At 45.5% G+C, this 72,089-nt stretch overlaps 1 long non-coding RNA gene across 1 annotated transcript; it reads left to right on the top strand.

Moving 5' to 3' along the window:
* The first annotated feature begins 39,654 nt into the window (after positions 1–39,654).
* On the top strand, positions 39,655–40,070 carry LOC143810109 (uncharacterized). Its single transcript, XR_013222654.1, has 3 exons — positions 39,655–39,686; positions 39,764–39,835; positions 40,053–40,070. It is a non-coding gene; the product is annotated as an uncharacterized LOC143810109 (long non-coding RNA).
* Positions 40,071–72,089: the final 32,019 nt, after the last annotated feature.

The following is a 72,089-nucleotide window of genomic DNA, read 5'->3' as shown; positions in this document are numbered from 1 at the left end:
AAAAATGCAATAGGCTTTTCCGGCCTACTAAAGGTGTCTGTCTGTGTGCCCCTGCCTGGTGTTGTCCTCAACTAAATAAAGCTGAGCTTCAACCTTCCGGCTCTCATTAAGTGGTTTTTAAAAAAAAAAATGGTGGTTAGGGCCTACTAACGGCTTCTGCCCCTCCCTGGTGTTGCCCTCAGCTAAATAAAGCTGAGCTTCAACCTTCTGCTCCAAATTACCATTTTAAAAAATGCAATAGGCTTTTCCGGCCTACTAAAGGTGTCTGTCTGTGTGCCCCTGCCTGGTGTTGTCCTCAACTAAATAAAGCTGAGCTTCAACCTTCTGCTCCAAATTACCATTTTAAAAAATGCAATAGGCTTTTCCGGCCTACTAAAGGTGTCTGTCTGTGTGCCCCTGCCTGGTGTTGTCCTCAACTAAATAAAGCTGAGCTTCAACCTTCCGGCTCTCATTAAGTGGTTTTAAAAAAAAAAAATGGTGGTTAGGGCCTACTAACGGCTTCTGCCCCTCCCTGGTGTTGCCCTCAACTAAATAAAGCTGAGCTTCAACCTTCTGCTCCAAATTACCATTTTAAAAAATGCAATAGGCTTTTCCGGCCTACTAAAGGTGTCTGTCTGTGTGCCCCTGCCTGGTGTTGTCCTCAACTAAATAAAGCTGAGCTTCAACCTTCCGGCTCTCATTAAGTGGTTTTAAAAAAAAAAAAGGGTGGTTAGGGCCTACTAACGGCTTCTGCCCCTCCCTGGTGTTGCCCTCAACTAAATAAAGCTGAGCTTCAACCTTCTGCTCCAAATTACCATTTTAAAAAATGCAATAGGCTTTTCCGGCCTACTAAAGGTGTCTGTCTGTGTGCCCCTGCCTGGTGTTGTCCTCAACTAAATAAAGCTGAGCTTCAACCTTCTGCTCCAAATTACCATTTTAAAAAATGCAATAGGCTTTTCCGGCCTACTAAAGGTGTCTGTCTGTGTGCCCCTGCCTGGTGTTGTCCTCAACTAAATAAAGCTGAGCTTCAACCTTCCGGCTCTCATTAAGTGGTTTTAAAAAAAAAAAATGGTGGTTAGGGCCTACTAACGGCTTCTGCCCCTCCCTGGTGTTGCCCTCAACTAAATAAAGCTGAGCTTCAACCTTCTGCTCCAAATTACCATTTTAAAAAATGCAATAGGCTTTTCCGGCCTACTAAAGGTGTCTGTCTGTGTGCCCCTGCCTGGTGTTGTCCTCAACTAAATAAAGCTGAGCTTCAACCTTCCGGCTCTCATTAAGTGGTTTTAAAAAAAAAAAATGGTGGTTAGGGCCTACTAACGGCTTCTGCCCCTCCCTGGTGTTGCCCTCAACTAAATAAAGCTGAGCTTCAACCTTCTGCTCCAAATTACCATTTTAAAAAATGCAATAGGCTTTTCCGGCCTACTAAAGGTGTCTGCCCCTCCCTGGTGTTGTCCTCAACTGAACAAAGCTGAGCTTCCACATTCTGGCTTTCGCCCTATACTATCAGATATTAAACTGCATTTGGCCTACTAGTGTGGTTAGGCCCTTGAAACAGTGTCTGCTGCTCTTGGGTTTGCTACTCCACTGAACAATGCAATGCCGCCTGTTTAGTCCTGTTACCAATTTTGAACTGCATGTAGCCTACTTTATTCTTTGGCCCTATATCTGTTTCCTCCTCATCCTGCCCATTGCCCAGCCACTGCTAAATGAGTCTGCTGGTACATTGACCTAGACCACTACATTCCCCTTGTACTCTACACAGCCAGAATCTGACCCTGCTGAAAGTAAGGTTCCCCTTCCCGCATGTTATACCACCTTACACAGGGACAAAGAGGAAGGTGCAGATGAAAGTGCAGGTTCCTTCATCAGGTGGGGGGGCATACTCGTTGGCGACGTCACTGGCACAGGGCCCCTCAGAGTACGCAAAAGTGTCGCTGCTGGTGGGAGGCGCCCCCGCCATGCAAACACACCGCCGTACTTTGAGGGGCCCTGTGCCAGTGGCAATGCGAACGAGTGGGCCCCCCCCTGCTTGCTCAGGATCACAGCACTTGCAACTTTTAAATACTTACCTTTCCCTGCAACACCGCCGTGACGTAGTCCGCATTTCCTGGGCCCACGAAAAACTTGAGCCAGCCCTACTCCCCCCACAACTTTCCCCCAATTCCCTATGCCCAACTATTATTATACAGTTAATTAAGATTGGCAAGCTTCAGAAACAAGAATGGATGTTTTTGGCATTAAAATGGGCACTGTAGGTGTTTTCCTGGCCTCCACTCACTGCCGACTATGCTTCCCCATTGACTTGCATTGGGTTTCGTGTTTCGGTCGATCCCCGACTTTTAGCGATAATCGGCCGACTGCACTCGACTCGACTCTGGACAAAATCGGGTTTCCCAAAACCCTACTCGATCTTAAAAAAATGAAAGTCGCTCAACCCTACTTGCCATCATTTCCTAAAATGCAAAAAGTGCTTTCATCACTAAATAGCACTTTTTCCCACTCCTCCTTCCTCCATTTTAAATATTTCAATGCCCACGATCCTCCACTGACAAAAATCTGAAGGCTCCCATCATAAAACTCTACAGTATGATTCACTAGTTAGACCAACAGATAAAACAAACAAACAAAGCAGCAGATATGATGCAATGTAATGCAATGTGATTGGCTGCCATATCCAGGTTATGATTGGTCACAAGAACCTCATCTGTGATTGGCTAATTTTGGATCTGAAGCTGTACAATATTTAGTTGTGCTTTCAATTCCCATATTTTTGAAATAATTTCAGGCAAAACTGCTTCAAAAGCTAAAAATATTACAGGGAGAGAATGCAAAATTGTATTCTGAACAAAACCATATATAATATGTCATATTAGCATCGAAGATATTCAACAGAAAACGTTTAAAACTTGAAAATTCAAATTATCCTATGCAGGACTTTTGAACACCACTGTGTGTATATATATATATATATATATATATATATATATATATATATATATATATATATATATATATATATATATATATATATACATAACCCCAGGGGTAAATGTTTTTCAGCCCTTGCACTTAGTGCATAGGCTTACCAATCTAGTAGTTCCACTGCTTAAAAATGGGAAAAAATGTTTTCTAAGGCCCTCTTCTACGTTTCTTCCAGGGTGTATTGTAGACCCTCCTTCTAAGTTTTGGCAGCCCTTGCACTTAGTTAATAGGCTTTAGGAGTCTAGAAATCCTACTACCTAACAATTTTAACAGAATATGTACAGTATGAGGCTCTCTCCTTTATATCTAATACAGAGTGTATCGGAATTCCTCTTCTAATTTTTGTCAGTTCTTGCATTGTCCGCATAGACTTTGTGAATTTCAGAGTCTCTCCTTCATAAATTAAACAAGATGTGTCTGACCATGTCACACACACCATGCCCAGATAAGGTAGTAAAATGTTAAAATTACATTTACCGGTGACTACTGGTGGGTGTAGTTTTACTTCCCCCTCTACTATATCATCTACTGTAGTCTTAGGTGACGGGGAAACACAGTGAGAGATAGCCTGGCTATTAAGGGGTGGAGGACGCTTTTTTTTTTTCTTTTTAATTTTGCCTTATATGAGAGTCATTATACAGTAAAGAATGTTTCCTAACATTTTTTCCTGTAAATTCCATTTTATCTGTGGTTTTGTATATTTTTTGTCAGTTCGTAAAAGTTGATTAATACTCTGACAACATTGTTCCCAGTAGCGACCTGGAATTAGAGATGCATCTAGGTGTCTTCCCCATGCTGTTCCAATACCATTTGAGCACTGCTTCCATCCATTATAGCAATTTTCCTACTTCCTCAGGCCTCCTGTTAGGGTCTTAAGGAAAAATGCTTGAGTTTCTATTGACTTCCATTATACTCGGTACTCGAGTCAAGCCCTTGGGAGCGTCCGACCTGCTCAATTTGAGTAACGAGCACTCGAGCATTTAGTGCTTGATGATCACTAATTGTTACCCTTTTGCTTGTCAGTGTAATCCATGGGGTTTCTGACCACGTTCTTTACAGCTTGGGGTATCATGATAAAGTCACAATGGAGGGCATCGAGAGATGCTGTACCGACAATGGGTAGAAGCTGCATGGTCTCTTCCAACAAGTGTGGCCAAGGACCTAAACTAGACTAATAATACAATGTGGCAAAAGCCTGAAACTGCCAAAGCGTCGGTAACACTAGACTATAAACTCCAAGCATTTGTACCACCAGACTGTGAATGCCAAATATCTGTGCCAATAGACTGTAACAACCAAGTATCTGTACCATTAGGCCGGGATCACACTTGCAAGTGTGATGCGAGTCTCGCGCATCAATACCCGGCACTGCCGCTGGCACTCGGGACCGGAGTGTGCAGCTGCATAGAAATACATGCAGCCGCACACTATGGTCCTGAGTACCGAGAGCTGTGCCGGGTATTGATGCGAGAGACTTGCATCGCCAATCATCTAAGTCATCTACTTTCAAGCATCTGTATACCCTTGATTTGGGCTACATAGAGGTGACAAACACATCTCAGAGTCTCTCACCCACAGCCAGTTTAGTTCCCAGGGAAACTGTCATCATGAGTTATTGCATGCGTATGCCTTATATGACCTGTGTGATAGCACTTTTCTTTTCTAACGAGACTTTGCTATCTTGAAAGAGGGAAGATTCCGCATCTGTGACATTGCTCCTTTACACCTTTAACCTCATCATTGTCCATGTGAATAGATAAGGAACATCTTAACAGATTTTGTAGACCTGTGCCCAGAGTCCTAGCACCTATACCATTTAATATTAATAGACAACTTCTATGTGGCTCTGCTCCACACTGCAACATGAAGATTAACCCACTACATTCTTCTCATTATAGGAAATATTGTTACAAAGCTTCATAGTATGATTGAACAAAATCACAGGTCCATCAAGTCCAACCAAGGGGTGGTTAAAGGGAAAGGGAAAGGGTGTAGGTGCATCCATAACTCATGACCCAGTCTACTCTAAAGTGCAAGAATTTTGTATATTTACATAAGTATTCATGCTTTTTTCTTCTGAAAAAGCATCTAAGCCTTTTTTTTAAACCATCACGGTCCCCGCTGCAACCGACTTTTGAGGTCGGCTCTTCCACAGATTAATATACGGTATCTAAAAAAAAGGGAAAAAAAAAGACTTGCCTGCCATGGCGATTGAATCTTTTTTTTCTCAAGGCAGAGGGAGTGTCCCCTTGTCTTTTTTGGGAGTTTCACGTCAAACAGCTATTGGCCATATTTTTTGTATGAATCATTTATGTACTTGTACAAGGTTTTTATGTCCCTCCTTATTCGTTTCTTCTCAAGATTAAATAAATGTAATTCTTTTTATCTTTATTCAATGCCTACACTGTGTGCACGATTATTAGGCAGTGAGTATTTTGACCATGTCATCAATTTTATACAGATTTTCCAACTCCAAGCCATATAATCGTAAATACTCATTAGATGAAGAGGATCAGGTGATGTGTATTTGTGTAATGAGGTAGGGTGAGGCCTAAGGACCAGGGCTGGCTCCAGGTTTTCGTGGGCCTCGGGTGAAAGAGTCTCAGTGGGCCCCTTTAGCACATACCACGATTCATGATGAATAGCTACAGTAGAGAAATCAAGGTATAGTACAATGCAAAAGATTTCACTCACTTCTTACATTCATGAGTGATATCTATTGTAAATTCTATGATAGCTCAGAAACAGGCGAATCCTCGCAGCACACAGTGCGTGCCCTAGGGGGATTCAAAAGTCTTCATTTTAGACCAGACACTATAGTCCACCATGCAATATAATGGAAATCACATAGAGTCCTCTTTATTATGGGCACCACATAGTCCTCCATACAGTATTATGGGCACCACATAGTCCTCTATACAGTATAATGAGCCCAATATTTTTCTCCATATAGTATTATGAGCCCCATATAATGCTCCAAAGTGTATAATGAGCCCCATATGTTGCTCCATACAGAATAATGGGCCCCATATAGTGCTTCATACAGTATAATGAGCTCCATGTATTGCTCCATACAGAATAATGGGCCTCGCATAATGCTCCATACAGAATAATGGAGCTCTTATATTGCTCCATACAGTATAATGGACCCCATATAATGCTCCATACAGAATATTGTCAATAAGACTGACTGGCACTTTCAAGCTAATATGAATAGGTGACAACTAGGAGTAGCTACCTCCATATACAATAAATAGAAAAAGTTGCACTCTGTAGTGCTAAAGCACGTCAATGTGAAATATATGAAATATGAATAGCAATATGGCGTCTGATTACTAGGAAAAAATGAGATGCTTAGCACATAATTTGGCTAATTCATGCATGCCCATCAACCAACGACACGGTGGTCTCAAAACTGATGGGTCCTAACTTCTCTAATGTTAATACCTCGCTAAGACTGAAGTCTGAATTCCTGGGTAAATGTGAAGGTAAAAGTGAATACCTCTCTTCCAAGTCTGATTTTATGGGTAGGCATTTTTTCCTGCCTCTGGCCCTCCTGCCTGGGCTCTGACCACAAAGCAGAAGCTTCCTGGTCCCTTGAGGCTGCAAGTCCAGCCCCCTAAATTAACCCTTTCTGTCCCTGCCTCTAACATGTTCATAACAAACACAGCACAACAATCATACATGGCAGACACAGCACATTTGACAGTGTATAACATTAAGGCATAAGTGGTACATAGCATACACATTATTGAACAACAGCAAAACATTAACATGTTAACATCCAGGTACACCATCCGGGTACTGCATAAAGTGCACGGGACATTCATTAAGGAGAGAGGGAGCACCGAGGGTATCCGCCACCTCCTTATACTAGTGCAGCGCCCCAGAGATCTGGTCGTTGCAGTAATGTTGCTCTGCCACTAAGGGAAGTGATGTTAAGTCTGATTGCACAAAAGGAGTTCACCTGACCAGCTATCACAGTCACACACTACATTTCACACTTCAGCCACCAGGGGGAGCAAAGGGTTCTATGTATTAGGCCACTCCTCACAATCTGGTAAAACTGGGGGCTGGATAGGAAGTTAGATAGAAGCTGACTGGGTTTGATCCAGGCAACATCCTGTGGCAGAGGGTGTTGCAGGGGAAGATTCAGGGGGGTCCCTGTCAGGGGTGGGATCCTGACAGAGGCCTAGCGAAAAGGACAGAGCGTTACGGAGCCGCGCCTGCACCCGTTGCGGTGGCATCTTAAGAGAGGATACAAAGCGAGATATATTGTGGAGAAGTGAGAAACGAGATCGCAGCAAAAAGGAGATAAAGCCAGTAGGAGTCGTGCCCCGAGATCAGCAACATCCTACTGAGGCGCGTAGCCGGTGGCCGGAACGCTGAGGAAGTATTGGGCTCCAAGCATTACTTCAAACAGCGACAGGACAGTTGATTATAGGTTGGCTGTCTCACCTAAAACACCTAAGCAGACATAGGGGGCAATTGTGGGAGAGGGGCGATGCTAGGGTCCTGGAAGAACGCCAGGCCTACCCGTCATACGGGTGCATCCTAGCCATATCATCTGGGGGACGGAGAAGAACATCAGAACAGATACGAGTTGTGAGAAAGAACATCAGAAACAGACACAACAGTTGTGAGGACTATCCCGTGGTGCTCAGCAGGGAAGTACTACAACACACAGGCGCTAGAAGGTAGGCACTGATTTCCACCTGCAAAGGGAACTCTGGATGAAGGCACTGTGGGCGCTGTCAGGCCTGTGATCCAGCGGTGTCCATCTTTTTAGGCGTGCATGAAACTGCAATCAGCCACAATTTTGTGCACATATGAAAACAAGAAAACCACTGAACAGAGTCCAGAGTAATTCTGCTGCCTCATTATAGTGAGTGGCTTTTCTTATGAATCATGTCACTCGGAGATTTAAATGGAAACCCCAAAGTAAGTGCTCAGCGTAGGGCACCCGATAAATGTGATCCCAAGCATTATGTAAAAATGTTCCCAATAAAAGCTTTGACTCAATCCGCAAAAATAACAAGTATCCACTTATGTTCATCACCTGTCAATGGAATTATAGGGGTCCTCCATGTTACTGGTAGTATAAAGGCTCTGGAAAAGCGCTATGGCTCTTCGCACCCAAAAAGAAATTAAGCAAATTCTAAGCTCCCAAAATCCAAATGCCACTCTCCCTTCTGAGCCCCAGTGTGCTTAAACCACATTTAGAGTCAACATGTTTGGCAATTCTATAGTGATGAGAGACGCTTAATTTACAGGTGTGTGTCTCCAGAAGCATGAGCTGGGCATAACGTACTGGTCACTACAACATACTGGTCGCTACAATTAACTGGACACTACAATGTACTGGTCACTACAATGGCAGTTTGCAATTTACTCAGTAAGATCGACTGCTTCTTGTTTCTGGAAACCCCCCTATAATTGTGAAAATTGTCACTACATCTGCAGATGAATTCCCAAAGAATTATAATTTCCAAAATGGGGTCACTTGAAGTAGAATTCTGCTCTTCTAGAACTTAGGGAGTCTGTATATGGAGTCCCTAAACTATGGTACTCTATGAAAATCTGGGCTTGAGGGGGCAAACAGTGCTCTGTCTCTCCAGAGGGAAATTGTGAGACAAATTTTGGTGCAATTTTTACCTTGTGAAAATGTAAATTATTGGGCTAAAACAAAATTTTTGTGGTAAAAATGTTGTTTTTTTTCTTCACTGCCCAATGGTATAAAATTCTATGACACACCCGTGATGTCAATATGATCACTGCAACCCTAGATTACTTGATCAAGAGGTGTAGTTTGTAAAATGGGATCACTTATGAGGAGGTTCTGCTGTTCTGGCTCTCCCAGTGGGTCTTGCCACCCGCAAACCATAACAGTAAAATCTGCACTATAATATGGTGCTCCTTGCTTTCTGAGATTTGTACTGTGCCTGAAAACCATTTTCTGTTTACATGTAGGGTATTGGCACACTCAGGGGAAATTTTTTACAATAAACAGGTCCATTTTTTTCTATTAGCCCTTAGAAAAATTAAAAACTTGGGGCTTGCTGTTCTCGCACTTTAGGGGCTCTGCCAATGTGACTTGGCACCTTAAAACCATTCCAGCAAAATCTAAACTCCAAAATGGCAATTCTTCCCTTCTCAGCTTTGCACTGTGCCTCATAAGTAGTTTTCGAACACACATGGGGTATCAGTGTACTCAGGAGAAATTGCACAACACATTTTTTGGTCCATTTTCTCTTGCTATCCTTGTGAAAATTAAAAAACATGGGACTAAAACAACAGTTTTGTGGGAATTTTTTTTCATCACAGATCAATGTTGTATAATTCTGTGAACACTTGGGGGCTCAAGGAGCTCACGACTCATCTAAAAAAATTCCTTGAGGGGTCTAGTTTCCACATTGGGGTCACTTGTGTCTCTTTTCCACTGTTTAGGCATATTAGTAGCTCTCCAAACACGACATGACACCAGCACACAATTCCATCAACATTTGCATTTCAAAACTCCTTCTTTTCTGAGCCCTTTCTTTTGCCCAAACAGTATTTTTCTCCCACATATAGGGTATCGATGTACTCAGGAGAAATTGTATAACAATTTGTAAAGTACAATTTCTCCTGTTTCCCTTGTGAAAATAAAAAAAATCAGAGCTAACATAACTTTTTTGTGAGAAAATGTTGATTTTTTATTTTCACAGCTCAACGTTATAAACCTCTGTGAAGAACATGATGGTCCAAGATGCCCACCACACATCTAGATACATTCCTTGAGTAGTCTAATTTCAAAATGGGGTCACGTGTGGGGGATTTCTACTGTTTAGGCACATCACGGGCTCTCCAAACGGAACATGATGTGCACTAGGTCAGTACTGCAATATTTGCTACTAAGCTCAACCTGCAATTATGTAAATACATTCAGAACATGACTTTTGGATATGGGATGGACCCCACTCCATCTTAAAACCACCATAACTACTGTAAACCTAGGTACTAAAATAAATACACAAAACACATTATTTTAGTTGTCAAAATGGCAACAGCTTTTATTCAAATCACGGGATTAAATAATCACAGTAGGAGTCAGGTGGAGTGCTAGTACATTGGGATTCACAAGTACTGCAATATCCCCAGCTGTCTGACATACAGCACCAGGACAGACAGCCATAAAGGGGTGGCACGCACTGGCTTGTCATTCAAGCAGAGCCAGTAAACTTTCAGGGCACCAATGACCCTATTATCCCCACTCCTGTGCTTAACCACTGTGCCCGCCCCTGATTAATGTTACCATTACAACGTCCTTGAGACTGGCCACCAAAGCCGAGCCTGCTCACCACCATGAGGTTTTACGTCCTCTATTAGTTAAAATGAGTCCACCTTAACTTGTCTGCAATGTCCACCTGACTCCTAAACCGCAAAGCCGTGACGGGTTATAAATTCCAAGTCTCATTTGCCACTTTTTTTTTTAATAATTAAATCATTTTTGTAAACTTAAACTAGAAGTCCCTGCAAAAGCATTAATGGGACTAAACTTGGCAAACCTCCGACTCACAAAGAGTCATCCTACAGTGCTCAGGAGAGGAAAAAACCCCTGTGGAGGAAACCTCCAGGGAACCATGGCTTAAGGATTGCCCTTCCCTTGGGCTTAGAAGGTTACCACAAATAATAACTCTTTATAGCCAATATACAATTGAACCTGGTACAAGATATACAATGACAAATTCAAAAATACAATAAAGCATCTATCATTATACAAGCAATAATTAAAAAGTTTTAGGACAGAGATTATAAACAGGGAGGGAGGGCGGTTAATGTTTCCTCCTGTCCATCCTGTGAGAGAAAGAGGGAGAGCCAGAGTTGCCTCCCCTATATAAGCCCCACCCTCCTCACAGTAATACACCAGGCACAAACATCTAAACTCCTTCCTCTTAAAGCAACAACACTCTTGTTTAAAATCTACACCGCAATACAAACAAAAGCTGCAGGAGTTCTCGGTCCACCCTTCCCCAAGTCATGTCCACCTCCGTCCAGTCTCCGGTGGTTTCTTTACTGCTGCTACAATAATACCATATTATTTTTTTCTCATAGCCCATTTAAACTGGGGGTCAGTAGGTGAGTTCAATTTTTTTTTCTACTTTTAGGCCTCAGTGAGCCCTGTTTAAGTACAAAGAGGAAAAAAAGAGATGGATAACCCCTTTGAGGGAAGGAAAGAAAGAAAGAGAGAGAGAAAGAAAGAGAGAAAGAGAGAGAGAGAAAGAAAGAAAGAAAGAAAGAAAGAAAGAAAGAAAGAAAGAAAGAAAGAAAGAAAGAAAGAAAGAAAGAAAGAAAGAAAGAAAGAAATGATTTCCAGATACTGTTGCTGCCCTGGAGTAGAACAGTTTATGGTGTGCTCATTTAGTATATTACATTCAGTAATTTTGCAGATATATTTCAGCAATACACGCTCCTGCATAAATTAATGTCAAATACTTTCTTGTCTCTTACATCTTCATACCATCTAGTGCTGGTGAGGATCCTTAAGTTCATTAGAAGTTATTTTTGCTCGTTTTCTGTACTGTTGCTATCCGTCAGTAGATACATTACTGCTGAGGGTGTTATTATTTTAATTAAAACAGAACATGAGGCGGCTTTACAATTATGAGTAAATTGCATCCATAAACATTGCGGGAAGTATTATAAGCCTCCACAGTAACAGAAGTTACGGATCTAGGGAGGTAATTGAATATTATTCATCCAGCGCTCTGTGATAGCAGTGTACAAATATGTGTAATCTAATTCATAGATCAAAACAGACAGAAAGTGGTTTACAAACAATCACTTGCAGAAGAGGCTCCTGGAAAAGTGGGAACCTCCCAGACTCCCAGAAGACTTTACTAATTGTTTCCTGTGTGTGATGCCGGGATGCTGCATCATCAGATGGAGTTCCGAAGAGCAATTACACATTCAGAAAACAGACATGGAGGGCGGTAGCTTCCAAAAATGGCATGGCCATCAGTACGCAAGTGTGCATCAAACCTGTAATAAGTACAAAAACTACTGAAAGGAAAGACAAACTTTCTGCAGCCTCGTGTGTATAGTAATTTATAAATACATATACTGAAAATTACATTGTCTTACTGCCTTCCTGATTACTGATGGTCTAGATCAGAACTCTCAAACAGGTAGCACGAGAGCCGCATTTGGTCCGTGAAGTTGTCATCTGTGACCCACGGGAAACTGGAGCTCACAAGACATCCTCAGGACAGCTAAGAGTCGGCTGAAGGAAGAGTGTGCCCTTAAAGAAATCATGACGGAGCTCAGTGTATCAGAGTGGATGTATCTCTTTCCCATGAGGTTAAATTGCTGGTTGTAGATTAATATATCCTTCCTGGTATCAACCATACATGATCGGCACAGCAGGAGGTGACTTCTAGCAAAGTATCATATATACGGCGCGATGATGGGCCAGCTTGCAGATAGAGCCGGTACCATCATTAGCAGCTGTTTGCTGTATTCCATAGCTGGCATACTGCTGCAACAGCCACAAATCAGAATTCACACCAATTGTAACCATATAATTCTTTAGATACCGCTGTCAATAGTGACCTCAACACCACCGGAGCTGCTGCAACCCCCAACCTACGGTCTCTGGTCTCTTTCCCCATCATCCTGTAAAATTTAAGGGTAGGGTACTCTTCCCTCTGTACCAGTCTGTCATTGTTTGTTTACTGTATGTGATATCTGTATTTTGTATGTAACCCCTTTTCATGTACAGGACCATGGAATCAATGGTACTCTACAAATAAATAATAATAAAAATAATAGTGACGATATCTTGATGGTTATTTGAGAAACGAGACTCCCTTTTTAAGCCTATCGGCACACTGCGATCACAGTAGTTGGCATTACAATCCAATATCCATTAATGACATTTGGGCCAGTCAGCTACAGTGGTCTGTAAGTGGTTCCAACTTCCTACAATAAGCAGGGCCTAACAACAGAAGAGTCAGTGAGAGGGCTCGCTCACACTAGAGTAGGGTTGAGCGACTTTTATTTTTATAGGATCGGGTTGGGTTTCATGAAACCCGACTTTCTCAAAAGTTGGGTCGAGTGAAATCGGCCGATCCTATAAAAAAGTTGGGGTCGAGGTCGGCCGAAACACGAAACCCAATGCAGTGCAATGGGATACTATGGTTCCCAGGGTCTGAAGGAGAGGAAACTCTCCTTCAGGCCCTGGGATCCATATTTAAGTGTAAAATAAAGAAGCTACCGAAGCTGCCGGTTACATCGGGCTGCGTCGGAGAGGTGAGTATATCAATATTTTTTTTTTTTATTCTTTATTTTACACTTAAATATGGATTCCGATACCGATTCCCGAAATCGCAAACATATCGGAACTCGGTATCGGAATTCCGATACCAGATTCAGAAGATCGCCGACCTCATGGCCAACCCCACACAGGGGTCGGGTCGGGTTTCATGAAACCCGTCTTTGCCAAAAGCCGGCGACTTTGAAAATGGCCGACCCGTTTCGCTCAACCCTACACTAGAGTATAACACAGCTGGGTTCTATCTGATGTTATATAGAATAGCACTCGGACCAATATTATTATACCATGGGGCAGTAAAGACCAGCGCTTTCTTTCTCATGCCAATTCGAGAGCATCCGATAATCGGATGACATGCAAACATGTAATGGAGGGCAGGGTGGTAGTCATGTCCAAGTATCACTTCTTTGACACCTCAGCCTGCTACAAGAAATTGTGCACTGTGGGGTTGCATTTGTGATGATGCTTCCAGATCTGAGATCTCCACATTCTCCATTAATGCACCTGCTGCAGAACCGTCCCGTTTAACCCTCTAAGTCAAGAAGCCAGATCAGCTTTTATAAACGGTGTTCTTTTTATGCATAGTCAAACAGGTGAACAGGGAGTATCAGGTTATGCATTCTTCATCACTTCCCACACAGTTCACCGGCTCCATTCTCAGAGTTAAAGTTTGCAATTTGTTTCTGGCAACAGGTACGGTGCAGTAATGAGGAGAGATCTTAAATGCCTGCATTTTACTTTGGAGTAGGGTTATGCGGGTCCACGTGTGTCGCTATGCCCTGATACCCTATGTCCATGCTTATATCAGTCCCAGGAGCCACTCGTAGAAACGTACTTTCAGTTTCAGTACCCACAGCAGGGTGATGCCTTGTCCCAATGTCCCTTTCTCGCTGGACAGTACCTTCAGTACCCAAGGGCGCTACTTTATCCTAAGGTCCCCTTCTTACTGGACAGTACACTTCCTGGACTTGTAAGACTTTCTCTTGCAGGGCTTACTACTTGGTTGTGTCATCCTGTTGCCTTTGCAACTAGATCCTTTTCCTCATGGGCCTTGTAGTTCCACACTAGGAAAAAGTATGTCTTGTTTCTTTCTCTTCCTCTTCTAGACCAGGGGTGGGATTCAAATTTTTAACAACAGGTCCTCTAAGTCGCGGCGGCTGGAATTTTGGCCACGCCCATTTTCAATAACCCCGCCCATACTAATAAGCCACGCCCAGTGGCACGATTCATATTTTTGGAAGCATGCGAGCAGGTCTGAGAGTGCTGGAGCGCATACCTGCGCTCCTGTTACAGAGCCCGCCCCGACCGCAGGTGTCCTAAACGGGACTCAGAGAGGCAGCGCGATGCTGCCTCTTTGAGTCCCGTTCAGGACACTTGCGGTCGACTCCGGGCTTTGAACAGGAGCGCAGGTATGCGCTCCCTCCAGCACTCTCAGACCCGCTCGCAGGGCAGGTTTGACAGCCGCTTTGCTGCGATTATACGCACCGTATAATCGCAGCAAAATCGTCCGTGTGCGCCTGCCCTTAGGTAAACCTGCATTCGCAGGGGGTTGGACCCGTTGGCCCTTGAGGTCCCTTCCAACTCTACAATTTTATAATTCTAAGAATGCTAGCACCAAAGAACAGGGCGCTGATACTGTATATGGGAGAGGGGTGTTATACGGGTTGTGTACTACAGCTCTGCATTTCTCTATACATTATTCAAGGACCAAACAAACCTTGAGGAGTCTTCCATGATGTCAACGTGGCATCCACTGTGTTTCTAGCCAGCAGCTTCAGCTGGTAGCTAAAAATAAGAGAGAAAGTGTTAGGGGCACTGTGATGTCTATATGAACACGATCGTGTCATATACACATCAGCTTCTCCCTCCTATATAGTCCATGACTGGCTGCCACATCCAACAGGGCCCAGGGAAGGCTAGAGGGCTGCAGGGCAAAGGAGGAGGCTAGTGGGGACTGGGTGCTGCAGGGCCCAGGAGGGAGGCTACAGAGTCCAGCGGGAGGCTAGTGGGACTGGGGGCTGCAGGGCCCAGGGGGAGGCTAGAGGGCTGCAGGGCCCAGGGGGAGGCTGGTGGGGACTTGGGGCTGCAGGGCCCAGGGGGAGGCTACAGGGCTGCAGGGCCCAGGGGGAGGCTAGTGGGGACTTGGGGCTGCAGGGTCCAGGGGGAGGCTAGAGGGCTGCAGGGCCTAGGGGGAGGCTGGTGGGGACTTGGGGCTGCAGGGCCCAGGGGGAGGCTACAGGGCTGCAGGGCCCAGGGGGAGGCTAGTGGGGACTTGGGGCTGCAGGGCCCAGGGGGAGGCTAGAGGGCTGCAGGGCCCAGGGGGAGGCTGGTGGGGACTTGGGGCTGCAGGGCCCAGGGGGAGGCTACAGGGCTGCAGGGCCCGGGGGAGGCTAGTGGGGACTTGGGGCTGCAGGGCCCAGGGGGAGGCTAGAGGGCTGCAGGGCCCAGGGGGAGGCTGGTGGGGACTTGGGGCTGCAGGGCCCAGGGGGAGGCTAGTGGGGACTTGGGGCTGCAGGGCCCAGGGGGAGGCTAGAGGGCTGCAGGGCCCAGGGGGAGGCTGGTGGGGACTTGGGGCTGCAGGGCCCAGGGGGAGGCTACAGGGCTGCAGGGCCCAGGGGGAGGCTAGTGGGGACTTGGGGCTGCAGGGCCCAGGGGGAGGCTAGAGGGCTGCAGGGCCCAGGGGGAGGCTGGTGGGGACTTGGGGCTGCAGGGCCCAGGGGGAGGCTACAGGGCGCCCCCCCCCTCTATACTATCTACAAGGCACAAATACCGCCACACCATGACCAGATGACATATTACCACCACAGTGATCGAATAATATCAAATACAAGGAACAAATACCAAAACATCATGACCAGACCACATATTACCACCACATAGTGACTGAATACTATAGTACTGATCAATAATAAAAAAAAAACCCACAATACTATCACCATAAGTGCCATTATACACAGGAGATCTGTACTTAGTATGCAGTGTCTGTGTACAGGTAATCCAGTGATCACCAGTGACATTATACACAGGAGCTCTGTATATAGTGTATGGGTAATACAGTGATCACCAGTGACATTATACACAGGACCTCTGTATATAGTATACAGTGTATAGTGTCAGTGTATAGGTAACACACTGACTCACCAGTGACGTCTCTAGGTGAAGTCCTTCATCTTTCATCCCGCACAGACCGCCATCACTTCATCCAGCCAGGACTCGTCTCTGCAGGAAATAACACAGTTATCTCGAGTTCCACTTGCAGAACACATTACTTAATTTTCCCAACTTTTACATTACACCACACGAAGAAGGCGACATAGTGTCACTGTACACAGTAATAGGACCGCCCCTCCATTTAAAACAGTGTACTCAAAAAATAAAATAAATACATCACTGCAGTAATAATATCCCTTAATTAGCCCCCTATGGTAATAATATTCGCCATCCTAGCCCCTGTGTGTCTCATTCCTGGCGTCAGCCATATGTTCTCCCATCCTGCCCTAATGAGTATCCATCCTGCCCCATATGATCTTCCCATCCTGCCCCATCTGTCTCCATCGTATCCATCCTGCCCCATGATCCTGCCCCATCTGTCTCCAATCCTGCCTCCAGCGTCTCCAGTCATGCCGCCATGTCTGTCATCCTGCCCCCTGTGTCTCCAATCATGCCCCGTTTCTCCATTCTGCCCCTGTGTCCAGCAATCTGCCCCTGTGTCCAGCTTTCTGCCCCAGCATCCAGCTTTCTGCCCCAGCATCCAGCTTTCTGCCCCAGCGTCCAGCTTTCTGCCCCAGCGTCCAGCGTTCTGCCCCAGCGTCCAGCGTTCTGCCCCAGCGTCCAGCGTTCTGCCCCAGCGTCCAGCGTTCTGCCCCAGCGTCCATCGTTCTGCCCCAGCGTCCAGCTTTCTGACCCCCTGTTTCCAGCTTTCTGCCCTGGGCCCCCCCGATCGCCGCTCTCAATAAAAAAAAAAATAAAAAAAAAGTTCTGCTTACCTGACCGCGATCCTGCTCTCTCTGGTTATCGGTGCGGGCGGCCATCTTCCTGAGGCCGCGCATGCGCAGGTGGAGTGCTTTGCTGACCGGGGCTTCAGGAAAATGGCCGCGGGATGCCGCGCATGCGCAGATGGAGATCGCGGCGGCCATTTTTCTGAAGCCGAGATGCGAACAGGTAAATTCTGCGCCGCCGGCGACCCGCCCCTCGTATTGTGCCGCCCCCCGCATTGTGCCGCCCGGGGCGGCCCGCCCCCCCGCTTCCTACGCCACTGCCAGTGGTAACCATTTTGAAAATTTCTATCTGCCAGCGTTCCGGTAATTGAAAATGGCATTTTCAATTACCGGAACGCTGGCAGATAGAAATTTTAGTAAACGGCTGCCCCGTACCGGGTCGTACCGGCTGAATCCCACCCCTGTTCTAGACTGACTAAAAAGGAGTTCCTTTTTCCAGAAGCCACAGTACTCCCTCTCACTATGGGGAGTACTTTAAAGTGAACCTGTCACCAAGTTTAGTGATAGGACTCGCAAGCATGAGGACCCTTGATGTTGGGTTGTGCACTTGCATATCTTGGCCAAAATATCGACCAATACCTCACATATTTATATGTATTTTGTGCACTTTATTTTCAGGGTGCAGCAAAGCTCAGCACTTTGGGTCTTGTATACAGGGGTGTCCACATGGGATGCACTGAATGCTGGCCTACCCGCCTAATTGAATACTATGGGCATGACTAATATGCTGAGAACAGACACTATGCAGGCCTCTATTGTGCATATGTATACTAAGCACTCACCCTCTCCATGAACTGGTAGGATATGAGTGGCTGTCTGTTTAGTAATTTGCACCTGTGTTTTGCAACATCTTTGCTACATGGGTTGGTTTCATCCTGTAGTGCTTTTGTTTAGAGACCTGAGCAGGTAAGCGGTGCTGCCCTTTTTCATCTGTATTTTCAAATAAGGAATTGGCATCAGCAATCTCATTGTCATTTATAGGCTAAAGTAACAATTTTTCTGGACCAGTGTGTTGTTTAGCAGTCTGGGAAGTAAATAATGGGCATCAGCCGACTAGTTTCCATTTCAAGGCAAAATGAATAATTTTTCTGAAATGCTGTCTTTTTTAATAGTATGGCAAATAAATAATTGTCATGAACCATCTCATTGCCATTTATAGGCCAAAGCAATATTTTTTCTGGACTGGTGTGTGTTTTTTAGTAGTCTGGGAAATAAATAATTGACATCAGCTGTATAGTTGCCATTTATAGGCCAAATAAATAATATTTTGGCACCACTGTCTTTTCTAATAGTGTGCCAAATAAATAATTGTCAGCAGCCATCTCATTGCCATTTATAGGCCAAATAATTATTTTTTTCAGTACTGTTGTGTGTTTTCTAGTAGTGTTGCAAATAACTGTAGACCAGCGCAGGACATGTCAGATGATGACGAAACTCAGTTGCCAATTGAAGCGTCTTTCTGCAGTGTGCAGACCGACAAAGAACTGAGTTGAGGAGTCGGAGGAAGATAATGTGGGGTATGATGAGGTACTAGACCTCACATGGAGCGGTGGCAATCCTAGTGACGTGTGAAGTTTGGAGGACGAGGAGGTGGCCATGCTGCCCCAGCAGCACAGTAAAAGAGGGAGCAGGGCGGAAAGGAACAGCAGGCGGCTCCTAGCAAGTACGTCAGCAGCTACTGCCCATCGCACCACTGAAATAAGCACACCAAAGACAGCTCATAAGAGCTCTCTTGCGTGGTATTTCTCCAGGGAATGTGCTGGCAACAAACGACAGGTGGTTTGCAAGCTGTACTGTCAGACCCTGAAACGAGCCATAAATATTCTGAATCTGAGCACCACATGTATGATGAGGCATCTGAATTGCAAGCACGAGGTATCCTGCAGTACATTGTTCCCAGCCACCACTACTACTGACCTGCACAAACATGTTGCGGACCAAATCAGGTGTGCTTTGTGCAACGCAATCAGTGGCAAGGTACACATAACCACCAAAATGTGGACAAGTAAGCAAGGCAAGCGTCGTTACATCTCCTTAACTGCCCACTGGGTAAATGTAGTGGTGGCTGGGACAGAGGCAGAAGGCATGGTAGCATATGTCCTACCACCACCAAGGATTGCTGGACGTTTATCTGTTCAGGTTGCCTCCTCCACCGCCTCCGCTTCCTCCACTACATCCTCATCCAGTCACAGTAAGACCTGCACCACCAAGCACCAAGTTAAGCACAGCCTCGGGGAAAAGACAGGAGGCTGTTCTGAAACTCATCTGTTTTGGGGACAAAGCCCACAATGCACAGTAGTTGTGGACTAGGATCAAACAGCAGCCAGATTAGTGGTTGCTGACAGTAAACCTCAAGCCCGGCCTGGTGGTGTGTGATAACTGGCAAAATCTCATGGCTAGTGTTGAGCGATACCTTCCGATATGCAAAGGTATTGGTATCGGATTGGATCGGCCGATACCCAAAAAGTATCGGATATCGCCGATACCGATACCCGATACCAATGCATATCAATGGGACACAAAATATCGGAATGGTTCCCAGGGTCTGAAGGAGAGGAAACTCTCCTTCAGGCCCTGGGATCCATATTCATGTATAAAATAAAGAATAAAAATAAAAAATATTGATATACTCACCCCTCGGACGGCCCCTGGCTCTCACCGGTCCAAGCGTCTGCCTCCGTTCCTAAGAATGCAGAGTGAAGGACCTTCGATGACGTCGCGGCTTGTGATTGGTCGCGTGACCGCTCATGTGACCGCTCATGCGACCAATCACAAGCCGCGACGTCATCGCAGGTCCTAAACTCACTGCATTCTTAGGAACGGAGGCTGCCGGTTACACCGCTAAGGTCCAGGCTCCGCCGGAGGGGTGAGTATATCCATATTTTTCAAAAAATGAGAAAGAATGCGGCAACACTCACTGGACCTGTGATTCAGCCAGTGGACCCGTAGAAGCGCCGGCGTTGGCGTGAAACGGCCGTCGTCCTCTCCCCGCTCACCTCACTCGTTTGTTGTCTCCCCCGTGCCGTGAAGATGTGTTCACAGTTTCTTCAATAAAAGGACAAGTCTGAATCACAGGTCCGGTGAGTGTTGCCGCATTCTTCCTCATTTTTTGCTGTATACTCTCGTCTTTTTTCTGGATGCGAGCACCTCCTGAGAATATTGAGCTCTTATGGTGACCTCTGAATCCCACATTTGATCTCGCTCATGAGGCAGTGCTGCTATACTTTTTTCTTCTAAGACTTTGCATATCCATATTTTTTATTTTTATTCTTTATTTTTTACATGAATATGGATCCCAGGGCCTGAAGGAGAGTCTCCTCTCCTCCAGACCCTGGGAACCATACACTGGGAACTTCCGATTCCGATTTCCGATATCACAAAAATATCGGAACTCGGTATCGGAATTCCTATACCGCAAATATCGGCCGATACCCGATACTTGCGGTATCGGAATGCTCAACACTACTCATGGCAGCTTAGGGACCAGCTGGATTGACCCGGGGATTCACCCGGGGCATGAACTCAGTTTGGCGCCCCCCTTCCACGAAGGACATATGCGATTTGCACACTTAGTCATGTACCCACAAGCTCCTCTCCCTAATGCTCTCAATGTTCAGTGAAAAACTGAGAAAAGCAGGAAGAGAAGCTCGTTGTCACAGGACCATAAGTATGAAAGTCGCATATGAGTGAAGTGTCCATGTGATGACTACTGGAACCTGCAGAGCTGAATCCTGACTTCGCAGGCTTCTGAATTCTCACAACTAATGCACTGCACACTTTTAGGATTCTCCCTTGCCGATGGACAGTCATGTCAGCACAAGCATACAATTTGTATACTTCTGACCACATTCCAACTAGACATGTCCGGCTTCGCTCAGTTCATTTTCATTGAGTGAGGCCACGCATGTCTAGTCAGCATGTGACCGCATGTATTTAAATCGCCAGCACGAGAGAATCCTGACAGCGTGCAGTGTGCACTGTGAGAATTCAGAAGTCTGCAGTCACAAAGAATGACTGTAGACTCATTACAAACCTGGACATTCCCTTTAATGCTCCTAACATAAATAAAAACATGAGAATTAGTTAGTATGAAAAATAACATTTACATCCAGGTACCTTATAGATGTCGTCGTCTCTGGAGCCGTTCTCCTTATTTTCTTCGTCTTGTCCAAACCCCGTGATGAGTTTTCTCATCCACAGCTCATCTCTGCAGACTTCCATTTTCTCTGCTCTTTTGCAGAAAATCTCCACATGATGCCCTTAAAGACAGAAGTGTCATTATAATGCTCCTGAATAAAAAATTGCCCCTCACTATATTGTCTGCACAAAATATGACCACCACACGGTCCCTCTTATAGTACATGCTGTTCACGCATCCCCACTAAAAATCTCCCCACACACAATAAATAAACCCATCTCCACTCCAAATCTCCCCACACACATTAAATCCTCGATCCCCTCTCTAAATCTCCCCACAGACATTAAACACCCCCATCCCCACTCCAATTCTCCCCACACACAATAAATCCCCCTATTCCCCACAGCCTCTCATCACCCCATCTCCTCATCCCACCAGAGCCCCTCATCACCCCCATAGCCCCTTATCATCCCCCACAGCCCCTCATCACCCCCCATTCCCCACACAGTCCCTCATCATCCCTCATTCCCCACATAGACTCTCATCATCCCCAACCCCACACAGTCTCTCATCATCCCCCCATTCCCCACAGCTCCTCACTTTCCCCCCTTTTCCCCACACAGGCCCCGATTATGCCCCACACAGCCTCTCATCATCCCCCATTCCCCACACAGCCCCCCCATTCCCCACAGCTCCTCATCATCCCCTCATTCCCCATACAGGCCCTCATCTTGCCCCACACAGCCTCTCATCAATCCCTGATTCCCCACACTGCCCCTCACTCCCCACACAGCCTCTCATCAATCCCCCACTCCCCACACAGCCCCTCATTCTCCACACAGTCTCTCATCATCCCCACCATTCACCACACAGCCCCTCATCATCCTCCCATTCCCCACACAGCCCCTTATCATCCCCCCATTCCCCACAAAGCCCCTCTCCATCCCCCCATTCTCGACAGAGCCCCTCATCATCCCCCACATTCCCCACACAGGCCCTCATCATCCCCCACTCCACACAGCCTCTCATCATCCCTCCATTCCCCACACAGCCCCGCCATTCCCCACAGCCCCTCATCATTCCCCCATTCCCCACACAGGCCCTCATCATCCCCCATACAGCCCCCCATCACCCCCCTTCTCCCCCAAAGCCCTTCATCATCCCCCTTCTCCCTACAAGCCCCTCATCATCCCCTTTCTCCACACACAGCCCCTCATCATCCCCCCTTCTCCCCACACAGCCCCTCATCACCCCCCATTCCCCACACAGCCCCTTATCCCCTCATTCCCCACACAGCCCATTCTCATTCCCCCTGCTCCCCACACAGCCTCTCATCATCCCCCATTCACACAGCCCCTCATCATCCCCTCATTTCCCACATGGCACCTCATCATCCCTCCATTTTCCACACAGCCTCTCATCATCCACCACACAGCTTATCATCATCCCCCCTTTTCCCCACACAGCCCCTCATCATCCCCCATTCACCACACCTAACTTCATCACCCCCCATTCCCCACACATCACCTCATCATCATCTTCCCTACACAGCACCTCATCACCCCCCTTCTCCCCACAGCCCCTAATCATCCCCCCTTCTCCCCAAACAGCCCCTTGTCATACCCCTTCTCCAAACAGCCCCTCATCATAACCCCTTCTCCCCACACAGCCTCTCATCATCCCCCATTCACACAGCCCCTAATCATCCACCCATTCCCCACACAGCATCTCAACCCCCACAAAGCCCCTCAGCATCCCCCCATTCCCCACACAGTACCCCATCATCCCCCCCATTCCCCATACATCACCTCATTATCATCTTCCCTATGCAGCCCCACTCAAGTAACTTCAAACCTTTTCCAAAATACATCCTCAGAGCACTCACACGGAGTCCTGCGTTCTCATTCCCATTTGTACAAGGGTCCATGGTGCAGCCCCTCAGTCCCCTCCGCACACCTCCATGGTGCAGCCCCTTGGTTCTCTCCTCACATGGCTACATGGTGCAGCCCCTTGGTTCTCTCCTCACACGGCTCCATGGTGCAGGTGCAACCCCTCACTTCCCGCTTCTTTTCTCCAGCAGCCTCAGCAAAATGCAGTTTCCTGCTCTTGGGTCTTCACTGGACTGATGGAGGCCCCGCCCCTTCCGGTGACATCATTACCTCAAGAAATCAACTCCTTTCTAGTCACTACTATCAGAGCTTCAATTGTACATGCATTTGTAAGATGGGAGCTGGTGCGCTGCAGCTTCTCTGTGCCAGCTGTCAGCTTGACAGTCGGCACAGAGAACAGCTCACTCCCAGTTTGGGGGCAGCAGAATGTAGCCACCGGTGGAGACACTGCAGACTGCTGCATTAGGCAGCTCGACTGCGGTCCCCTGCCTGCCCCCTGCCAGCTGCCGGCTGCCCCCCCCCAGATAGATGCTTGCCTGGCACATGTATTGAACTTGGTGGTGCGAGCTTCCTGAAAACTAAACCCACACATGTCTGAGCTGCTGCTGAAAGTGTGGCCACTGTGTGCTCACTTTTGGTGTTCTCTGTTGTGAATTCTGCTCTTGGGTTCCCTCCGCTGGTTGTTGATAGTAATGCAGTTGTCCCTGGGTTGCAATCCTGGGCAGGTGTCCCTGCTGATTGCAGCTCTGACTGGGATATTTAGGTGTGCAGGATTCATTAGCCCTTGCCAGTTGTCCATTGTTCTTGGAGGTTTTGCATCTCTGTCTGGTTCCTCCTGCCCTGCTGCCAAATCAGCAAAGATAAGTGTCTGGTTTTTGCTTCTACAGCACACATGCTGTGTGCTTTACAATTCAGTGCTATTCATGGTTTTTTCTTGTCCAGCTTAGACTGTGTTTGGATATTTTCAGTCAAGTTGGATTCTCAGGAGAAGCAGATATACATTCCATGTCTTTAGTTAGATGTGGAATTTTTGTATTATCTGCTGTGGATATTTTTAGGGTTTTAATACTGACCGCTTAGTATTCTGTCCTATCCTTTCCTATTTAGCTAGCGTGGCCTCTTTTGCTAAATCCTGATTTCTGCCTGCGTGTGTCTTTTCCTCTAATACTCACAGTCAATATTTGTGGGGGGCTGCCTATCCTTTGGGGTTCTGCTCTGAGGCAAGATAGAATTCCCATTTCCATCTATAGGGGTATTTAGTCCTCCGGCTGTGTCGAGGTGTCTAGGATGTGTTAGGTACACCCCACGGCTACTTCTAGTTGCGGTGTCAGTTTAGGGTTTGCGGTCAGTACAGGTTCCACCTACTCCTGAGAAAGTCCCATGCGGCTCCAAGGTCACCAGATCATAACAGTACAACTGGCCAGCAATGAGTTAAATGCATCTCAGAAGAAGGGAAGAAAGGTGTTGAGCCATTTTTTTTTCTGTAGCCTGCTTTGTCTTTTCTTCCCTCTTTTTCTCTGGGTGACTGAGGAGTCTTGTGCTAGCATGGATGTTCAGGGATTAGGTTCTCATGTAGACCAGCTTGCTGCTAGGGTACAGAGTATTTCTGATTATATTGCTCAGACTCCAGTTTTAGAGCCTAAGATTCCTACTCCTGATTTGTTTTTTGGGGACAGGTCCAAATTTTTGAGTTTTAAAAACAACTGTAAACTGTTTTTTGCTCTGAGACCTCGATCCTCTGGTGATTCCATTCAGCAGGTTAAAATTGTCATCTCCCTGCTGCATGGCAATCCTCAGTATTGGGCATTTTCCCTGGAATCTGGGAATCTGGCCTTGCTTAATGTAGACGCCTTTTTTCAGGCTTTAGGATTATTATATGATGAACCAAATTCTGTGGATCAAGCGGAGAAGACCTTGTTGGTCCTGTCTCAGGGTCAAGAAGCAGCAGAATTGTATTGTCAGAAATTTAGAAAATGGTCTGTGTTGACCAAATGGAATGATGATGCTTTGGCGGCAATTTTCAGAAAGGGTCTTTCTGAATCCGTTAAAGATGTTATGGTGGGGTTTCCCACGCCTTTCGGTCTGAGTGATTCTATGTCTCTGGCCATTCAGATTGATCGGCGCTTGCGGGAGCGCAGAACTGTGCGCGCTGTGGCGTTGTCCTCAGTGCAGATGCCTGAGCCAATGCAGTGTGACAGGATTCTGTCTAGAACGGAACAACGGGGATTCAGACGTCAGAATAGGTTGTGTTTTTATTGTGTCGATGCTTCTCATGTCATTTCAGTCTGCCCTAAGCGTACCAAGAGGATCGCTAGTTCATTTACCATCAGTACTGTACAACCTAAATTTCTGTTATCTGTGTCCTTGATTTGCTGATTGTTGTTGTTGATCTAGTTGCGGTGTCAGTTTAGGGTTTGCGGTCAGTACAGGTTCCACCTACTCCTGAGAAAGTCCCATGCGGCTCCAAGGTCACCAGATCATAACAGTTCTCACCCTGCTGCTCGCCTGTCTGTGCTGCAGTGTTACTTCTGCCTTCCCGCTCCCCAGCTGATGTGCGACATACCAACAATGTGGAAGTCCAGCTTGCATAGTGACAGTGCGAGCAGCAGCAGGCAATAGTGAATGCAGGACACACAACTGAGTTGCACTGCAGAATAACTCCTCTTCCTCACAAATGAGTGGTACTCCATGCAGGATATGTGTGCCATCTTGCACTGCTTCAGATATTGCACCAATATGGCCAGTGCGGATAATGCCATCATCAGAATTGCTATAGCACTTATACACCTGCTGGTAAAAAGAATTCAGGCCATGATGGATGAGGTGGTGGCACTGGAGGAAGAGGAGTAGTAGGAGCTAGGCCAATTCACACCATTATCAGGACTGTCATCCACACATGTCTCGAAGGGTGGGTACTGTACCAACTGCAGCCAGGTATCCAACTGTACAGCCAGTGGACAGTTTGGGGGGATGATGAGGAGGAACAACCTTGTTCAGTGCAGGGTGGAATTCCGATGAGCTAACCGGCATAAAGGAGCATGGCTGGGGTTGGGATACCGAGTACCCATCTACCACCGAGGACAGCTTGTCATTGCCTTTGGGCAGCCTGACACACATGAGTCAATACATACTGCAGTGCCTGCGCAACAATCGCCGAGTTGCCCATATTGCCACTAGTGCAGATTACGGGGTGACCACCCTGCTGGATTCCTGCTATAAGGATTACGTACCATCATTACTTCTGTCACTGGTGCGGGAGTGCCAAATGCATGAATGCAAGCACAAACTGGTAGAAAAACTACTTATGGCTTTCCCACCTGACAGCAGGGTCTCAGTGGAAGACCAAGGCAGAGGCGAAGGATAAAGTCACCAAGGCATCTGGTGTACCACCAGCACCTCAGAAGGCAGGGTAAGCTCACCCGACATGTGGCAAAACTTTATGAGCATGCCAAAACACAGCACCACCATGTAATAGGGTCTGTATTAGCAGGAGCGAGCCTTGCTACAACACGGTGTAAGACTACGTGTACACACATCTCCACACATCTCCATTTACTAACAGACGGGTCTGCCGCATTTAAATTCTGAGCCTTCAAATTGGACACATGACCTGAGCTTGCCCTTTTTGCCTTGGAGGTGCTGACCTACCCTGCGGCAAGTGTCATGTCGTGTGTTTAGCATGGAAGGATTTGTGATAGCAGACAGGCGTATTCGCCTGTCCACATACAATGTGGGAAACCTAACATTCGTTAAAATGAACAAGGCATGGATTCCACAGGACTTGTGCATACCGTTGGATGACTAGACAACTATATCATCCGCACCCAGCTAGTATTCAACTCTATTGGCCATTCGTTTCATTTGAGTGCCTCCTCCCGAAATAAGAAACACAAAAACCTGTTCCGCCTCTTCCAGCTATACCGCCATGTCCACCTCTTCTTCCACTTGGACCTACGCCTTGTAATTCCAGATACCAAGTTTTAGTTTTCTGAAAAATAGATGGTTTTAAGTCAGATCAATAGAAAACTAAAAAAGACACAAGAAAAAGAAAAAAGTACAAAAAATGTTAGATTACTCCTTCCTTGCCTCTTCCAACCATGCCCACATCCACTTCTTCCTCCATTTGGACCTAGGCCTCATGTTTCTGGATAGCTAGTTTTATGAAATCTAGTCAGTTCCATAAAAAAATCTCCCTCCCTCCCCAAAAAAAGGAAAAAATGACAAAAAAATGACAAAAATAAAATAAAAAGTTGGATTATTTCTCCTTTGCTTCTTCGACCCATACCGCCACGTCCATCTCTTCTTCCGCTTGGACCTAGGTCTCCTAGTTATAGATTGCTAATTTTAGTTTTGTAAATTCTAGGTTGTTTTATGTCAGTTCCATAAAAAATAGTGAAAAAACAAACAAAAAAAAAACACATGTTGGATTGCTGTTCCCTTGACTCTATTTATTTATTTAAAGGGACTCTGTCACCTGAATTTGGAGGGAACAATCTTCAGCCATAGGGGCAGGGATTTCGGGTGTTTGATTCACCCTTTCCTTACCCGCTGGCTGCATGCTGGCTGCAATATTGGATTGAAGTTCATTCTCTGTCCTCCATAGTACACGCCTGCGTAAGGCAAGATTGACTTGTGCAAGTGCAGTGCCCCAGAGTCCTGGTCGTTGCAGTACTGATGCTCCGCCGCTAAGGGGGGCTATGGTACGTCTGATGGCACTGAAGGAGTTCACCTGACCAGGTATCACAGACACCAATACACTTCACAGTCTGGCCTCCAGGGGGAGCTAAGGGCGCTATGTATTAGGCCACTCCTCACAATCTGGTAAAACTGGGGGTTAGACAGAAAGTTAGAGAGAAGCTGACTGGGTTGGAACCAGGCAACATCCTGTGGCAGAGGGTGTTGCAAGGGAAGATTCAGGGGGGTCCCTGTCAGGGGTGGGATCCTGACAGAGGCCTAGCGAACAGAGAGAACGTTACGAGACCGCACCTGCACCTGATCGCGGCGGTACCCTAAGAAAGGACAAGAAGCGAGGTTTATTGTGCTGAGTGAGAAACGAGATCAACGCAACAAGGAGAAACACCAGTAGGAGTCGTGCTGTACCGGAACGCCGAGGAAGTATAGAGCTCCAGGCCTAACTTGAAACCTACGGCAGGACAGTCAGTTATATGCGGGCTGTCTCACTCAAATCACCTAAGAAGACATAGGGGGCAACATTTGGAGAGGGGCGACTCTAGGGTCCCGGAAGAGCTCCGAGCCTACCCGTCATATGGGTGCGTCCTAGCCATATCATCTGGGGGACGAAGCAGAACATCATAATCGAGTTGTGAGGGAACTTCAGAAACAGAAACAATAGTTGTGGGGACTATCCCGTAAGCACAGCAGGGGAGGACCACAACACACAAGTGCTAGAAGGTAGGCACAGATTTCCACCTGCAAAGGGAACCCTGGAGGTGCCATCGGACCGGCCGGACTTGCGCAGCCCGGTTAACCGTATTCCGGACTGAGGATCCTGAAGCCTTCAGTAAAGAGGTAAAGAGACTGCAACCTGGTGTCCTCGTTATATACTGCGACCTGCACCGCACCACCACAACATCATTACCATCCACACCTTCCATTGGACACCCCTCAGCAGGGTCACGGACCGGGTCTAGCCACCGTGACAACCTCAGAACAGAGACTCAGAGGCCCGGTACCGGGTACCCCTCGGCCCTGCGGCAGTGGGGGCGCTACAGAAGTCTGGGGGGCAGTGAAAATGTTGAAATAGATGGAAAAAGTGCTGAATGGAAGGAGAACAGCATGGGGCAAACCCCTGGAATTATCTTTGACTACCAGTAAGCTGCTGAGAACAATGGTGTCACACTTTTATTCCACTTTAAGAAGGACTGACAATAAAACATTCAAAATCAAAGAGAAATTGGAGTTTACAGGAAAAAAAATTTTTTAGGAAACATTCTTTCCTATATAATACCTTGTATATAAGGTAAAATGTAACAAAGATTTTAAAGAAATAATTTAAGTAAATCAAAATTGAAATTTTTATAAAAAAAAAAAAGAGAAATTTCAATGTAATATATGAAGGAAGCAAGAACTGCCAGAAAATGTGATGGAAGTGGGACTCAGATACACTCTGTATTAGGCTGGGGTCACACATGGCGTAAGACAATACGCCACGTATTATACGTCCGTACTACGGCCGTAATACGGAGAAATGTTCCCAAAATAGTGATCCGTAGTCAGGGTGTGTCAGCGTATTTTGCGCATGGCATCCTCCGTATGTAATCCGTATGGCATCCGTACTGCGAGATTTTCGCGCAGGCTTGCAAAACCGACATCTAATGGATTTATGTGCTCAAATGTTAGGGAAAACATATATACAGTATATATATATATATATGTATATATATATATATATATATATATATATATATATGTCATTGAGACACATATATATATTCTGTATTTATATTTACTTCAGCGCGATATCTGTGAACAGCCGGTAATTCAATTGCCGGCTTTTCATTTCTCCTACACAAACCCGACAGGATATGAGACATGGTTTACATACAGTAAACCATCTCATATCCCCTTTTTTTTGGCATATTCCACACTACTAACGTTAGTAGTGTGTATGTGCAAAATTTCAGCGCTGTAGCTGCTGAAATAAAGGGTTAAATGGCGGAAAAAATTGGCGTGGGCTCCCGCGCAATTTTCTCCGCCAGAGCGGTAAAGCCAGTGACTGAGGGCAGATATTAATAGCCAGGAGAGGGTCCATGGTTATTGGCCCCCCCTGGCTACAAACATCTGCCCCCAGCCACCCCAGAAAAGGCACATCTGGAAGATGCGCCTATTCTGGCACTTGGCCACTCTCTTCCCACTCCCTGTAGCGGTGGGATATGGGGTAATGAAGGGTTAATGCCACCTTGCTATTGGAAGGTGACATTAAGCCAGATTAATAATGGAGAGGCGTCAATTATGACACCTATCCATTATTAATCCAATAGTACGAAATGGTTAATAAAACACACACACATGATTAAAAAGTATTTTAATGAAATAAACACAGCGGTTGTTGTAATAATTTATTGTTCTCGCAATCCATTTCCAGGCCCTTGCTTGGCAAAATAATAAACACACAAGATACATACCTTCTGATGTCAGATCACGTCCCACGAAGTAATCCATCTGAAGGGGTTAACTAATATTACAGGCAGAGCTGCGATAAACCACTCGCTCGTGCCTGTAATCCCCCGGGTGCTGAAAGGAAAGCAGGATCTGTACTTACATTGAGTCGCGGTGAGGCGCCCTCTGGTGGATGTTCTCATGAACTGCAGCCTGGGAACTTTTTCCCACGCTCCAGGTCATATGAGGACATCCACCAGGGGGCGCATCACCGCGACTGAAGGAAATGTAGGTCAATGACCTACATTTAATTCATTCGCCGGGAATTACAAGCACGGAGCACAGCTGCATTTAGCAGGGCTCCTGCCTGTAATATTAGTTAACCCCTTCAGATGGATTACCTCGTTGGACGAGACGGTTCACCAGAAGGTATGTATCTTGTGCGTTTATTATTTTTCCAAGCGAGGGTGTTCCTGATGGATTGCGAGAACAATAAATTATTACAACAACCGCTGTGTTTATTGCATTAAAATACTTTTAAATCATGTGTGTGTGTGTTTTTTAACCCTTTCATACAATTGGATTAATAATGGATAGGTGTCATAATTGACGCCTCTCCATTATTAATCTGGCTTAATGTCACCTTCCAATAGCAAGGTGGCATTAACCCTTCATTACCCCATAGCCCACCGCTACAGGGAGTGGGAAGAGAGTGGCCAAGTGCCAGAATAGGCGCATCTTCCAGATGTGCCTTTTCTGGGGTGGCTGGGGGCAGATGTTTTTAGCCACGGGGGGGCCAATAACCATGGACCCTCTCCTGGCTATTAATATCTGCCCTCAGTCACTGGCTTTACCATTCTGGCGGAGAAAATTGCGCGGGAGCCCACGCCAATTTTTTCCGCCATTTAACCCTTTATTTCAGCAGCTACAGCGCTGAAATTTTGCACATACACACTACTAACATTAGTAGTGTGGAATATGCAAAAAAAAAGGGGATATGAGATGGTTTACTGTATGTAAACCATGTCTCATATCCTGTCGGGTTTGGGAAGGAGAAATGAAAAGCCGGCAATTGAATTACCGACTTTTCACTAACAGCGCTGCGTATTTCTCGCAAGTCACACTGCTGGTCCGTGTGGAATCCGTATTTTTCTCGCCCCCATAGACTTTCATTGGCGATTTTTTTGCGCAATACGCTGACAAACGCAGCATGCTGCGATTTTGTACGGCCGTAGAACGCCGTATAATACTGAACCGTAATATACGGCTAATAGGAGCAGCCCCATTGAGAAGCATTGTGCCGTATGTAATGCGAGTTTTACGTACGTAGTTTTTGCGCTCTTACGTACGTAAAACACGCATGTGTGACCCCAGCCTTAGACATAAAGGTGGACCTCATACACATTCTGTTCAAATTGTCATGTAGTGCAGGAGCAGTATCCCAAGGTTAGATGCAGCCATTTTGCATGTGAATATATTTTCTCAGGAGTCTTTGAGAAAGCCTATACACACGCAAAACGGCCTTAGGTCATCCTGAGTTACAGTTACTCCCATGTACCTGCTAACTGAAATTAACAGAACAGAACGGAATGGAAATTTAACCAAATGAAGCTACTGGTGCCCAGTCATCTACATGGATTTATTCCATTCATCTAAGCTCAAAGGTCCTACTGAACCTCCTAGCTCCCGGGCCCAGGTAGAATTACATCCCCTGTACTTTTTGTAGTTCTGCCCCTGACAAGAGTGCTCACATATACGATTATGGAAAAAAACTCAATTTTTGTTCCAGATAAAGGAAGGCTTTGCTACCTCACTGGTCAAACAAAAAAAAATCATTTTTATAATAGATTCCTGTGCAAACGTTTCAGAAAAAGGAACAAAAATCATCTCACCCACGTCAGTTTCCCTCTATGAATAATTCTGCTTTCTATTAACAAAGTGTATTTGGAGCTACCAGAGCATTACATAGAGTTAATTATAATTTTACTTATTCCTCACTTATCACTGTGACAGAAACCTGCTGAACGATGTAACATAAAATTAATGACCCCGGTCTTCTTGTAACTAAAAGTTTCTATAAAATATACTTAAACTATAATTTCTATCCCTGCAAGTAGGAATAAGTCTACGTTCACATTAGCGTTCGGCGCCGCAGCGTCGGGCGCCGCAGCGTCGCCGCATGCGTCATGCGCCCCTATATTTAACATGGGGGCGCATGGACATGCGTTGTGCTGCGTTCTGCGACGCATGCGTTTTTTTGGCCGCAAGCGTTGGGCGCAGAAAACGCAGCAAGTTGCATTTTTTTTGCGTCCAACTTTCGGCAAAAAAGGACGCATGCGTCGCAAAACGCAGCGTTTTAGCGTGCGTTTTGTTGTGTTTTTGTTTGTGTTGTGCGTTGCGTCGCCGTCGCTGCGGCGCACAACGCAAATGTGAACGTAGCCTAATAAATTGTATCTATGCATATGTCAGATACCCAGTTTCTTAAGTAGTAAAATATTTTTACAGCAAGGTATAATAGAATACTGAATAATACTATATATGTAGTTTAAGTAGTTTAAGAAGGAGCAGTAGCATAAATATAATCGCTATGCTCATGGTGGTGATGTATTCAGTCTTGGTGTAATATAAAAGCAGGTTCATGTTCATGTTGTATCTCAGTAATTTAATTATATTCTGCTCAAAAATGTCTTCCATAGAGAAGAGAACCTGCAGTAAAGACTAAGGTGATGTCAGCAGACAGCTACTGATACTTTGCAAGGTCAAAGGCTTTACATATCCTTGTTAAAATAGTAACAGTATCTGAAAGCTGCGTCTCACCAGTTAAGTTAAATAAAATGAAGTTGTCACTCAATGGATGATGCAAATAAAAAGTTTAATGCAGTCGACACATAGTAGTACTAAATACAGACATTTTGCTCCGTAGGACCTTCCTCAGTGTACCGACTGCTTGGTGAGAAATTGTAGGAAATATTGTTAGGGCTCAGTGTCCCTCAGGTGTATGTCCCGTGGGATTAATGATGTTGTAATCAACAATGTAAACCATAGGTTTCAGGTTCCCGCTTGTGCCCGTATGTAGAGGGTGTGAGGGAAGAGGGAGACTCCATTTTGGATTTATGAATTCAGGCTCCATAGATTACCCAGATCTCCCTTCACTCCTGAAATGTGGCCCTCACCCTTGGGAAAAGTACACAGATTCCCAAAAGGACAGAATTTTACCATTTGGACCGAGATTTGGAGGCCACATGTTAATGAAGACAAAGATGAGCAGAGCTAGAACCCCCTGCTGTCTTTTGTTCAAGGCAGCCAACATCAAAGCAAACTCTAGACCAAACGTTACCGACACCTAGAGATGAATCACGAGAGTACCATGAAAGCTAGCCTGAGTGTCAGTGACATCTAGAGATGAATTATGAAAGTATCGTGAATCTCAGGGTTAAGTCCAATGTACCACCAGAACCTGTGAGCCACCTGCATGCACCCCTGCTTCTCACATTGCTCTAGCGGTTCCGGATATCAAGCTATCGAGACTGGCTCTCCAGAACCACTTAGCCAACCCAAGTTTGGACTCTCTGTATCAGTTCAGCCCCAATGAACATTTGGACCTCCTGCTAAGGAGTTATGACTCATCCTAGATAATGGGAATTATTTCAGCTTACAAGGTCGGGGGAGGAGAATCCAGTCCAACACAGAGGGGTGGTGGCAAATATGGAAGAGGGTGCACTAAGGGTTAAAAGTTAGCTCCACACTTTCCGCTTCATCTTTCTTATGCCATGGAAGCCATGTCGTGTCACCTGTGAAGACGGACCAGAAATTAAAGAAGTAACTGTGGATTCGAGCGCTTCCTTGGGGCCCACATGCTATAAGAAATGGTAACTTGAAGCATACAGCTAACTGCTATCCCAACCTGTTCCCTAATTTTTATCTGTACCTCTGGCTGTCTGTATATTTCTCTGTATATATGTGTAGTTTCTAGTGCGCCTTTCGGCAATTAAAAAATCAATTAATTTTGGGCTGCTCTTTTATGTTGAAACCCAATCTCCCATGTCCGTGAGTTCGGCTAGTACTTATACACTACCTGGGGTTGGTTTCTGACCGGGCTTATATCTAATGGGGAACTGGTGGAAGCATACCATTCTGGTGTTATTGGGGGATGCTGGCAGTGACGGATCAGAGGTTTATATACAGGGTGGTCCAAAAGTAGGTGGACAGTATCTGTAATAGGGTTATGAAGGGGGAGATTTATCAAACATGGTTTTTGGGGTTCAAAGTTCTCACCACACATCTAGATAAGTTTCTTGGGGGGTCTAGTTTCCAAAATGGGGTCACTTGAGGGGGGTTTCTACTTTTTAGGTACATCAGGGGCTTTGCAAATGCAACATGACGCAGACCACTCCATCAAAGTCTGCATTCCAAAACGTCACTACTTCTCTTCCGAGCTCCGACATGTGCCCAAACAGTCGTTTACCCCCATATATGGGGTATCGGAGTACTCAGAATAAACTGGACAACAACTTTTAGGGTCCACTTACTCCTTTTACCCTTGGGAAAATAAAAAATTGCTGCTAAAAGATCATTTTTGTGACTAAAAAGTTAAATGTTCATTTTTTTCTTCCATGTTGCTTCTGCTGCTGTGAAACACCTGAGGGGTTAATAAACTTCTTGAATGTGGTTTTGAGCACCTTTAGGGGTGCAGTTTTTAGAATGGTGTCACTTTTGGGTATTTTCTGCTATATAGAACCCTCAAACTGACTTCAAATGTGAGGTGGTCTCTAAAAAAATGGTTTTGTAAATTTTGTTGTAAAACTTTTAACCCTTATAACTTTCTAACAAAAAAAAAATTGTTTCCAAAACTGTGCTGATGTAAAGTAGACATGTGGGAAATGTTATTTACTAACTATTTTGAGTCAAATAACTCTCTGGTTTAACAGAATAAAAACTAAATAATAATAAATCAAAATGAATGTTATTGTTTTGTGTCCACCTACCTTTGGACCACCCTGTATATATTCACAGCCTGGGACTGGTGATATATATACCGCCCTCACTGCAGAGTGCCTCGATAACCAGTACGTGACAGGGCGGCCTCTCCGGCGACTACTTATCTTAGGTGAAGTTCCCTGACTGACATGAGGGTAAGGGGGGTGCAAGAGAGCTGTGACTGTGTAAGCTCCATCACAGATTGGTGACGGCGAGGCGATATCTGTATCCCCCTGTCCTCTCTCGTGAAGGCTTTTCTTTTCAGAGGGGTTCAGAGTCGGATCTCAAAGCAGTATTGACCTCTGGTCATGGTCATAGTTATCTATATAAATAAATATAGATATATATATGGATCAAACTTGGAACAGCATCTCGTATTACCAAATTGTAGTGCAGCGCTTTCCCAACCACTGTTCAAATGGCCTCCAATAATAGATGCAAAAAAAGGAAAACAGCACAAAAATATAGAAAAAAAGGGCTTTAATGCCTGAACGGCGTGGCAACGTTTCGGATATCTTTATCCTTTTTCAAGTATATATATATATATATATATATATATATATATATATATATATATATATATAAAACTTCATTCTCACCCCCAGTGGGGGTGGTATTTGTTGTCCTTTCTCATTCTCGGGTCCTCTACCAGAGGCCTGGGAGTTTTAGGGTTCTGCGCTAGATCTTAGTTGTTCCTAGCATTGCGCTTTTCTAGACAGAGGGCTCAGATGTTGCTCCTGGGATCTGTTGTAGCCATTCTTCCAACTTAGGGGTCACTGCTCCAAGTGCTCCTATCACCACTGGTATCACTGTTGCCTTCACCTTCCACATCTTCTCCAGTTCTCCTTTGAGGCCCTGGTATTCCTCCAGCTTCTCATATTCCTTCTTTCTGATGTTGCTGTCACTTGGCACTGCCACATTTATTATCATTGCTGTCTTCTGATCCTTGTCTACTATCACAATATTTGGTTGGTTAGCCAACACCTGCTTTCCATCTACATAGTTTCATAGTTACATAGTTAGTAAGGCCGAAAAAAGACATTTGTCCATCCAGTTCAGCCTATATTCCATCATAATAAATCCCCAGATCTACGTCCTTCTACAGAACCTAATAATTGTATGATACAATATTGTTCTGCTCCAGGAAGACATCCAGGCCTCTCTTGAACCCCTCAACTGAGTTCGCCATCACCACCTCCTCAGGCAAGCAATTCCAGATTCTCACTGCCCTAACAGTAAAGAATCCTCTTCTATTTTGGTGGAAAAACCTTCTCTCCTCCAGACGCAAAGAATGCCCCCTAGATCTTGATGTCCCACAGGAATTTAGCCCTTTTATTCTCCACCACTTTTTCTCCCACCTGGACTTAGGGGGACTTAGCCCATATGCTGTGCAGATGTTCCTGTATACAATTCCCACTACTTGGTTGAGGCATTCGGTATACACTGTTCCTGCATTTTGCATCTTGCCACTATGTGTTGGATGGTTTCTGAGGTTTCTATATTATATACACAATATGCATATGTACGAGTCTCTTAGTTATAACGGTATGCAGATATTGTCAAAGTAAACATAACTTTTGATGCACAGATAGGTTTCTGAATGTGACCCATAATAAGCTTGCAGTCTTTGACAATAATCTATCTATAGTGAAAGTCGATAATTTCCAGGACCTCTAGTCTAGAGATGGCCAACCTAAATCTTGTGGGCCATTAATCTTGCATCAGGAGCCACTGAGGAGTAGGTGTTCACCCAACTATCTCTGTACTAACAATGAAGCACATTTGTTGCAGTTGAGACTTGGCAAACATCTTCATTGTGTTTGACATCTCATCAGATGGAAAATCAAGAGCTTAAACCAAAGTTGTACTTTTGCTCAACACCAAGACCTTTCAAGTGCTTCAGCTGAAGACCAGCACCTCACTATATTAGCACAGAAACAACTGGGGCTTTGCATTTGCCCTGTATGCTGAATAGAAGTTTTCCATGGTCTCACTCTTACATCCATGTGATTTGTCCGCTTTCCTTGCAACTTTTAAACAGGGATACATAGGATTTGATTTGGCTTGTTGACTATTCTTACCTTCCTCTGCCACTTGGTGGAATCCTAGTCCTTTGACATTGATATGGCCCCAACCTATATGCAAACTCTACAGTTAATCCATTAATTTTGTCCCTTCTACATCTATTTGGTACTTTGCTGGTCAGCTGTGTGACTCACTTAGAGAGCTTTCTTTGTTTCCTGTCTACTTTTTTGTTTCATCAGTTGATTTTCACAATTTGCAGCTTTTCCCCTGTAGCATTGCCGACATAACAATTGTCTCCTTTTAGACTATATCTTAGATATAGTTGCAAATCGTTAATATGATTATTTGTAAATCTTTGCCTACAGTTTACACTTGTATGGTACATTATAATGTAAAATGATAAATAACCTATGTGGAGGAGTACTGAGACTCCGTTTAGCCTTGTGATGACATCTATCTCTTTATCAACCACTTTCCCAATATTCATCAAAGAGCAAAGTAATGAACAAATGAGTATGCAAAAGCTATTAACGTAGAGAAAGTGCTAAATCAGATAAATATTTCTAAACCCATATGACTAAGCAGCATAGTTTATTGTACAAAAATAAATTCCTTATGACTGGCATATTCAAAGAAATTTCACCAAAATGAAGTGAAGATGTATGAATAATCTGAATGAGCTGTCTTTTAGCTGTTGCTGTTGCTCTTTATTACTCTTTTTCTCTTGATGTTGGATTTGGCACCTTTTTGGTTCTTCATTCTTCTGGGTTAACTGCCCCCTACCACTTTCTATGCCAGTTGTATGAAGAGTTGTTTCTGATTTTCTCTGACAAACATTAACATTTTGAGATTCGATTGGCTGTTCGCAAAATAAAATACTTACCTGGCACCATTTCCCACATTATGAAGCTTCAGAGAAAGGGTAAACTTCATTTTCAATTTCTGCAATGGCTTCACCAAAATGTCCTGCAGCTACAACATTTAGTGGATTATCATACCCTGTACAGTGGTGGTCAGTACCTGAGCCATCACAGACCAGCGGTTCTCATCGGAACACAGTTTGTACGGTATAGTCATTTTCCACTTCCAGAGACACTGGATAAGTCTCTCTCCTGCAGTGCATAAGCTGTTATGGACAATGGGGACCTCTTTCTCTCTTCTGTAAAGTGTAAGCTCTTATAGACAGTGGGATCCTCAATCTCCTGAGGAGTATAAACTGTTATGGACATTGGGGGCCTTGCTCTCCTGAGGAGTGTAAGCTCTTATGGACAGTGGGGACCTCGCTCTCCTGAGCAATGTAAGCTCTTATGGACATTGGGGACCTCACTCTCCTGAGCAGTGTAAGCTCTTATGAACAGTGGGAACCTTGCTCTCCTGAGCAGTGTAAGCTCTTACGGACAGTGGGGACCTAGCTCTTCTGAGGAGTGTAAGCTCTTATAGACAGTGGGGTCCTCGCTCTCCTTAGATTTCAACAGATCTGCTTATGTCTAAAAGTTGTGCTTAGAGAAAGAGACTTTTTCACAAAGAGAAAAGTTTGGTGCGGGATTTTCATCAAACAGATGTAGTAATTTATTATACAGATTTCACATCTGTTCTCACGTTTTCTTATTATAATCACAACAAGAAGTCTGGTTTAGGCTGGTTTCACATTTGCGGTTGTGTCCGCAGCATTTATGCTGCATACTTCTGCATGCCTCGTGTTTTCTTATTTTTAACATTAGGGCTACAGGTACATGCGATTGGATGCTTTTTGCCGCATTTGACAACGCATGCGTCGTTTCGTTGTCTGCGGCTTGGCGTGGTAAAAGCAACATGTTGCAATTTTGGAGGTGTGAATTTGCCGCCTAGAAATCTATGTGGTTGTTTGCGGAAGGAATGCGTTGAAAAAATGCATTTCAGTCTATGAGAACGCATGCGTTCGCAAGCACACGCGTTTGTTTGAGTTTGTGAGCGTATGTGTTTTTCCACAGTAAACCTGTCTAGACACTGATTAGCCACCCCCCACATACAAACTGATAAAAAGAGAGAGTGGGCATTTGTAGTCCACAACTCTGCAGACTGGGAACAAGATCAGACACTGGAGAACACCTGTGAGGAATATCCACTTTGGACAATGTGAGTATAAAAGCCAATGTCTTTCTTTTCTGTTTTCTCTCTTTATATGTACTAATAATTTCTGTCTCTTTTTTCTTGCTGCATTCATCAGAATGTCATCGTCTTCTTCCGAGGAGCTTCTTGGCCCTGAACATGGTGGAAACGAAAGTGAAGTGAGTACTCACGTCTTCAGATTGGTAAGTATTCTCTGTCACATCTACACATGAGACAATTTTTTTTTCTTTTTCAGAACAGTTCTTTAACTGCAGCAGAGGCCGAGCAGCAGGAGCAGCATGGACAAGTTCGTGTGGCAAGGTGGCATGTAAGTATACCTGACTGATTGTACTCTGTTTATTGTATCCTGACTGTACTATTCTTGACTGTTCATTTCTTCACTTTGCTTATTTCTTTACCTTTTTGTTCTTGACTCCTTTTTTTTCCTTGACTTTAATTATTCTTGCCTGTTTTCTGTCTCTGTTGTTTTCTTTATTTTCCTTATTTTAATCTCTCCAACATTAATGTATTTCTTTCTTTTATAGGTTCCAGAACGAGATGAGGACCTCATTGATAATGATAGCCTCATCTCCCAGGTCCATGAGCGAGTCCCTTTGTGGGACACCCAGATTCCGCAGCACTCGGACAACGTGACAATCTGGCGACTATGGAATGAGGTGGCCCAAGCGATGATGGATGGCTGGGATGACGCCCCGGCTCAGGTCCGCAAGGCATTTCTTAAGTATTAAAAAAAGAAGAATGTCCAGCTCCACCGAATCCGTGAAGCTAAAATTTCTTTATTCACAAACTTGTAGCATAGGGGCTACAAACTTCAGCACAAACCATATGGGTGTGAATGTCAGCGAGTTTCTGGAGACTAAGCTCCCTCAACTAATGCATCATGGGTGAGCTGGTTTATTTCTCTTTTCTTCAAAATTTCGTAAGTATTGATATGCGGTGTGATGCAGCAGCAGCACCCAGACCCTAGCGTGGCCTTCACCACCACCAGCATGCAGCAGCAGCACCCAGACCCTGGCATGGCCTTCACCACCACCAGCATGCAGCAGCAGCACACGAACCCTAGCATGCCCTTCACCACCAGCATGCAGCAGCAGCACCCAGACCTGTTATGGTTCTCAATGGCAAGAGAACATAGCCCAGCATACATAGGAACTAGCTCTTGGAAGGATGGAAACTTAAACTGACCATGAACTAAACCTGCCGCACAACTAACAGTAGCCGGGTAGCGTAGCCTGCGTTTTATCCCTAGACGCCCAGCGCCGGCCGGAGGACTAACTAATCCTGGCAGAGGAAAATATAGTCCTGGCTCACCTCTAGAGAAATTTCCCCGAAAGGCAGACAGAGGCCCCCACATATATTGGCGGTGATTTAAGATGAAAATGACAAACGTAGTATGAAAATAGGTTTAGCAAAATCGAGGTCCGCTTACTAGATAGCAGGAAGACAGAAAGGGTACTTTCATGGTCAGCTGAAAACCCTATCAATACACCATCCTGAAATTACTTTAAGACTCTAGTATTAACTCATAACATCAGAGTGGCAATTTCAGATCACAAGAGCTTTCCAGACACAGAAACGAAACTGCAGCTGTGAACTGGAACAAAATGCAAAAAACAAACAAGGACAAAAGTCCGACTTAGCTGGAAGTTGTCTGGTAGCAGGAACATGCACAGAAAGGCTTCTGATTACAATGTTGACCGGCATGGAAGTGACAGAGGAGCAAGGTTAAATAGCGACTCCCACATCCTGATGGGAACAGGTGAACAGAGGGGATGATGCACACAAGTACAATTCCACCAGTGGCCACCGGGGGAGCCCAAAATCCAATTTCACAACAGTACCCCCCCCCTCAAGGAGGGGGCACCGAACCCTCACCAGAACCACCAGGGCGATCAGGATGAGCCCTATGAAAGGCACGGACCAGATCGGAGGCATGAACATCAGAGGCAGTCACCCAAGAATTATCCTCCTGACCGTATCCCTTCCATTTGACCAGATACTGGAGTTTCCGTCTGGAAACACGGGAGTCCAAGATTTTTTCCACAACGTACTCCAACTCGCCCTCAACCAACACCGGAGCAGGAGGCTCAACGGAAGGCACAACCGGTACCTCATACCTGCGCAACAATGACCGATGAGAAACATTATGAATAGAAAAAGATGCAGGGAGGTCCAAACGGAAGGACACAGGGTTAAGAATCTCCAATATCTTGTACGGGCCGATGAACCGAGGCTTAAACTTAGGAGAAGAAACCCTCATAGGGACAAAACGAGAAGACAACCACACCAAGTCCCCGACACAAAGCCGAGGACCAACCCGACGCCGGCGGTTGGCAAAAAGCTGAGTCTTCTCCTGGGACAACTTCAAATTGTCCACCACCTGCCCCCAAATCTGATGCAACCTCTCCACCACAGCATCCACTCCAGGACAATCCGAAGATTCCACCTGACCGGAGGAAAATCGAGGATGAAACCCCGAATTACAGAAAAAAGGAGACACCAAGGTGGCAGAGCTGGCCCGATTATTGAGGGCAAACTCCGCTAAAGGCAAAAAAGCAACCCAATCATCCTGATCTGCAGACACAAAACACCTCAAATATGTCTCCAAAGTCTGATTCGTCCGCTCGGTCTGGCCATTAGTCTGAGGATGGAAAGCAGACGAGAAAGACAAATCTATGCCCATCCTAGCACAGAATGCCCGCCAAAATCTAGACACGAATTGGGTTCCTCTGTCAGAAACGATATTCTCCGGAATACCATGCAAACGAACCACATTTTGAAAAAACAGAGGAACCAACTCGGAAGAAGAAGGCAACTTAGGCAGGGGAACCAAATGGACCATCTTAGAGAAACGGTCACACACCACCCAGATGACAGACATCTTCTGAGAAACAGGAAGATCCGAAATAAAATCCATCGAGATGTGCGTCCAAGGCCTCTTCGGGATAGGCAAGGGCAACAACAATCCACTAGCCCGAGAACAACAAGGCTTGGCCCGAGCACAAACGTCACAAGACTGCACAAAGCCTCGTACATCTCGTGACAGGGAAGGCCACCAGAAGGACCTTGCCACCAAATCCCTGGTACCAAAGATTCCAGGATGACCTGCCAACGCAGAAGAATGAACCTCAGAAATGACTTTACTGGTCCAATCATCAGGAACAAACAGTCTACCAGGTGGGCAACGATCAGGTCTATCCGCCTGAAAATCCTGCAAGGCCCGCCGCAGGTCTGGAGAAACGGCAGACAATATCACTCCATCCTTAACGATACCTGTAGGTTCAGAATTACCAGGGGAGTCAGGCTCAAAACTCCTAGAAAGGGCATCAGCCTTAACATTCTTAGAACCCGGTAGGTATGACACCACAAAATTAAACCGAGAGAAAAACAACGACCAGCGCGCCTGTCTAGGATTCAGGCGTCTGGCGGACTCAAGATAAATTAAATTTTTGTGGTCGGTCAATACCACCACCTGATGTCTAGCCCCCTCAAGCCAATGACGCCACTCCTCAAAAGCCCACTTCATGGCCAAAAGCTCCCGATTCCCAATATCATAATTCCGCTCGGCGGGCGAAAATTTACGAGAAAAAAAAGCACAAGGTTTCATCACGGAGCAGTCGGAACTTCTTTGCGACAAAACCGCCCCAGCTCCGATTTCAGAAGCGTCGACCTCAACCTGAAAAGGAAGAGCAACATCAGGCTGACGTAACACAGGGGCGGAAGAAAAGCGGCGCTTAAGCTCCCGAAAGGCCTCCACAGCAGCAGGGGACCAATCAGCAACATCAGCACCCTTCTTAGTCAAATCAGTCAATGGTTTAACAACATCAGAAAAACCAGCAATAAATCGACGATAAAAGTTAGCAAAGCCCAAAAATTTCTGAAGACTCTTAAGAGAAGAGGGTTGCGTCCAATCACAAATAGCCCGAACCTTGACAGGATCCATCTCGATGGAAGAGGGGGAAAAAATGTATCCCAAGAAGAAAATCTTTTGAACCCCAAAAACGCACTTAGAACCCTTCACACACAAGGAATTAGACCGCAAAACCTGAAAAACCCTCCTGACCTGCTGGACATGAGAGTCCCAGTCATCCGAAAAAATCAGAATATCATCCAGATACACGATCATAAATTTATCCAAATAATCACGGAAAATGTCATGCATAAAGGACTGAAAGACTGAAGGGGCATTTGAAAGGCCAAAAGGCATCACCAAATACTCAAAGTGGCCCTCGGGCGTATTAAATGCGGTTTTCCACTCATCCCCCTGCTTAATTCGCACCAAATTATACGCCCCACGGAGATCTATCTTAGAGAACCACTTGGCCCCCTTTATGCGAGCAAACAAATCAGTCAGCAGTGGCAACGGATATTGATATTTAACCGTGATTTTATTCAAAAGCCGATAATCAATACACGGCCTCAAAGAGCCATCTTTCTTAGACACAAAGAAAAAACCGGCTCCTTAGGGAGATGACGAAGGACGAATATGTCCCTTTTCCAAGGACTCCTTTATATATTCTCGCATAGCAGCATGTTCAGGCACAGACAGATTAAATAAACGACCCTTAGGGTATTTACTACCCGGAATCAAATCTATGGCACAATCGCACTCCCGGTGCGGAGGTAATGAACCAAGCTTAGGTTCTTCAAAAACGTCACGATAGTCAGACAAGAATTCAGGAATCTCAGAGGGAATAGATGACGAAATGGAAACCAAAGGTACGTCCCCATGCATCCCCTTACATCCCCAGCTTAACACAGACATAGCGTTCCAGTCGAGGACTGGGTTATGAGATTGCAGCCATGGCAATCCAAGCACCAACACATCATGTAGATTATACAGCACAAGAAAGCGAATAATCTCCTGATGATCCGGATTAATTCGCATAGTTACTTGTGTCCAGTATTGTGGTTTATTACTAGCCAATGGGGTGGAGTCAATCCCCTTCAGAGGTATAGGAGTTTCAAGAGGCTCTAAATCATACCCACAGCGTTTGGCAAAGGACCAATCCATAAGACTCAAAGCGGCGCCAGAGTCGACATAGGCATCCGCGGTAATAGATGATAAAGAACAAATCAGGGTCACAGATAGAATAAACTTAGACTGAAAAGTGCCAATTGAAACTGACTTATCAAGCTTCTTAGTACGCTTAGAGCATGCTGATATAACATGAGTTGAATCACCACAATAAAAGCACAACCCATTTTTTGTCTAAAATTCTGCCGTTCGCTTCTGGACAGAATTCTATCACATTGCATATTCTCTGGCGTCTTCTCAGTAGACACCGCCAAATGGTGCACAGGTTTGCGCTCCCGCAGACGTCTATCGATCTGGATAGCCATTGTCATGGACTCATTCAGACCCGCAGGCACAGGGAACCCCACCATAACATCCTTAACGGCATCAGAGAGACCCTCTCTGAAATTCGCCGCCAGGGCGCACTCATTCCACTGAGTAAGCACAGACCATTTACGGAATTTTTGGCAGTATATTTCAACTTCATCTTGCCCCTGAGATAGGGACATCAAGGCTTTTTCCGCCTGAAGCTCTAAATGAGGTTCCTCATAAAGCAACCCCAAGGCCAGAAAAAACGCATCCACATTGAGCAACGCAGGATCCCCTGGAGCCAATGCAAAAGCCCAATCTTGAGGGTCGCCCCGGAGCAAGGAAATCACAATCCTGACCTGCTGAGCAGGATCTCCAGCAGAGCGAGATTTCAGGGACAAAAACAACTTGCAATTATTTTTGAAATTTTGAAAGCAAGATCTATTCCCCGAGAAAAATTCAGGCAAAGGAATTCTAGGTTCAGATATAGGAACATGAACAACAAAATCTTGTAAATTTTGAACTTTCGTGGTGAGATTATTCAAACCTGCAGCTAAACTCTGAATATCCATTTTAAACAGGTGAACACAGAGCCATTCCAGGATTAGAAGGAGAGAGAGAGAGGAAGGCTGCAATATAGGCAGACTTGCAAGTGATTCAATTGAAAGCACACTCAGAACTGAAGGAAAAAAAAAAAAAAATTTTTCAGCAGACTTCTTTTTTCTCTCCTTTCTCTGCCAATTAATTTAACCCTTTGTGGGCCGGTCAAACTGTTATGGTTCTCAATGGCAAGAGAACATAGCCCAGCATACATAGGAACTAGCTCTTGGAAGGATGGAAACTTAAACTGACCATGAACTAAACCTGCCGCACAACTAACAGTAGCCGGGTAGCGTAGCCTGCGTTTTATCCCTAGACGCCCAGCGCCGGCCGGAGGACTAACTAATCCTGGCAGAGGAAAATATAGTCCTGGCTCACCTCTAGAGAAATTTCCCCGAAAGGCAGACAGAGGCCCCCACATATATTGGCGGTGATTTAAGATGAAAATGACAAACGTAGTATGAAAATAGGTTTAGCAAAATCGAGGTCCGCTTACTAGATAGCAGGAAGACAGAAAGGGTACTTTCATGGTCAGCTGAAAACCCTATCAATACACCATCCTGAAATTACTTTAAGACTCTAGTATTAACTCATAACATCAGAGTGGCAATTTCAGATCACAAGAGCTTTCCAGACACAGAAACGAAACTGCAGCTGTGAACTGGAACAAAATGCAAAAAACAAACAAGGACAAAAGTCCGACTTAGCTGGAAGTTGTCTGGTAGCAGGAACATGCACAGAAAGGCTTCTGATTACAATGTTGACCGGCATGGAAGTGACAGAGGAGCAAGGTTAAATAGCGACTCCCACATCCTGATGGGAACAGGTGAACAGAGGGGATGATGCACACAAGTACAATTCCACCAGTGGCCACCGGGGGAGCCCAAAATCCAATTTCACAACACAGACCATGACAGGCCGGCCACCATCACCGGGCCGCAGGAGATTAGCACACCGAGGCTCCCAAGACAGCAGTGCAGATCCCAAAAAGGGAAAAAAACCACAGACTATCGTAATCCCTCCCCCTCACCTCTCAATGTGTCTGCAATGTCAGGTTTGTCTCGTCCTTCCAGTATGTCTCTGCCGGCCCATGCCTCCAGTACCATCCCTGAACTCCCTGACCCCACTGTTGTGAACTATACTTTTTGGCTCCCTCTTGTGGTCTCTTGTGGTTTGGCACTTGGATTGTCTTTTCCCAGGTTGATTCTCACCTGCTTCGTTAGGCCTGGGGTGTTGCTATTTAAACTTCCTGGATTCTCAGTCCAGTGCCTGGCATCGTTGTAATCAGTTCATTTCTGTTTGCTCCTGTCTTCAGGTCCTGGTTCTTTCAAGATAAGCTAAGTCCTGCTTTCTTACTTTTGTTTATTTGCATTGTTCTTATTTTTGTCCAGCTTATACAAAATGTGATTTCTGATATCGCTGGAAGCTCTAGGGGGCTGATATTCTCCCCTCTCACCGTTAGTCAGTTTGGGGGTTCTTGGATATTCAGCGTGGATATTTTGCAGGGTTTTTTGCTGACCATATAAGTCATCTTACTATCTTCTGCTATTTAGTCAGTGGGCCTCTCTTTGCTAATATCTAGTTCATTTTTACGTTTGTCTTTTCTTCTTGCCTCACCGTTATTATTTGTTGGGGGCTTGTATTTCTTTGGGGTCTTTTCTCTGGAGGCAAGAGAGGTCTTATTTTCCCTGATAGGGTTAGTTAGTTCTCCGGCTGGCGCGAGACGTCTAGGATCAACGTAGGCACGTTCCCCGGCTACTGTTAGTGTTTGTGCTAGGATCAGCTATATGGTCAGCCTAGTTACCACTTCCCTATGAGCTGGTATTTATGTTTGCAGACTTTGCTTTAATCTCTGAGATCCTCTGCCATTGGGATCATAACAGTATGCCAGGCCATTAATAGTTAATGCATTGCTGAAGTGGGATTAAAAGAAAAGAAGTTCTGAGTTTTTTTTTTTTTTTTTCCTTTCTTCCTCCCCTTTATCTCTGAGTGGCTTGAAGCCTTGCTGCAGACATGAATGTTCAGACCTTGATTACTAGTGTGGATCAGCTTGCTGCATGAGTGCAGGGCATTCAGGATTTTGTTGTTAGCAGGCCTATGTCAGAGCCTAAGATACCTATTCCTGAGCTGTTCTCTGGAGATCGATTTAAATTTAGGAATTTTAGGAATAATTGTAAATTGTTTCTATCTTTGAAACCTCGTTCGTCTGGAGATTCAGCTCAGCAAGTTAAAATTGTTATCTTCTTCTTACGTGGCGACCCTCAGGATTGGGCTTTCTCGTTGGCGCCAGGAGATCCGGCATTGGCGGATGTTGATGCGTTTTTTCTGGCGCTCGGATTGCTTTATGAGGAGCCTAATCTTGAAATTCAGGCAGAAAAAGCTCTACTGGCTATCTCTCAGGGCCAGGATGAAGCTGAGGTGTACTGCCAAAAATTTCGGAAATGGTCCGTGCTTACTCAATGGAATGAATGTGCTCTGGCCGCAAATTTCAGAAATGGCCTTTCTGAAGCCATTAAGAATGTGATGGTGGGTTTTCCAATTCCTACAAGTCTGAATGATTCTATGGCGCTGGCTATTCAGATTGATCGGCGTTTGCGGGAGCGCAAATCCGCTAATCCTCTCGCGGTGTTGTCTGAACGGACACCTGTCTCAATGCAATGTGACAGAATCCTGACTAGAACCGAACGACAAAATCATAGACGTCAGAATGGGTTGTGTTTTTACTGTGGTGATTCTACACATGTTATATCAGCATGCTCTAAACGCCTAGCAAAGGTTGTTAGTCCTGTCGCCATTGGTAATTTGCAACCTAAATTTATTTTGTCTGTGACTTTAATTTGTTCATTGTCTTCCTACCCTGTTATGGCATTTGTGGATTCAGATGCTGCCCTGAGTCTTATGGACTTTTCGTTTGCCAAGCGCTGTGGTTTTGTTTTGGAGCCTTTAAAAGTTCCTATTCCTCTCAGAGGAATTGATGCTACGCCACTGGCGGAAAATAAACCGCAGTATTGGACACAAGTGACCATGTGCATGACTCCTGAACATCGGGAGGTGATTCGTTTTCTTGTTCTGCATAAAATGAATGATTTGGTCATTTTAGGTCTGCCATGGTTACAGACCCATAATCCTGTTTTGGATTGGAAGGCTATGTCTGTGTCGAGTTGGGGTTGTCAGGGAATTCATTGCGATTCTCCGCCGGTGTCTATTGCTACTTCTACTCCTTCAGAAGTTCTTGAGTATTTGTGTGACTATCAGGATGTATTCAGTGAGTCCAGGTCCAGTGCTCTTCCTCCTCATAGGGACTGCGACTGCGCTATAGATTTGATTCCTGGCAGTAAATTTCCTAAGGGACGATTATTTAATTTGTCAGTACCCGAGCATGCCGCGATGCGTTCTTATGTCAAGGAGTCTTTGGAGAAGGGGCATATTCGTCCATCCTCTTCCCCTCATGGTGCGGGATTCTTTTTTGTGGCCAAGAAAGACGGGTCTTTGAGACCTTGTATAGACTATCGGCTTCTGAATAAAATCACTGTTAAGTTTCAGTATCCTTTGCCAATATTGTCAGACTTGTTTGCTCGGATTAAGGGTGCCAAGTGGTTCACCAAGATAGATCTTCGTGGTGCGTACAACCTTGTGCGCATTAGGCAGGGAGATGAATGGAAAACTGCATTCAATACGCCCGAAGGTCATTTTGAATACTTGGTGATGCCCTTTGGGCTCTCTAATGCCCCTTCAGTGTTTCAGTCCTTTATGCATGATATCTTCCGGAAGTATCTGGATAAATTTATGATCATTTATCTGGATGATATTCTGGTTTTTTCTGATGATTGGGATTCTCATGTAAAGCAGGTCAGGATGGTGTTTCAGGTTTTGCGTGATAATGCTTTGTTTGTGAAGGGCTCAAAGTGTCTCTTTGGAGTGCAGAAGGTTTCCTTTTTGGGTTTTATTTTCTCCCCTTCTGCTGTGGAGATGGACCCAGTCAAGGTCCGAGCTATTCATGATTGGACTCAACCCACGTCTGTTAAGAGTCTTCAGAAGTTCTTGGGGTTTGCTAATTTCTACCGTCGCTTTATCGCTAACTTTTCTAGTGTTGTTAAACCTTTGACGGATATGACCAAGAAAGGTTCTGATGTGGCTAATTGGGCTCCTGCAGCCGTGGAGGCCTTCCAGGAGCTGAAGCGCCGGTTTACTTCGGCGCCTGTTTTGTGCCAGCCTGATGTCGCACTTCCCTTTCAGGTTGAAGTGGATGCTTCTGAGATCGGTGCTGGGGCTGTTTTGTCGCAGAGAGGCTCTGGTTGCTCTGTGATGAGACCATGTGCCTTTTTCTCTAGGAAGTTTTCGCCTGCTGAGCGGAACTATGATGTTGGTAATCGGGAGTTGTTGGCCATGAAGTGGGCATTTGAGGAGTGGCGTCATTGGCTCGAGGGTGCTAAGCATCGTGTGGTGGTCTTGACTGATCACAAAAATCTGATGTATCTCGAGTCTGCTAAGCGCCTGAATCCTAGACAGGCTCGTTGGTCATTGTTTTTCTCTCGTTTTGACTTTGTGGTCTCGTACCTGCCTGGTTCGAAGAATGTTAAGGCTGATGCTCTTTCTAGGAGCTTTGTGCCTGACTCTCCTGGAGTCTCGGAGCCAGCTGGTATTCTTAAAGAGGGAGTAATTGTGTCGGCCATATCTCCTGATTTGCGACGTGTGTTGCAGAGATTTCAGGCTGGTAGACCTGACTCTTGTCCACCCGACAGACTGTTTGTTCCTGATAAATGGACCAGCAGAGTCATTTCCGAGGTTCATTCCTCGGTGTTGGCAGGGCATCCGGGAATTTTTGGTACCCGAGATTTGGTGGCTAGGTCCTTTTGGTGGCCTTCCTTGTCACGGGATGTGCGGTCATTTGTGCAGTCCTGTGGGACTTGTGCTCGGGCTAAGCCTTTTTGTTCTCGTGCTAGCGGGTTGCTTTTGCCCTTGCCCGTCCCGAAGAGGTCTTGGACACACATTTCCATGGATTTCATTTCTGATCTGCCGGTGTCTCAAGGAATGTCTGTCATCTGGGTGGTGTGTGATCGTTTTTCCAAGATGGTCCATTTGGTACCCTTGCCTAAGTTGCCTTCCTCTTCCGATCTGGTTCCTTTGTTTTTTCAGAATGTGGTTCGTTTACACGGCATTCCGGAGAATATCGTGTCCGACAGAGGATCCCAGTTTGTGTCTAGATTCTGGCGATCTTTTTGTGCTAAAATGGGCATTGATTTGTCGTTTTCATCTGCCTTTCATCCTCAGACTAATGGTCAAACGGAGCGAACTAATCAGACACTGGAGGCTTATTTGAGATGTTTTGTTTCTGCGGACCAGGATGATTGGGTGACCTTCTTGCCATTGGCTGAGTTTGCCCTTAATAATCGGGCTAGTTCCGCTACTTTGGTTTCGCCATTCTTCTGCAACTCTGGTTTTCATCCTCGTTTCTCCTCGGGTCATGTTGAGTCTTCTGACTGCCCTGGGGTGGATTCCGTGGTGGATAGGTTGCAGCGGATTTGGAATCATGTGGTGGACAACTTGAAGTTGTCACAGGAGAAGGCTCAGCGTTTTGCCAACCGCCGCCGCGGTGTGGGTCCCCGACTTCGTGTTGGGGAATTGGTTTGGTTGTCTTCTCGGTATGTCCCTCTGAAGGTCTCCTCTCCTAAGTTTAAGCCTCGCTTTATTGGTCCTTATAAAATTTTGGAAGTTCTTAACCCGGTTTCTTTTCGTTTGGATCTTCCTGTGTCATTTGCCATTCACAACGTGTTCCATAGGTCTTTGTTGCGGCGGTACGTTGTGCCTGTGGTTCCTGCTGTTGAGCCTCCTGCTCCGGTGTTGGTTGAGGGTGAGTTGGAGTACGTGGTGGAAAAGATCTTGGATTCTCGTCTCTCTAGACGGAGGCTTCAGTATTTGGTCAAATGGAAGGGCTATGGTCAGGAGGATAATTCCTGGGTGGTCGCCTCAGATGTTCATGCGGCCGATTTGGTTCGTGCCTTCCACGCTGCTCATCCTGATCGCCCTGGTGGTCTTGGTGAGGGTTCGGTGACCCCTCCTTAAAGGGGGGGTACTGTTGTGAACTATACTTTTTGGCTCCCTCTTGTGGTCTCTTGTGGTTTGGCACTTGGATTGTCTTTTCCCAGGTTGATTCTCACCTGCTTCGTTAGGCCTGGGGTGTTGCTATTTAAACTTCCTGGATTCTCAGTCCAGTGCCTGGCATCGTTGTAATCAGTTCATTTCTGTTTGCTCCTGTCTTCAGGTCCTGGTTCTTTCAAGATAAGCTAAGTCCTGCTTTCTTACTTTTGTTTATTTGCATTGTTCTTATTTTTGTCCAGCTTATACAAAATGTGATTTCTGATATCGCTGGAAGCTCTAGGGGGCTGATATTCTCCCCTCTCACCGTTAGTCGGTTTGGGGGTTCTTGGATATTCAGCGTGGATATTTTGCAGGGTTTTTTGCTGACCATATAAGTCATCTTACTATCTTCTGCTATTTAGTCAGTGGGCCTCTCTTTGCTAAAATCTAGTTCATTCTTACGTTTGTCTTTTCTTCTTGCCTCACCGTTATTATTTGTTGGGGGCTTGTATTTCTTTGGGGTCTTTTCTCTGGAGGCAAGAGAGGTCTTATTTTCCCTGATAGGGTTAGTTAGTTCTCCGGCTGGCGCGAGACGTCTAGGATCAACGTAGGCACGTTCCCCGGCTACTGTTAGTGTTTGTGCTAGGATCAGCTATATGGTCAGCCTAGTTACCACTTCCCTATGAGCTGGTATTTATGTTTGCAGACTTTGCTTTAATCTCTGAGATCCTCTGCCATTGGGATCATAACACCCCACTACTTTAATTGCCCATTCTCCTGCAACCCCTGTGTCGTCTTTAGCTAGCCAGTCCTCACAGCTACACACACCCCAGTTCCGTCACTCTACACCAAGCTGCCACAGATGAAAAAAAAATTTTGTTGTTAAAAATATATATTTTTTTTTTTTCTCCAAATACTGTTGGGTTCTTTGTGTATTTCGCCACCAGCAATGCACACCGTGTGCCGACTAAACACACTTCGCCGTAGACTTTGTGTTTTTGCCACCTCATAGCTCCAGGAGTGAGACAAGTAGAACACTGTAGCTTTGCTTCTTGTGTTTGGTATGGAGCTATGAGTTGTCACAAACTAATATGACTTGTATTTTGACCATAATCTCATCAGTCTGCTTAATCTATGTGACGCAGACTGAAGAGACAATGGAGGTAATACAAGGCATATCTATACTCACCCAGCATCCTGAACTCACTATTTCTGAAAAATGGCATGGTGAGTATAGATGTGCCTTGTATTACCTCAATTGTCTCTTCAGTCTACGTAATCTATTTCACACAAACTGAAGAGACGATGGAGGTCATACAAGGCAAATCTATACTCACCTGGACAGGTGTCAGAAATAGTGAATTCATGATGCTGGATTTTGTGCATCATAACCTCATTATTTCTGACACCTGACCTGGTGAGTATAGTTCTGCATTGTATTATACCTCCATATTCTCCTCAGTCTGCATTCAACAGATAATGCAGGAGAGATGCAGGATGTAATGACGTCAACTACCATACCACTGACATCATAAGTGGTTTTGAGAGGAAAAACATAGGAGACTCGGTACAGGTATCAAAACACGTTGTTTATTGACAACAAACATAAGGAACATTTAAAACATGACTGGTACAGACCCAAACCCAACAGAACATTTTACACAATATCGTCTTTCCATGCCACACGTCCGATGTCAGAAACAAAGTAGGCAGCAAATTCATCCCGCATGTGGGCAACTTCAACAGTTGACCGCAGAGGATGATGCCTGTAATCTGGCAATGGGTTTGCAACTGGTTCATCCAGTTCACTGATGGATCACTCCTTAGCCATTATGTAATTGTGGAGAACCACACAGGCTTTGACAACTTCTTCAACTGTCTCCATTTTCAGATTAATGGCAGTCCCAAGAATGCGCCATTTTGAGACAAGAATCCCAAAGGTACACTCAACAGTTCTTCGGGCCCTGGTCAGTGTGTAGTTAAAAATCTTTTTAGTGTGGTTCAAGTCCCAACTGGCATATGGTTCAGTAGATTTTCACACATCTGAAAGGCCTCATCCCCAACCATAACAAATGGCATTGGTGGGCCTTGAGTGTTGGGGAGAGGTTGTGGCAGGGGGAAATTAAACTTTTTGCCATACAAACGTCTGCCCATATCCGAGTTCTTGAAAGTCTGGGAGTCATTGCCACGGCCAAAAGCTCCAATGTCCACTGCGATAAAGTGACAGTCCGCATCTGCTATTGCCATGAGCACTACAGAAAAATATTTCTTGTAGTTAAAGTACTCCGATCTAGATCTGGCGGGTTTTGTAATCTGTCTGTGCTATCCATCCACTGCTCCCAAACAGTTGGGGAAATTACACACTCTCCAGAATTTGTCGGCAATTTCCAGCCACATTTCCGTGGTGGGTAGGGGGATAAATTCATCCCGGAGAAAGTTCCACAAAGCCCGGCAGGTGTCCGCAACTATTCAAGACAAGGTGGAAATTCCAAGCAGGTGCTGAAAATGATAAGCTCTCTCCGGTAGCCAGGAATCTGCAAAAAAAAGAAATAAACAAATTACGAACAATTATTTTTATGATGGGGTTTTGCTAAACACATAAAGGAAAAAACAAATAATACATGGCAGAACAATAATAATTATGACAGGCGTTTGTTTAGAATTATTACGTACCTTAATGTGACCAGGAGACGTTCCTTTGCAGGAATCGCTCTACGGAGCTGAGTGTCCTGTCTCCGGATGGCTCCTTGGACGCGACCAAGAAAATCCCGAAAGGTCTCTTGAGACATCCTGGTATATTCTGGAAATTTGTTCGGGTTGGCATTGAGCTCGCTGTATAGGGTGTGGTAGGCTCCATGGCTCTCCCGGACTTCAATAATTAGGTGTCTCCAATAACACCGATGCCATACTCTTCTCTATCTTTCTCTATTTCTTTGTTGCTCACAAGCAAACGCATAGGCAAGAAACAGCTTTATACTTAAATCCAAGTTAAAATAAAAGCTCTCCATGCGAAGATCAATCGTGACACAGGATACAGTAGCAAAATCTGAAGATTTCAGCTGTCCAAGGGTCTATATAAAGATATCCCATAACACACGCCCACTGTTGTCCCATTGGCGATGTCTGTTTATCTAGGTTTTTCTCCTGTAAAATTTTCCACCATGCGCACAAAAAACGCAAACGCATGCAAAACGCATGAAAAAGCATGCAAACGCATTTTTTTGACCGCATGCGTAAGCTTATGCGTTTAAAAACCACTGCGCTTGCATGCGTTTGCAAGTGGTTTATCGTGCGTTTCAGGTTGCGGAAGATGTGATGCGGATTCAACTGCAAATATAAAACTAGCCCTAATTATTATATCATTTCAATGCTGAAAAAACAAGCACTTTTACTAGTTTAATTGTATTAAAAAGATTACAGACAACTTGGTATTATCCTTTAGATCGACTTTCATAAACCTACCACTAGCACCAGTCCATCTAATCTGAGCCCAGCATGACTTAAATTACTAAGTCTCAGTTGGTTTCGTCATGGTGCAGTGTGATATGATGCCAAGGACGTCTGAAGGTCCTCTGCTCTGTGGAGCAAGCCAAATTCACAATTCAATCTCCTTTTGAGTTTTTTATAATTACATAGCTCATAAGGCTAAAGTATTGTTTTCTCCCTTCAGCAAGGGCAAATATTTTGCAAACATTAAGCATGGTTTCACAGGAGTAAGATGCTGACCTGGCACCTCTGCCCTTTGTCAATCTGCAGGAGTCTGATCCGACTATTGTGATTCTCCATCTCCAGAGGAATATCATCTGTGGGAAAGAGAAATATTTTAAGCTAAGTACCTGATAAGGAATCCGTTTGATTTACGGTCACCTGTGAATCCCAAAGATAATTTCCACTGAAGCAATCGAACCTCACACTGAGGACCTGTTGGAAAGTTCAGACCTTTAAAATTAAGCTTTTGATGCAATATTCCGCTCCACCTGGTCTTATATATAAATCAATGCCCTTCTGTTTTCATCACCTATTGAAGTGCTGACTTCAAACAGGAGCCGATACGCTGACCGAACCTGACTGTAGACTATAAATCATATGGTCATAAATATTGGTTTATCCATATTCGTTATTTCCTTAAAATATTAACGCTGACTTAGGTAAGTGGCCACCAAACCTGTATCAAACGTAGATATCAACAGAAGGAGCATTGTCTAACAATTATTTATTGAAATGTATTTGTACTGCATGTGACAAGACGTTATAATATATGTAGTCAGTGGTATTTGCGTTAGGAGAGGTTGGCTGAGCTTACCAGAGGGATTACTGAGAGTAATGCATATGCTGGCGTCTTCCTCAACCCAAAATCAATAAATTATGTGCATGTGAATTAACTACATAATACTAATGTGAAAATAATAGATTACAAAATGCCAAACAAAAGAATTAACATATAACAGCTGCAGACTTATGCTAGGGGAACGACTGTGGATATAAGAAGTCCACACTCCCTGTTTAAATACCAGGTTTTTGTCATGTAAAAATTCATACCAAGATGTATAATTTCAGAACATTTTTTGCATTTAGAGAAGCACTCCTCCCTTCAAAGTTTTCATCTTCTTAATATATTGCAGTCATCACTAGTGATGAGCGAATAGCATTGTTGCTCGGGTCTCCACGAGCATGCTCGGGTGGTTTCCAAGTATTTTGTAGTTCTCGGACATTTCGTTTTTGTGGCCTCAGCTGCATGATTTACGGCTGCTAACCAGGCTGAATACATGTGAGGAATGCCTATTTGTTAGGGAATTCCCACATGTGTTCAGGCTGTCCAGCAGCCATAAATCATGCAGCTGAGGCGATTAAAATGAAATGTCCGAGCACTACAAAATACTCGAAGATCACCCGAGCATACTCGGGAAAACCCTAGCAACAATGCTATTCGCTCATCACTAGTCATCACATTATATAGCACTGTGTACTTACAATTGCTCATTTTGCCTTTCTTCTCTTTTCTCTGCTCTATGTAGAAACAGGAAGTTTCTTGTCCCTTAATTTATCATTCCCCTCTTCAACTCCTGACCCAGCTACTTCCTCCTCCTTCCTGCTACCAGAGACTTTTGCAGTGACTTATGACTCATGCAGGGAAAATTGACCTCCTGTTTCTACATAGAGCTAAGAAGAATTTAGCTAGTTAGTTTTAATCACGTGATGTCATAAACTTAATGGAAAACAGAAGAATTAACTGGGTATAAAGGCAAAATTAGCTATTGTAAGTACACAATGCTATATATTATGATGATTGCAATATATTAAGAGGATACACATTTTGATGGGAGGAGGAGTGCTTCTTTATAGTCATTTATAACCTGCAAATCCATTTAGAAACAAACTAAAATCATTGTGGGAGGGGGAATAACAAAACTAAAATAATGTGGTTGCATATGTGGGAACGCCTTTTGTATTTAGGGATTTAGCGATCATTTCATTGAGCTTCCTTTGATCTACATGTCCATAAAGACGACTTAGGAGGATTGATCCTACTGACAGATTCCCTTTAAAGAAAAATCCATAGTCCACAAACAGCTTACCACAGCGAAGAGATCTCATTGTTGATAGTTATTGGTCAGGAGATTTAAGTTTGGTGTAACGTCTGCCGGCACCTCCGCATGGTTTACCTCTATCCATCATGCAGGGATGCCGGCTTACTCACTGCCACGGCCGCAGTAGCATCCTCATCAGCTTCATCTTCCTCCCCGTGCACATCACAATGTGTTCTGGTGGAGTTACCCTGCTCTTAAAGTGGCAGCAAGCATACATGGTAAAGTGCCCCCAGCTAACAGTAGGGACGCATTTTAGTTAAAGTAATCATCTGCAAGGTGTCTCCCAGCAACTGGCTGGGAGGAATTTTGTATAAAAGGCACCCCCACCAATTATGAGGTGCCTGAGCAACCCCTATAGTTTTGTCTTAGTGGTGTTGGTGTGCGCAACTGTATATTGCCAGGTCCCCCGTCCTTAGTCTGTTAAAGTTAGTTCCGTATCTTGTATTCCCGCTAGCCTGGTATAGTTTGTCCATGTTCCTATGATCGCTTCACCAGTATCCTAATCCTGAAACCTGGTCTGAAGTACCTATACCCGGTCTCCTGGTCCCCATGCAGCCAGTCTTGTGTCTGTTGTTCCTGGTCCTAGTGCGGTCAGTCTCAGATCTGTTTCCAGTTATCTATGTGTATGAACAATAACCTATGTTCAATATCCAAGTTGTCCGCACAGTCTGTCAGTCTCCATTATGTGCTTGTCAGTGATCTCAGTTACATCTCCCTATCTCAGTGAACCTGACCCCTGAGATTGGCAGCTGAATTATCGGCGCCTGCCTAGGTATGGTACCTAATGGCTACCTTCAGTCCAGTCTAGGGTTGAGCAAAACGGATCGGACATTTTCAAAAATCGCCGACTTTCGGCAAAGTCGGGTTTCATGAAACCCGACCCGATCCCAGCGTGGGATCGGCCATGCGGTCGGCGATCTTCGCGCCAAAGTCGCGTTTCGTATGACGCTTTAAGAGCCATTTCTCAGCCAATGAAGGTGGATGCAGAGTGTGGGCAGCGTGAGGACATAGGTCTCGGTCCCCACCATCTTAGAGAAGGGCATGACAGTGATTGGCTTGCTTTCTGCGGCGTCACAGGGGCTATAAAGGGGTGTGCACGCCGACCGCCACCTTACTTCTGCCTATCTGAGCTTAGGGAGAGGTTGCTGCAGCTTCGTCAGAAGAAGGGATATTGTTAGGGAGGAAATATTAACCCCCAAACCGCTTGTGCTGTAGCGATTTCCACTGTCCAACACCACCTTTTCTTTGCAGGGACAGTGGAGGCTAGATTTCTGTGCATCAGCTCTGTAGCTTATAAGGCTCCCTGATAGCTGCATTGCTGTTTGTAGGCCGCTGTGCAAACCAACTGCTTTTTTAAAAGCAAAAGTCCTGTTGCTCCTTTCTGCACAGTTCTATTGTTTATTTGTCCACACTTTTGTGTGCAGCAGTCCTTTTTATTGCTGGCTGCCATACTTGTCCTGAGATCATTGTAGGGAGATTGTTATTGTAGTACGGTCCCTTTTTTTATATATATTTCCAGCCACTTTTACCGTGTAGTGTAATACAGTGGGCCTGTTTTTTTTTGCTGCAGTGTCCCACACAAAAAAATGGAGATTTATATTGCCACTAAGTGCATCTGCGTCAGTTCTGTTTGGCGTATATCTGCCAGCCACTTTCTGCCACTTATACCATGTAGTGTAATACAGTGGGCCTGGTTTTTTTTGCTGCAGTGTCCCACACAAAAAAAGGGAGATTTATATTGCCACTCAGTGCATCTGCGTCAGTTCTGTTTGGCGTAGATCTGCCAACCACGTTCTGCCTTGTACATTATGTGGTGTAATACACAGGGCCTGTTTTTCCCTGCAGTCTTCCCCCCCCCAAAAAAAAGGGAGCTTTAAATTGCCACTTGGTGGATCTACGTGAGTTCTGTTTGGCGTATATCTGTCAACCACGTTCTGCCTTGTACATTGTGTGGTGTAATACACAGGGCCTGTTTTTCCCTGCAGTCTCCCCCCCCCCCCCAAAAAAAAAGGGAGCTTTAAATTGCCACTTAGTGGATCTTCGTGAGTTCTGTTTGGCGTATATCTGCCAACCACCTTCTGCCTTGTACATTGTGTGGTGTAATACACAGGGCCTGTTTTCCCCTGCAGTCTCCCCCCCCCCACAAAAAAAGGGAGCTTTAAATTGCCACTTAGTGGATCTACGTGAGTTCTGTTTGGCGTATATCTGCCAACCACCTTCTGCCTTGTACATTGTGTGGTGTAATACACAGGGCCTGTTTTTCCCTGCAGTCTCCCCCCCCCATAAAAAAGGGAGCTTTAAATTGCCACTTAGTGGATCTACGTGAGTTCTGTTTGGCGTATATCTGCCAGCCACGTTCTGCCTTGTACATTGTGTGGTGTAATACACAGGGCCTGTTTTCCCCTGCAGTCTCCCCCCCCCCCCCACAAAAAAAGGGAGCTTTAAATTGCCACTTAGTGGATCTACGTGAGTTCTGTTTGGCGTATATCTGCCAACCACCTTCTGCCTTGTACATTGTGTGGTGTAATACACAGGGCCTGTTTTTCCCTGCAGTCTCCCCCCCCATAAAAAAGGGAGCTTTAAATTGCCACTTAGTGGATCTACGTGAGTTCTGTTTGGCGTATATCTGCCAGCCACGTTCTGCCTTGTACATTGTGTGGTGTAATACACAGGGCCTGTTTTCCCCTGCAGTCTCTGCCCCCACAAAAAAAGGGAGCTTTAAATTGCCACTTAGTGGATCTACGTCAGTTCTGTTTGGCGTTTATCTGCCAGCCACGTTCTGCCTTGTACATTGTGTGGTATAATACACAGGGCCTGTTTTTTTCTGCAGTCTTCCCGCCAAAAAAAGGGAGATATAAATTCTCCAAAAGTTAATATACATCTTCTACCTTGTTTAACAGTAGCATATAATGGTTTTTATATTGGTTATATTTCCGCAAAAATGAGAAAGTCTGGTGGAAGAGGCCGTGGGCGGTCGTTGCCAGCTGGTACTGATGGTGGTGGTGGTAGTGGAGCATCTGGTGGTACTGGGAAAAGCAAGATAGCACCAAAGGCTCGAGGTGTTGAGGCAGCGTCATCGTCTGGCTACACAAGGCCTCGAAGGCTCCCTTATCTGGGAGTTGGAAAACAGCTTTTAAAGCCGGAGCAGCAGGAACAAGTTTTGGCTTTCCTTGCTGACTCAGCCTCTAGCTCTTTCACCTGCTATTCAGAAGCTTTGAAATCTAAAACCAGCGAGTCGTCAGTGGCTTCTCCAGGTCCAGAAAAAGTTGCTTCCTTGTATCCTTCACCCAAAACAAAAGTGAAGGATGCGGCAGGCAACACTACACTTTACTCCATGGAGCTCTTTACACATACCGTGCTTGGGTTAGAGAGGGAAATTGTTAAAAGCCCAATACAGGATGAATCAGACATGGAGTGCACAGATGCACAGCCACAGCTTGATTATTATGCTGTTCCATTGACTCGGATCACTACTTTTGCCCAGTGTACTGAGCCCGAATGAGACCCTGATGAGACTATGGTGCCCAGTCCTGAACGCTATAGCACCTTACACGTTGACACAGAGGACGGTGCACATGACATTGAAGAGGAGGTGGTAGATGACCCAGTTGTTGACCCTGATTGGCAGCCATTGGGGGAAGAGGGTGCCGCTGCCTGTAGCTCAGAAGCAGAGGAGGATGATCTGCTGCATCCATCTACATCGCAAAAGCTGTCATCTGGCAGGCCCGCATCAGGCCCAAAACGTGTGTCAAAAAACACAACAAGTGTAGGACAGCGTTGCAATCCAGTGACAGTAACACGGCATGCAAAGCCTGAAAAGGTATTCCATAGTAGGACGAGTGCAGTGTGGCAATTTTTTAACCAAGATCCGAATGATCAGTCCAAAGTTATATGTAAGAAATGCTCCAAGACCTTTAGCAGAGGGAAGAATCTACAAAGTTTAAATACAACGTGCATGCGTAGACATCTAACCAGCAGGCACTTGGAAGCATGGACTAACTACCAAACTTCCCGTACCGTTGATGCACCTGCTCATATTGAAGTTAGTCAGCAACACAACTTCGATTCCCTCACTGGAAGCCCACCGGTTATGGCACCACCAGTAACAAATGTGGAGGTATTGTCGCAAGGCCAAAGCAGTCAGGGAATCACAAGGTTCTTGGTTGGAAACACTGTAGGTAGGCCCACATCAAGAATACCATCACCAAGCCTCTCTCAATCTGCCATGTCCACCACCACCCCCGCAAGTTCCACCATATGCAGCTCTCCAGTCCAGCTCAGCCTACAAGAGACTCTAGATAGGAAAAGAAAGTACTCTTCCTCTCATCCGCGTACACAGGGTTTGAACGGCTACATTGCTCGACTAATCTTGTTAGAGCTGATGCCCTACCGGTTGGTTGAAAGCGAAGCTTTCAAAGCCCTGATGGCCTACGCAGTACCACGCTATGACCTACCCAGTCGACACTTCTTTGTGAGAAAAGCCATCCCAACACTCCACCAACATGTCAAAGAACGCATTGTCCATGCACTGAGGCAATCAGTCAATAGAAAGGCGCACCTAACAACTGATGCATGGACCTGTAGGCATGGCCAGGGACTAGTGTTGAGCGATACCGTCCGATACTTGAAAGTATCGGTATCGGAAAGTATCGGCCGATACCGGCAAAGTATCGGATCTGATCCGATACCGATACCCGATACCAATACAAGTGAATGGGACTCAAGTATCGGAAGGTATCCCTGATGGTTCCCAGGGTCTGAAGGAGAGGAAACTCTCCTTCAAGCCCTGGGATCCATATTAATGTGTAAAATACAGAATTAAAATAAAAAATATTGATATACTCACCTCTCCGACGCAGCCTGGACCTTACCGCTGTGAACCGGCAGCCTTCTTTGCTTAAAATGAGCGCGTTCAGTACCTTCCATGACGTCACGGCTTCTGATTGGTCGCGTGCCGCTCATGTGACCGCCACGTGACCAATCACAAGCCGTGACGTCATCCCTCAGGTCCTAATTTCCTAGAAGGGAATTTAGGACCTGAGGGATGACGTCGCGGCTTGTGATTGGTCGCGTGGCGGTCACATGAGCGGCACGCGACCAATCAGAAGCCGTGACGTCATGGGAGGTGCTGAACGCGCTCATTTTAAGCAAAGAAGGCTGCCGGTTACTACCAGGGCGCGTCCGAGGGTGAGTATATCCCTATTTTTTATTTTAATTCTTTATTTTTTACATGGATATGGATCCCAGGGCCTGAAGGAGAGTTTTCTCTCCTTCAGACCCTGGGAACCATACACTGGGAACTTCCGATTCTGATTCCCGATACCACAAAAGTATTGGATCTCGGTATCGGAATTCCGATACAGCAAATATCGGCCGATACCCGATACTTGCGGTATCGGAATGCTCAACACTACCAGGGACGTTACGTGTCCATCACAGCACACTGGGTTAATGTGGTGGATGCAGGGTCCACAGGGGACAGCCATAGTGGCACAGTTCTGCCTAGCCCACGGTCTAGGAAACAGTTGGCTGTAGGCATTTGCACCTCCTCCTCATCCTCTTCCACAAGCGAAAGCTCATCCACAGAGCTCAGTCGCACGAACACTCCATCTGCAGCTGCCAGTGTTGCACCCGTGGTGTCCCATGATGGAACAGCTAGTGGTAAGCGTCAGCAGGCTGTGCTGCAAATGAAGTCTTTGGGCAACAACAGACACACCGCGGAAGTATTGTCCGAGTACTTGCAGCAAGAAACTCAGTCATGGCTGGGCAGTGTACATCTTGAGGCAGGCAAGGTAGTCAGTAGGGTTGAGCGACTTTCATTTTTTTAAGATCGAGTAGGGTTTTGGGAAACCCGATTTTGTCCAGAGTCGAGTCGAGTGCAGTCGGCCGATTATCGCTAAAAGTCGGGGATTGACCGAAACACGAAACCCAATGCAAGTCAATGGGGAAGCATAGTCGGCAGTGAGTGGAGGCCAGGAAAACACCTACAGTGCCCATTTTAATGCCAAAAACATCCATTCTTGTTTCTGAAGCTTGCCAATCTTAATTAACTGTATAATAATAGTTGGGCATAGGGAATTGGGGGAAAGTTGTGGGGGGAGTAGGGCTGGCTCAAGTTTTTCGTGGGCCCAGGAAATGCGGACTACGTCACGGCGGTGTTGCAGGGAAAGGTAAGTATTTAAACGTTGCAAGTGCTGTGATCCTGAGCAAGCAGGGGGGGGCCCACTCGTTCGCATTGGCACTGGCACAGGGCCCCTCAAAGTACGGCGGTGTGTTTGCATGGCGGGGGCGCCTCCCACCAGCAGCGACACTTTTGCGTACTCTGAGGGGCCCTGTGCCAGTGACGTCGCCAACGAGTATGCCCCCCCACCTGATGAAGGAACCTGCACTTTCATCTGCACCTTCCTCTTTGTCCCTGTGTAAGGTGGTATAACATGCGGGAAGGGGAACCTTACTTTCAGCAGGGTCAGATTCTGGCTGTGTAGAGTACAAGGGGAATGTAGTGGTCTAGGTCAATGTACCAGCAGACTCATTTAGCAGTGGCTGGGCAATGGGCAGGATGAGGAGGAAACAGATATAGGGCCAAAGAATAAAGTAGGCTAAATGCAGTTCAAAATTGGTAACAGGACTAAACAGGCGGCATTGCTTTGTTCAGTGGAGTAGCAAACCCAAGAGCAGCAGACACTGTTTCAAGGGCCTAACCACACTAGTAGGCCAAATGCAGTTTAATATCTGATAGTATAGGGCGAAAGCCAGAATGTGGAAGCTCAGCTTTGTTCAGTTGAGGACAACACCAGGGAGGGGCAGAAGCCGTTAGTAGGCCCTAACCACCATTTTTTTTTAAAAAAACCACTTAATGAGAGCCGGAAGGTTGAAGCTCAGCTTTATTTAGTTGAGGACAACACCAGGCAGGGGCACACAGACAGACACCTTTAGTAGGCCGGAAAAGCCTATTGCATTTTTTAAAATGGTAATTTGGAGCAGAAGGTTGAAGCTCAGCTTTATTTAGTTGAGGGCAACACCAGGCAGGGGCACACAGACAGACACCTTTAGTAGGCCGGAAAAGCCTATTGCATTTTTTAAAATGGTAATTTGGAGCAGAAGGTTGAAGCTCAGCTTTATTTAGTTGAGGACAACACCAGGCAGGGGCACACAGACAGACACCTTTAGTAGGCCGGAAAAGCCTATTGCATTTTTTAAAATGGTAATTTGGAGCAGAAGGTTGAAGCTCAGCTTTATTTAGTTGAGGACAACACCAGGCAGGGGAACACAGACAGACACCTTTAGTAGGCCGGAAAAGCCTATTGCATTTTTTAAAATGGTAATTTGGAGCAGAAGGTTGAAGCTCAGCTTTATTTAGTTGAGGACAACACCAGGCAGGGGAACACAGACAGACACCTTTAGTAGGCCGGAAAAGCCTATTGCATTTTTTAAAATGGTAATTTGGAGCAGAAGGTTGAAGCTCAGCTTTATTTAGTTGAGGGCAACACCAGGCAGGGGCACACAGACAGACACCTTTAGTAGGCCGGAAAAGCCTATTGCATTTTTTAAAATGGTAATTTGGAGCAGAAGGTTGAAGCTCAGCTTTATTTAGTTGAGGACAACACCAGGCAGGGGCACACAGACAGACACCTTTAGTAGGCCGGAAAAGCCTATTGCATTTTTTAAAATGGTAATTTGGAGCAGAAGGTTGAAGCTCAGCTTTATTTAGTTGAGGACAACACCAGGCAGGGGCACACAGACAGACACCTTTAGTAGGCCGGAAAAGCCTATTGCATTTTTTAAAATGGTAATTTGGAGCAGAAGGTTGAAGCTCAGCTTTATTTAGTTGAGGACAACACCAGGCAGGGGAACACAGACAGACACCTTTAGTAGGCCGGAAAAGCCTATTGCATTTTTTAAAATGGTAATTTGGAGCAGAAGGTTGAAGCTCAGCTTTATTTAGTTGAGGGCAACACCAGGCAGGGGCACACAGACAGACACCTTTAGTAGGCCGGAAAAGCCTATTGCATTTTTTAAAATGGTAATTTGGAGCAGAAGGTTGAAGCTCAGCTTTATTTAGTTGAGGACAACACCAGGCAGGGGCACACAGACAGACACCTTTAGTAGGCCGGAAAAGCCTATTGCATTTTTTAAAATGGTAATTTGGAGCAGAAGGTTGAAGCTCAGCTTTATTTAGTTGAGGACAACACCAGGCAGGGGCACACAGACAGACAACTTTAGTAGGCCGGAAAAGCCTATTGCATTTTTTAAAATGGTAATTTGGAGCAGAAGGTTGAAGCTCAGCTTTATTTAGTTGAGGACAACACCAGGCAGGGGAACACAGACAGACAACTTTAGTAGGCCGGAAAAGCCTATTGCATTTTTTAAAATGGTAATTTGGAGCAGAAGGTTGAAGCTCAGCTTTATTTAGTTGAGGGCAACACCAGGCAGGGGCACACAGACAGACACCTTTAGTAGGCCGGAAAAGCCTATTGCATTTTTTAAAATGGTAATTTGGAGCAGAAGGTTGAAGCTCAGCTTTATTTAGTTGAGGACAACACCAGGCAGGGGCACACAGACAGACACCTTTAGTAGGCCGGAAAAGCCTATTGCATTTTTTAAAATGGTAATTTGGAGCAGAAGGTTGAAGCTCAGCTTTATTTAGTTGAGGGCAACACCAGGCAGGGGCACACAGACAGACACCTTTAGTAGGCCGGAAAAGCCTATTGCATTTTTTAAAATGGTAATTTGGAGCAGAAGGTTGAAGCTCAGCTTTATTTAGTTGAGGACAACACCAGGCAGGGGAACACAGACAGACACCTTTAGTAGGCCGGAAAAGCCTATTGCATTTTTTAAAATGGTAATTTGGAGCAGAAGGTTGAAGCTCAGCTTTATTTAGTTGAGGACAACACCAGGCAGGGGAACACAGACAGACACCTTTAGTAGGCCGGAAAAGCCTATTGCATTTTTTAAAATGGTAATTTGGAGCAGAAGGTTGAAGCTCAGCTTTATTTAGTTGAGGACAACACCAGGCAGGGGAACACAGACAGACACCTTTAGTAGGCCGGAAAAGCCTATTGCATTTTTTAAAATGGTAATTTGGAGCAGAAGGTTGAAGCTCAGCTTTATTTAGTTGAGGGCAACACCAGGCAGGGGCACACAGACAGACACCTTTAGTAGGCCGGAAAAGCCTATTGCATTTTTTAAAATGGTAATTTGGAGCAGAAGGTTGAAGCTCAGCTTTATTTAGTTGAGGACAACACCAGGCAGGGGCACACAGACAGACACCTTTAGTAGGCCGGAAAAGCCTATTGCATTTTTTAAAATGGTAATTTGGAGCAGAAGGTTGAAGCTCAGCTTTATTTAGTTGAGGGCAACACCAGGCAGGGGCACACAGACAGACACCTTTAGTAGGCCGGAAAAGCCTATTGCATTTTTTAAAATGGTAATTTGGAGCAGAAGGTTGAAGCTCAGCTTTATTTAGTTGAGGACAACACCAGGCAGGGGCACACAGACAGACACCTTTAGTAGGCCGGAAAAGCCTATTGCATTTTTTAAAATGGTAATTTGGAGCAGAAGGTTGAAGCTCAGCTTTATTTAGTTGAGGACAACACCAGGCAGGGGCACACAGACAGACACCTTTAGTAGGCCGGAAAAGCCTATTGCATTTTTTAAAATGGTAATTTGGAGCAGAAGGTTGAAGCTCAGCTTTATTTAGTTGAGGGCAACACCAGGCAGGGGCACACAGACAGACACCTTTAGTAGGCCGGAAAAGCCTATTGCATTTTTTAAAATGGTAATTTGGAGCAGAAGGTTGAAGCTCAGCTTTATTTAGTTGAGGACAACACCAGGCAGGGGAACACAGACAGACACCTTTAGTAGGCCGGAAAAGCCTATTGCATTTTTTAAAATGGTAATTTGGAGCAGAAGGTTGAAGCTCAGCTTTATTTAGTTGAGGACAACACCAGGCAGGGGAACACAGACAGACACCTTTAGTAGGCCGGAAAAGCCTATTGCATTTTTTAAAATGGTAATTTGGAGCAGAAGGTTGAAGCTCAGCTTTATTTAGTTGAGGACAACACCAGGCAGGGGCACACAGACAGACACCTTTAGTAGGCCGGAAAAGCCTATTGCATTTTTTAAAATGGTAATTTGGAGCAGAAGGTTGAAGCTCAGCTTTATTTAGTTGAGGGCAACACCAGGGAGGGGCAGAAGCCGTTAGTAGGCCCTAACCACCATTTTTTTTTTAAAAACCACTTAATGAGAGCCGGAAGGTTGAAGCTCAGCTTTATTTAGTTGAGGGCAACACCAGGGAGGGGCAGAAGCCGTTAGTAGGCCCTAACCAAAGTTGAAGGCCAAATGCAGTTTAATTTCTGATACTATAGGCCGAAAGCCAGAAGGTGGAAGCTCCAATTTAGACAGTGGAGGACAATTTGAATTAGTGACTGCAGACAGACTTAGTAGGCTGTCCCCTGTGGACCATGCATCCACCACATTAACCCATTGCGCCGTAATGGACACGTAATCTTCCGTGGCCATGCCTACAGGTCCATGCGTCTGTTGTCAGGTGCACCTTTGTACTCACAGATTGCCAGAGTGCATGGACAATGCGGTCTTCTACATGCTGGTGGAGGGTTGGGATGGCTTTTCTCGCAAAAGAAGTGTCGACTGGTTAGCTTGTAGCGTGGTACAGCGTAGTCCATCATGGCCTTATTAATAGTAAATAAAATATATAACTAGGCTCTATGAACTTTTAAATAGGTTCCAGGGGTACACGGGCAGCATTGGTGTGGTCAGTGGAGGAGTATTGCAAGTAGGGGCTGCAGACAGGCTATCAAAGGCCTAAAATACCAAACAGTAGGCACTCATGGCAGTTTTACATCGGTTACATGGATACACAGGCAGGCACTCCAGGCAGCATTGTGGTCAGTGGAGGAGTATTGCAAGTAGGGGCCGCAGACAGGCTATCAAAGGCCTAAAATAACAAACAGTAGGCAGTCATGGCAGTTTTACATCGGTTACATGGATACACAGGCAGGCACTCCAGGCAGCATTGTGGTCAGTGGAGGAGTATTGCAAGTAGGGGCCGCAGACAGGCTATCAAAGGCCTAAAATAACAAACAGTAGGAAGTCATGGCAGTTTTACATCGGTTACATGGATACACAGGCAGGCACTCCAGGCAGCATTGTGGTCAGTGGAGGAGTATTGCAAGTAGGGGCCGCAGACAGGCTATCAAAGGCCTAAAATAACAAACAGTAGGCAGTCATGGCAGTTTTACATCGGTTACATGGATACACAGGCAGGCACTCCAGGCAGCATTGTGGTCAGTGGAGGAGTATTGCAAGTAGGGGCCGCAGACAGGCTATCAAAGGCCTAAAATAACAAACAGTAGGCAGTCATGGCAGTTTTACATCGGTTACATGGATACACAGGCAGGCACTCCAGGCAGCATTGTGGTCAGTGGAGGAGTATTGCAAGTAGGGACCGCAGACAGGCTTCAAAGGCCTAACATAAAAAAATGGGCTGGCTGTAGGCACTTTATAATTGGTTCCAGGGGTACACGGGCAGCAGTGGTCTGGCCAGTGGAGGACTAGTGGAAGGAGGGACCGCAGACAGGCTTCAAAGGCCTAACATAAAAAAATGGGCTGGCTGTAGGCACTTTATAATTGGTTCCAGGGGTACACGGGCAGCAGTGGTCTGGCCAGTGGAGGACTAGTGGAAGGAGGGACCGCAGACAGGCTTCAAAGGCCTAACATAAAAAAAATGGGCTGGCTGTAGGCACTTTATAATTGGTTCCAGGGGTACACGGGCAGCAGTGGTCTGGTCAGTGGAGGACTAGTGGAAGGAGGGACCGCAGACAGGCTTCAAAGGCCTAACATAAAAAAATGGGCTGGCTGTAGGCACTTTATAATTGGTTCCAGGGGTACACGGGCAGCAGTGGTCTGGCCAGTGGAGGACTAGTGGAAGGAGTGACCGCAGACAGGCTTCAAAGGCCTAACATAAAAAAATGGGCTGGCTGTAGGCACTTTATAATTGGTTCCAGGGGTACACGGGCAGCAGTGGTCTGGTCAGTGGAGGACTAGTGGAAGGAGGGACCGCAGACAGGCTTCAAAGGCCTAACATAAAAAAATGGGCTGGCTGTAGGCACTTTATAATTGGTTCCAGGGGTACACGGGCAGCAGTGGTCTGGCCAGTGGAGGACTAGTGGAAGGAGGGACCGCAGACAGGCTTCAAAGGCCTAACATAAAAAAATGGGCTGGCTGTAGGCACTTTATAATTGGTTCCAGGGGTACACGGGCAGCAGTGGTCTGGCCAGTGGAGGACTAGTGGAAGGAGGGACCGCAGACAGGCTTCAAAGGCCTAACATAAAAAAATGGGCTGGCTGTAGGCACTTTATAATTGGTTCCAGGGGTACACGGGCAGCAGTGGTCTGGCCAGTGGAGGACTAGTGGAAGGAGGGACCGCAGACAGGCTTCAAAGGCCTAACATAAAAAAATGGGCTGGCTGTAGGCACTTTATAATTGGTTCCAGGGGTACACGGGCAGCAGTGGTCTGGTCAGTGGAGGACTAGTGGAAGGAGGGACCGCAGACAGGCTTCAAAGGCCTAAAATAACAAACAATAGGCTCATGGCAGTTTTACAGCGGTTACATGGATACACGGGCAGCTTGGTGGTGAGTGGAGGAGTAGTGCAAGGAGTGTCTGTCCCAGTACTCCCAAAATATAAATAGATGTTAATGTCTCGCAAAACAACCAAAACAAAAAAAAAGGTGGCATACTTAGGTACAGGGGTGGGCTCATCTGCTGAGTTTCTGACATAGTAATTTGGCAGTAACTATTTAATGGTGCCAATATAGGACACAGACACAGACTACTTTAAGTTGCATCATAGATGTCTACAAATTTGTATTGTCAGTGCCAGACATTGAATGATGTCAGCGAATAGACTAAAGATTGGTGGAGCTGTGCGACATAATTTTGCACGTGGTAGAGCACATTTTGAGCTGGGGTAGGGGGGAACTCTCTTGAGGCCGGCGGGACCGCCCCAGGGCCCCTCATGTTACAACGGTGTGTCTGACGTTGGGTGCGCACCACCACCACCAGAGACACTACATTGTACTATGAGGGACCCAGTAGCAATGCCGTCAACCAAAAGCAAGCACACCCACCTCTTCAGACAAACAGCAGTCTCACGGGTGCTTGCGCCAAGTCGCGATACCACGGCCCCGTGTGGGGAGTTTTGCCATTTAGGGAGGTGTAAACATGTCGTATGCTGTACAATCAGCTGCAGCAAATTAGACATTAGAAAAGTAATTCACAGGCAAGAGCTTTTCATAGGAAAGCTAGGTGTCGGCCGGGCAAGGTGGGGCAAAAGATTTCGAAATCCAGTTGTGGTTCATTTTAACCCCTTCCCGACATGCGCCGTACTAGTACTGCGCTGCCGGCACTGCATTACTGACAGCCGCAGTACTAGTACGGCGCCCCAATCACCGCGGTCTCACGCTGAGCGCCGCGGTGATCGGGTGCGGGTGTCAGCTGTATATGACAGCTGACACCCCGCAGCAATGCCCACGATCGGCGCTGTCGCCGATCGCGGGCATTTAACCCCTCTGATGCCGCTGTCAATAGTGACAGCGGCATAGAGGGGGATCGCGCAGGGTCGGGGGCTCCCTGCGCTCTCCCACCGGAGCAGCGCGATGAGATCGCGCTGCTCCGGTGACCTGGAAGGAGTCCCCGGATCCAAGATGGCCGCGGGACTCCTTCCGGGTCATAAGATGACCCTGCTTGCCGGCGTCTGCTGAGAATCCTCATAGCAGGCGCCGGCAAGCCTGTGGAACGTGCCTGTCACATCGGTGATCAGACCGAGTGCTATGCACACGGTCTGATCACCGATCTGTGATGTCCCCTCCTGGGACAAAGTAAAAAAGTAAAAAAAAAATTTTTCCACATGTGTAAAAAAAAAAAAAAAAAAAATTCCTAAATAAAGAAAAAAAAATATATATATTCCCATAAATACATTTCTTTATCTAAATAAAAAAAACACCACACAATAAAAGTACACATATTTAGTATCGCCGCGTCCGTAACAACCCCACCTATAAAACTATATCACTAGTTAACCCCTTCAGTGAACACCGTAAAAAAAAAAAAAAAAAACGAGGCAAAAAACAACGCTTTATTCTCATACCGCCAAACAAAAAGTGGAATAACACGCGATCAAAAAGACGGATAAAAATAACCATGGTACCGCTGAAAACGTCATCTTGTCCTGCAAAAAAAAAGCCGCCATACAGCATCATCAGCAGAAAAATAAAAAAGTTATAGCTCTCAGAATAAAGCGATGCAAAAACAATTATTTTTTATATAAAATAGTTTTTATTGTGTAAAAGCGCCAAAACATAAAAAAATTATATAAATGAGTTATCGCTGTAATCGTACTGACCCGAAGAATAACACTGCTTTATCCTTTTTACCAAACGCGGAACGGTATAAACGCACCCCCTAAAAGAATTTCAGGAATTGCTGGTTTTTGTTCATTCCGCCTCCCAAAAATCGGAATAAAAAGCGATCAAAAAATGTCATGTACCCAAAAATGGTACCAGCAAAAACGTCAACTCGTCCCGCAAAAAACAAGATCTCACATGACTCTGTGGACCAAAATATGGAAAAATTATAGCTCTCAAAATGTGGTGATGCAAAAACTATTGTTTGCAATAAAAAGCGTCTTTTAGTGTGTGACGGCTGCCAACCATAAAAATCCGCCCAAAAAACGCTATATAAGTAAATCAAATCCCCCTTCATCACCCCCTTAGTTAGGAAAAATAATGAAATTTTAAAAAATATATTTATTTCCATTTTCCCGTTAGGCTACTTTCACACTAGCGTCGGTACGGGGCCGTCGCGCTGCGTCGGCCCGACATACCGACGCATACTGTGCAAGCGCCGCACAACGGGGGCAGCGGATGCTGTTTTTCCACGCATCCGCTG

The sequence above is a fragment of the Ranitomeya variabilis genome, chromosome 2 (genome assembly GCF_051348905.1).
Source record: "Ranitomeya variabilis isolate aRanVar5 chromosome 2, aRanVar5.hap1, whole genome shotgun sequence".
Taxonomy (NCBI): Eukaryota; Metazoa; Chordata; class Amphibia; order Anura; family Dendrobatidae; genus Ranitomeya; species Ranitomeya variabilis.
This window is presented reverse-complemented; position numbering and strand designations above follow the sequence as displayed.